The sequence below is a fragment of the Tursiops truncatus genome, chromosome 17 (genome assembly GCF_011762595.2).
Source record: "Tursiops truncatus isolate mTurTru1 chromosome 17, mTurTru1.mat.Y, whole genome shotgun sequence".
Lineage (NCBI taxonomy): Eukaryota > Metazoa > Chordata > Mammalia > Artiodactyla > Delphinidae > Tursiops > Tursiops truncatus.
Window position 1 is genome coordinate 38,835,182 of NC_047050.1, and position 72,089 is coordinate 38,907,270.

Sequence of the window (72,089 nt, forward strand, 5' to 3'; positions counted from 1 at the left end):
TTTCTCTTCTTCTTCTGGGACCCCTATAATTTGAATGTTGGTGCATTTAATGTTTTCCCAGAGGTCTCTGAGACTGTCGTGAATTCTTCTCATTCTTTTTTCTTTATTCCGCTCTGTGGCAGTTATTTCCACTATTTTATCTTCCAGCTCACTTATCCGTTCTTCTGCCTCAGTTATTCTGCTATTGATTCCTTCTAGAGAATTTTTAATTTCACTTATTTTGTTCATCGTTTGTTTCCTCTTTAGTTCTTCTAGGTCCTTGTTAAACGTTTCTTGCCTTTTCTCCATTCTATTTTCAAGATTTTGGATCATCTTTACTATCATTTTTCTGAATTCTTTTTCAGGTAGACTGCCTATTTCCTCTTCATTTGTTTGGTCTGGTGGGTTTTTACCTCACTCCTTCATCTGCTGCGTATTTCTCTGTCTTCTCATTTTGTTTAACTTACTGTGTTTGGGGTCTCTTTTTCACAGGATGCAGTTTTGTAGTTCCCATTGTTTTTGGGGTCTGCCCCCAGTGGGTGTGGATGGTTCAGTGGGTTGTGTAGGCTTCCTGTTGGAGGGGCTTGGTGCCTGTGTTCTGGTGCATGGGGCAGGATCTTGTCTTTCTGGTGGGCAGGTCTGCGTCTGGTGGTGTGTTTTGGGGTGTCTGTGAACTTAGTATGATTTTAGGCAGCCTCTCTGCTAATGGGTGGGGTTGTGTCTCTGTCTTGCTAGTTGTTTGGCATCGGGCGAACCACATTGGAGCTTGCTGGCTGTTGGGTGGAGCTGGGTCTTAGTGTTCAGATGGAGTTCTCTGGGAGCGCTCTCGCCAATTGATATTAGGTGGGGCCACGTGGTCTCTGATGGTCCAGTTTCCTGTAGTAGGCTCTCCCACCTTGGAGGCTCAGGCCTGACACCCAGCCAGAGCACTAAGACCCTGTCGGCCACACATCTCTGAAGAAAAGTAAGAAAAAAGGGAAGAAAAAAATTTTTTTAAATAGAAAAAGTAATAAAAGCAAAAAATAATAAAATTAAAAATTTTTTTAAAATTAAAACAAAAGAAGAGAGCAACCAAACCAATCAACAAATCCAGCAATGATAACAAGCTCTAAAAACTAAATTAAGATAAACAGAAAAATCAGAAACACATCTGGCACAGACAGCAAACCCCAAGTCTACGGTTGCTCCCAAAGTCAACTGCCTCAGTTTTTGGAGCATTCGTTGTCTATTCAAGTATTCCACAGATACAGGGTTCATCTAGTTGATTCTGGGGATTTAATCCGCTGCTTCTGAGGCTGTATGGAGAAATTTCCCGTTCTCTTCTTTGTTTGCCCAGCTCCTGGGGTTCAGTCTTGGGTTGTCCCCACCGCTGGGTGTTCCCCGCCCATACAGGAGGGGGTTAATGTAGCGGCTGGTTAGGGTTCTCTTGCTCTCTCAGGCTAGGAAGAGGGAGGGGTACCGTAGTCATAATTGCAATGCAGGGAGAGCCTGCGGAGGCAGAGGCCGGCATGACATTGCAACAGCCTGAGGCGTGCCATGTGTTTTCCCGGAGAAGTTGTTCCTGGATCTCGGGACCCTGGCAGTGGCGGGCTGCACAGGCTCCCGGGGAGGGTGTGGGTAGTGACCTGTGTTTGCACACAGGATTCTTGGTGGCAGTGGCAGTGGCAGCAGTGTTAGCATTTCGTGCCTGTCTCTGTGGTCCGAGCTGATAGCCAGGGCTCATGCCCATCTCTGGAGCTCACTTAGGGGGTGCTTTGCCTTCTGTGGGCACACAGGAAAGGAATCCCCTCTCCTCACGCACCCCGAAACAATGGTCTCTTGCTTCTTTGGTAGGTCCAGACATTTTCCCTGACTCCCTCCCAGCTAGTTGTGGTGCACTAGCCCCCTTCAGGCTGTCTTCATGCAGCCAACCCCAGTCCTCTCCCTGGGGTCTGACTTCTGAAGCCCAAGCCTCAGCTCCCAGCCCCTGCCCGCCCCGGCGGGTGAGCAGACAAGAAGCCTCTTGGGCTGGTGAGTGCTGGTCAGCACTGATCCTCTGTGCGGGAATCTCTCCGCTTTGCCCTCCGCACCCCTGTTGCTGCATTCCCCTCCGTGCCTCTGAAGCTTCCCCCCTGCCATCCCCCGTCTCCACCAGTGAAGGGGTTTCCTAGTGTGTGGAAACCTTTCCTTCTTCACAGCTCCCTCCCAGAGGTGCAGGTCCCATCCCTATTCTTTTGTCTCCGTTTTTTCTTTTGCCCTACCCAGGTACATAGGAATTTTCTTGCCTTTCAGGAAATCTGAGGTCTTCTGCCAGCGTTCAGTAGGTGTTCTGTAGGAGTTTGTCCACAGGGAGATGTGTTTTTGATGTATTTGTGGAGAGGAAGGTGATCTCCACGTCTTACTCCTCCACCATCTTGAAGGTCCTGGTCAACTGTTTAATGACGGTGCTGAGTCAATAAAAAATAGTACCGATTGAAAGAGAGATTATAATTGTGAGTGACAGTGACTGTTATTGATAGCAATTGGAGATAGGTGAGTGTGTGTTAAGAGATCCACCAAGAAAGTGCTTGGATGCAAAGTAAAAAGGAGACGAATTTGGTGAGTGTGGGTAGATGTGGATTATTGAAAAAAGGGAAGGGAGATGACAGACAACACAATCGAGCTTGCCAAGGATGTTTTGTGAGGCTCTCAGTAAAGAGAGGAAAGAAGTGACAAGACGTCTTTTTGGCATAAAACTGATATCATGGAGGGGCAGGGAGAGAAAAGATAACTGAGAGCCTGATGGGAGAAGGCAGGGAACCTTGTGCAAGAGCTTTGGATTTTTAATAAAAGAGCCATTAAATGAAACTACTTAGAAGCATTTCATCCAACTACTGTTTAAGATGTTTGGTGGTCCATTGTGGCCGTGATGAAAATTTAGAAGCAACTAATGTAACCAATAAATCCCCAGCCTTATTAGTTTGTGTCCTGCCTGTAAGAGTGCACTTTCTTTTAACATCCCAATTAATTGTCTGGAGTACCCATTGGCCTAATTGCAGGAAATTAGCTTCTATCAAAAGTTCCCCAGCTAATTCTAAGATAACTTCTTTACCGCATCATTAAAAGGGGTCAACCAAGTTCCTGCTCTGAGAACAAAGGGATAGACTGCTTCAAATCAAGTTCTGGGCTGCACCCAGAAGGCAGAAACTCTTTTGTTACTTTTAGAAGGAAGTTATTTTTTTCAGCTTTCAAGCAAGCAGAGTCGATCTCTGCAGGTACCTCCTTGCAATGCAAACCTGACACTTTGCTGGGAACGACATTAGATGAGATATAGGTTTAGTTGTGCAGCTGAGTCCCCAAGTAACAGTGGCTTACAGAGCATAGAGGTTTATATCTCTATCTGTAAGTCTGGCTGGCTTGTTGGCTTTGCTCTGCAAAGTCATTCAGGGGCCCACGTGTCTCTGATGTTGCTGCCCTGCTATCCCCAGGGTGTTGTCCTTGCCCGTGCATTCCAAGGTGGCTTCCCATCCCATCACATGCCAGCCCCAGCAAAGGAGAAAGGTGACAAGAGGGCAAGCCCAGAAATCACACACTTTTTTTCCAAATTCCAGAACTTAGGCACATGACCATATCTAGCTGCAAGGGAAGTTGAAAATAGAGGTTTTACTCTGAATGACCATGTGCACAGCTATAAATGCTATTACAGTGGAAGAAAGAGAACGTACACAATGAGTGAGCAGCAGTAGTTGTTGCCAGAGGTACCGAACATACATTTTTTTCATTTAATATTTACAGCAACTCTGAAAAATATAGTATCCCCAGGAAATTTAGGCTCAAGGAAGCATCTTCCCTTGGTCAAACTTACCAGGAAGCGAGAGGGCAAGGAAGCCTAAGGAATGTGGAGAGCAGGAGAGGGAAATGTTGGGGATGAATTTAATGGCAAACAGATCAATGATAGGCACATCATCTAGAAGTCACCATGGACTTGGCACGTGAAGTATCCCTACGTCCCCAACAAAATGAAAACACCTATTTCATGGATGTGTGCCAGAGGGATATGTGCTTAAGTAAAAGGGCTGAAAGGGAAAGAGAATTAGGACAGTTCTGAGTTTGCGATTATAGTACAAGGTCGAAAGGGAAATAGTTTGTCAATTGTGCTTTCGGAAAACCCTTGTCCCTCTCACCCAGGGAAGAGATGGAGAAGACCTGTTTGTGAATATTTGATAGGACATCAGATTGGGAGTAAATATTAAATAATACCAAATCAAATTTCCCTGTTGTTCTCACACACACTTGGAATGATGTTGGCACATCATAGAAATAAAGCTGCTCCTATATGCCATCCAACATTTGCTAGAAATGCTTTCAACTTCCAAAATGTCACCTGGTCCCTCTTACCTTCTGGCCTCAATATGCTATTCCTTCTGAAACTCCACCCCCGTGATCTCTCTTCCCATCCCATCCCAGTCCTCTAAACCCTCTCTCGTTTTCCTTTGTTCAGCTAATGCCTTCTCATCCATCATGTCTCAGCTCAAGGCCACTTTCTCAAGAGGCTTCCCCCAAACCCTGGTTAGACTTGCCTTGTATGCAGGCTACTGCTGCACTACTACTACTAGTAATGAAATCAAATTATTAGTTAACCCTTATTGAGCACTTACCACCTGCCTGGTCCTGGGCCAAGTGCTTTCTATGCATTATCTCATTTAAACAGCCCAAGAAGGTGTGTACTATTACTTTCCATATTTTAGGGACAAGAAAACTGAAGATCAGAGAGGCTAAGAGTATTGGTTTCCTATGGCTGCTGTAACAGATTACCACAGACTTGGTGACTTAAAACAACAGAAATTTATTCTCTTATAGTTCTGGAGGCCAGAAGTTCAAAATCAAAGGGTGGGCAGGCTGTGCTCCCCTCCAAAGGCTCTAGGGGAGAATCCTTTCTTACCTCTTCAAGCCCCTGGAGGTCGCATGTGTTGCCTGGCTGCACCATTCCAATCTCTGCCTTCTCCTCTCTGTGTCTGTGTCTTGTCTCCTCTTGTCTCTCATACCTGTCATTGGATTTAGGGCCCACTTGGATAACCCAGGATGACCCCATCTTGAGATCCTTAATTACATCTGCAAAGACCCCTTTATCCAGAGAAGGTCATGTTCACAGGTTCTGGGTTTAGAATATCTTTTGGCGGGGGGTGGGGGCGGTCACTACTCAACCCACTAGACCAATTAACTCAGACAGTTGCTCAGGGTTAGGATGTGAACTCAGGCAGTGAGTGTTGAGAACTCATGCTTACAGTCTCTGTGCTGCTTTGCTTCCCTGGGTGCTGTCCTTATCTTAGTGCTACACACTTTTATAGTGTCCCATTAGCTAGTCTGTATCCCTCACTAGACTTGGAGCACCAGGAGTGACTGTCTTTGTTGATATTCACTGTTTTCCCAGCACAGCGGCTGGTTGGTGGTGCCTTTTCAGTAACCGTATGCTGAATGAAAAAATCAACGCCGGTTATATTGCAGAACTGTTCAGAGCATATTGTTTGATGTGAGTCACTGTGTTGGGCTCAAACCTTGACACCTTTTCATTGTCTCCTTATTTTCTGAAGGTGCTGCCTACCTCTGGGCTGTGTGGCTGTCTCTGAAGCCCTTGCCCAGTAACCTGAGTGACAGGAGTCTGAGCTCAGAGCCCAGGCCAGCGGGTCCTCCCTCATGCCCAGCACCCAGCCCTATCTGCACTGAGTGTCCCTCCACTTCTGGACTTGGACAGTGCCACTCCATGGGGATGGACTCCAGTTTTCCGAGCAGCCATAGAGGGGCTGGATGATATAACTTGGAAATATGGGGCGTCAGCTCCTTATGGGGTAAACCTCCATCAGTGGGGAGCAGTGATGTTTAGACTTACAGACCAGGTGGAAAAAGACACTATAGTAATGTCTGCTTCTGTGGATGCCCCTTGACAGGATGTAAAAATTGCATATCATTTTCAAATATTTCTATGATATTTTTTACTAGGTCTAAAAAATTCTTGCCTCGTGATAGAAAATTATATCTATATACACATGCATGATACAACCTCATATTCAGTTGGCAGAAAACCTTACCTAGCTGTTGGAAAGTCACACAGTAAGCTTAGCATCTATACTTCTCATCCTGTATTTCCTAAATGGTGCTATTGTTCACAAGCTTGTTTTACAGTTGAGAAAATTAGGAATACAGTTATGAAGAAATGATAAAGAGGGGGCAGGGAGTGTGTGCTGGGAGGCACAGCCGTAATTTGAGAAGGAAGTGATGAGCTCTAGCTGGGCTGGCCTTAGAGGTGGTAGCCAGTGAAATGGGGCCAGAGGATGAGTAAGTGGTGGAAGGAAGGAGGGGAGAGGGCACCTAGAGGGAGAAGGAGATGGCATGGGCAAGGCATGGGGGCTGGGGCTCATGCCATCACGTTTCTTCTTCCAAATGCTTCTTGCCTGGACTCCATAATACTCCTTTAAGAATTGAGGTAAAATTCACATAACACAAAATGTTCATAAAACAGAAAATTGTTCATTTCAAAGTGGCATTTAGTGCATTCTCAGTGATGTGCAATCATCACCTCTATCTAGTTCCAAAACATTTTCATCGCCCGCAGAGAAAACCCTGTGCCCATTCAGTCGGCACTCCCCAACCTCCTCTTCTCTCAGCCCTTGGCAAACACTACTCTGTTTTCTATATCCATGGATTCACTTATTCTAGATATTTCACATACATGGAATCATATGATACATGACCTTTTGTGTCTGGCCTCCCATAAGTCTTTTTAACATATCTTCCATCTTCCCTCTTTTGCTTTTCCAAACTGTTCTCCCTAAGTAGTCATGATGCTCCTTCTATACCACAAAGCTGAACCTGCCACTCCCTTTCTTTCATTATTTTTTAAAATTTTTATTTATTTATTTTTGGCTGCCTTGTATCTTCATTGCTAAGCATGGGCTTTCTTTAGTTGCGGTGAGCGGGGGCTACTCTTCCGTTGCGGTGCATGGGCTTCTCACTGTGGTGGCTTCTCTTGTTGTGGAGCACAGGCTCTAGGGCATGTGGGCTTCAGCAGTTGTGGCACACGGGCTCAGTAGTTGTGGCTTGTGGGCTCTAGAGCACAGGCTCAGTAGTTGTGGCGCATGGGCTTAGCTGCTCCGTGGCATGTGGGATCTTCCCAGACCAGGGCTCGAACCCATGTGCCCTGCATTGGCAGGCGGATTCTTAACCACTGCGCCACTAGGGAAGTCCCTCCCTTTCTTTAAATTCTTCAGATGCTTCCAAATGCCCTTGAGATAAATGGAGTGATCGTGCCTGCCTACTTCTCCAACCTCAGCTTTCAGACTCCTTGTTCCCCTCGCGCACTCTCTCCACCCGTTGTGTCCAGACCCAACTCCTTTCCGTTCTTTGCTCGCCTCTAGGCCTCGCTATTGTCATGGCCCTTCCCTGGGCACTGCCTCCTCACTCACCATCCCCGACCTGGTATTAGATGTGACTCCCCCCAGAAACCTCCAGTCTGGTTAGCGCCCTTGTTCTGAGCTCCTCTTTCCCCCTCTGCTGCCAGCTCCATAGCAACCGTCACTCTTATTGCACCTTCTGATTTAAATACCAGTTTCCCCAGGGAACGCTGGCTTCCTTGAGGCAGACACTGTGTGGGTCTTGCTCATTCCTTAATACATGGCAGCAGCTGGTAATGTTTGTTTAAAGAGGGGAGGTGGGAAAGAAGATATTTTTAAGGGATATCAGAGAAGTCTTTGAAAGGAGATATTGAGATGCAGTGTTATGACCAAACCAAGGAGAGCCTTGAATGCTAGGGGTTTAGAATTCATCCTGTAGGTCCAGGGTTAATGAATTCTAAAACCTGCTTCAGGCCAGCAGGAACCACAGTGGGTGAAGGGCCAGGAAAGGTGCAGAGGTACTGGGGGGGACATGGTGAACAGCAGAGAGCAGATGCCAGGGACAGGGCAGCTGTTCATAGCACCAGCTGATTACTGCCAGGTGGGAACATGGGCCCAGACTTCCCAGACCTTCTGAGTCTTTAAGAGAAGCCAGAAATCTGGATGTGTGTTTGTGTGTGTGTGTGTGCGTGCGTGTGTGTGTGTGTGTGTGTGAGTGCAGACACATACATGAAATCTCTATTTTAAAATGTTGTATCTGAATCAAGTTTTTGAAAAACACAGTGTGAGCCAAACAAAAGCCATCTGGGGCTGGATTCAGCTCAGAGGCTTCCAGTTTTCAGCCTCTGCTAGAGGCATTAAAGGCGCTTGAGCTGGGAAGGAACAGATTGAAAGTGGCATTGTAGGGCGATAACCACATGGGTGATACACTGTATGTCTTGACAGAAGAATCGTATAGAGGCAAGAAGACCAGCTAGAAGGCTGGCACACCAATTCATGGTTCATTCGGTGTACCTTGGGCACCAGGTAGGTGTCACCCTCTGTGATAAGGGCTTTTCCGGAAAAGAACTAAGGTGGCAGCTCTAGGAATAAAAACCAGACGTCCTTCTCGCTACCTCTACAGCCCCACTCTCTGCAGTGGAGGGACTCCCTGATGCCCTCTGCTGTCTTGCCCTGAGCAGATGGGCAGTCTGCTAGTCATGTGACTTATTTGGGGCCTGACCTTTTCCCAAAATAACATCCCTGATTCTCCATCTTGTTCCTGAGTCTCACTTTTCACTTCAGGGCTGATGTCTTGCTTTCCTAGCTCAGAGACCTTGTCTTGGTGACTCACCCAGCATCTCATCCCTTCTGAGACTGGTTCCATGGCTTAGATAATTTTTAGAGCTTGATTGAGGTATTTTTGATATATAATGTTGTGTAAGTTTAAGGAGTATAATGTGATAATTTGATATATATTGCAAAATATTTACCACCGTAACATTAGCTAACACCTCTATCACCTCACATAATTATCATTTCTTTTTTGGAGTGAAAACAGTTAAGATTTACTACCTTAGCAACTTTCAAGTATATAATACAGAATTATTAACTATAATCACCATGCTGTATGTTAGGTCCCCAGAACTTATTTGTCTTATAACTGCAAGTTTTCGACCAACATCTCCCCATTTCCCTCACCCCCTGGCCCCTGGTAACGAGCATTCTACTTTATGTTTCTATGAGTTTGGCTTTTTTAGATTCTATATATAAGTGATATCATGTAGTATTTGTCTTTCTCTGTCTGATTTATTTCACTTATAAGCATAATGGCAGGATTTCCTTCTGTCTCATGGCTGAATAATATTCCATTGTGTATACCTCCATCCTGGGGGCTCCCCTCCACTGCCAGGAGAAATGCCTACATTTGGGGACCTTCCTGGAGTAAGGAGGGGGAGAAAGACCTCTTGAGATGGAATAAACAGTCCTAATATGGAGTTTAAACTTTGAATGTTCCTAATGGGCTACTTTGTATATTTTTGTTTTTCTGCCATCAAATCAACAGGACTTGAGGAAAGAAAAAGTTGTTATAACAAAATTTAAAAAAAGACCTTTTAAAAATATCTGAATCATAGGGTGTACATTTCCATACCCCTGCCCCAACACGCACCATACAACAGACTGTTGTGCAGAAATTGGAGAGGTGAGACCTGAAGAATGAAGACTATACAATCCCATACAGTACTTTGTGTCTGGATGTTGGGAACAAGGGAGAAGAAAAGGTCCAAGATGACTCTGAAGGGCCAAGTCTGAATGACCAGACTGGGAGAATGTAAACCATTAATAACAGAAAAAGGAAAGTAGGGTGTGGTGGGTAAAGCTGGTTGGCCACAGTTTGAGTGCAGCTAACTCTATCCTGGAGGTGATCATTGCAGGTCTGCAGACTTCCTGCCCCGACCTTGCCCTGGGCTGCCTAGTATCTTGGGGGTCTCTCTTGTCACATTTTTAGTAGAGACTGGTTGAGGGGGAGGGAGAAGAGACAGTGTAATCTGACTGCACCTCCGTGGCCTAACCACCTCCTTCAGTGGGAAAATGTTAAGTCAAATAAATTTGCCTTGTTACTGGTGACCACTTCTGACACTGTGGCTGCAAAGCATCTTGGAAACTGTTCCAATTAATTTTGAATGCTGCTGGTATAATTGAGAGTTGATTATATATGTGTGAGATAATTTGAGAAAATAAACTGTAAATTTTTGATGTTAGTGTTAATTTAGGCTTAAACTTTATTGTAGAATAAATAAGCTCAGAATCTTAGGGTTTGAAGAAATCTTAGAGGTAATTTAATTCAACTTCACCCAATACAAAAATCCTCAGTAGTAACACTTTGGTGTTTTATCAATAAGACAAGCTCCTTGTGGGCAGGGACTGTGTGAGCTTGTGGGCAGGGACTGTGTCTTATTTAGTTTTGAATTCCAAATGCCTTGCACGGTAAGTACTGGTTAAGTGTTTTAGTGGCTGTTCAATATATTGATTAGTCGGTAAGAAGCACACTAGCATATTTAAAAATTAGTAATCTAGGTAAGTACCCAAATCTAGATTTTTGTTCATTGTAGACATAAGTTTAGCAGGGCTAAACCACATTCTAGGTTAGGAGTTATAAACATCTAAATCAATAACTGTAATGGAGATGTTAAGACTATACAAAGGTTAACATTCTGATTATCAATGCTGACATATCAGGGTTAGAAATGAAAACATTTTGTTCAGGAAAAGTGCAAATGTCTAGATCAGAAAATAGATCAAAAACTCTTTAAGACTTTAAAGAGACCTACCCCTTTTTTTAAAAAAATAACAGCCAGGTAGACTAGAGAATCCTGACTTTAAAATATGCTTTTAATAATAATACTTTTAAGAATGCAAACATAGATTTCACATCTGGTAATAAGGGAGAAACAGGTAATGAATTTTCTCTCCGAGAAATCAGTGATATCCCATCTGAAAAGACAAATCAAGAATGCTAGTTGGGTCAGCATAATTACAGCAGCAGGGACTGCAGACTTTCTGATAAGAATATTCACAGCAGGGAGTGAACCCAAATAATAAAATTAAAAAACTTTCCAAAATGACGAGGGCCCAAATCGTTGCGTCTCCATAGTAACAGAAGATCCAATATTTATACCTTTATTTACCCTTCTATTCAACCAAAAAAATGCACGGCATTTGCCATGGTAACACCCACATCATATATGCATGTATCGCTTCAGATATGGGGCCTGCTGTTCTAAAAACAACAAACACATACCAAGACGTGAGCGTCATGTGAAACCTCTACTCATTTTACAGTGTTTGGATGGAAAAATATGTCCCGCTGGACCTTGACATCTTTTTCTCAAGGACTGTTTTCCAGTTTCAGTGGCAGAAAACCCAGGTGTCTCTCTGGTTCTTTCTCTGCTTCCGAAGTCACAGTGAGAGTGATGCAGACATGTCATCCGTGCAAATGGAGGTGGGAGAGAGTTCAGGGTAGGAGTGTCAGTGGTAGGACGGGTTGGAGGGGGATTGCAGCTCTGGCAGGAAAGGGGAAGACGGCGCTGTGGCCACAATGCCTGACTCTACAGTTTAGGTGAGTGTAGGACATAGTCATCTATGGCCCCAAAGTGACTTGAGAAGCCTCGAAAAGCCTCTGTTCTCCGAAAGATTTCTTCCCTGCATTTACCTTGAGGGCTGAAATTAGACGGTCACATCTTTCAGTCACAGCAGCGGTATGGAGTCTTGCAATGTGATTATATAGGTGCTGACGGCGTTAATCCCGAAGTAGCCAGTACCACCTTGGCCATATAAGTTGATGCACTGGCTTGTCCAAACCCTTGGACTTACGACTGGTAATCAAACAGGGTAGAGGAGACGGAAGGTGTTGGGGGGTGGGGTGCTGCTGGGTGGCTTCAGAATTTGGGGACTTTAGCAGAGCTGGATCCTGGGTGGCCAAGGGATGGGGCTCAAGGTACTGGAAGGGGAATGGGGTGAGGGGAAGGAACAAACGCTTTGAGAAATATTGATTGTGTCAGCTGTGTGGCAGATACCAGGCTCTGAAAATAAACTTTACAATTTTGTCTGTGGCTGCCCAGGTTTTCAGCTTTCTAATTTACCCTGCTGTTGGCCTGACATAAAAGCCCGGGGTCTGGCTGAGAATCAAAGGTTCCGTGCTGTACTGTATGGCTTCCATCCCCATCCTCTCCCGAGCCCTTCACTATACCATCTTTCCCAGCGTCGCATCTTTGGGATGACCGGTGTATCCACAAGAGAGGGCAAACGTCTATTGCTCGCTGACATTTCCTGTCCTAATTTTATTTGGCACTTCCCTTCTCTACTTTTCTCTTATTTCCGGTTATATGGCCGCTATTTTTGGTAGTTCCTGACCCAGATAATGTTGAGGAAAGGTAAGAGTGCCCTTAGCTGGCTGTAGGGCTGTTGTATTCCATTTGCAGCTTTGAGTCCCATTGAGCAGTAGGTGCTTCTGGTTGCCTGCTTGCATTAGTCAGGCTAGGCTCTGCTGCGGTGATGAGCACACTCCAAAGTCTCAGTGGCTTAGCATGTAAAGGTTTACTTCGTGTTCAAGAAAAGTCTGGCAGTTCCCTAGGGCGTTTTCCTTCTTGGCCTTGACTCAGAGATGGAGGCTGCTTAACATCCTGTGAATGCTTTTAGAAGGAGAAGGCAGAGTCAGAGGGTCTCGCGCTAGCTCTTCAATATTTCTGTCTAGAAATGATGTGTATCACTCTCACGGCCCTTTGGCCAGAACTGGCCACGTGGTCTGCCCCCAACCATTGGGGGCGGGGTGCGTCTGGCAAACGTGGCTAAGCTCGTGACATTCAGTGAGCAGTCAATGTTTCTGCCGTACTTGTGATATCTAAGAAGGTGACCAACCTTCTCAGATTTGCGATTCCAACCATCAGGGTAGTCAGGGCGAAGTTAAGGTAAAGTGTTCAGTTATTGAGCAATCCGAATGAAATCTTCTGAAGACATCACCTGGGAGTAGGAAAAGAAACGCATGTGCCACTTTTGCTAAAAAGGGCCCTTCTGGTGGTAACTGTCCTCACACAGGTCAGGCAAATTGGAGACCTGCCATGGGCTCAAGAGCCCCCTCCGTGGTACCACACGCCGTGTATTACTCTCTCAGTAAAAGCTGGGAATAGCTCCTGGTGAGAAAACGTTCATGGCTGGCCCTTCTTGACTGTTCCAGGAGCCAGTCCCCCAGTGCTGGGGATCTGTCTGTCACTCTCGTATCTCAGTAGTCCTGCCTGGGTTCCTGGCACCGCAAACCCCTGTCTGTAAACAATATGTTCTTTTACGAAAGACATGGGAAGCTGGCATATCAGAGAAATTGCGTATCTGCTTTAGAGACACGATTATTCTGGAAAATTACTGAACTCGATCCAAACTATAAAAACCAACCCGTCAAATTCCAACAATTGCTGACCAGGGATATTGTGAGGATTAATCAAAAGAGGTGGAATTGTAACTGTAGAATGGTGAGTGTCTCAGCTCTGTGGAGCAGCATGAAGCATCCGCTGAGCAAGTAGGAAACACCAAACAAGATCTCAATGACGAAGTGTACCCTCTGCAGTGAAAGAGATGAGGCCAAACTGGACCCTCGGTCTTGCTGGGGGGAGAAGTGGCGTGTGATCCACTGAGTGTCACTTCCTGTGGGAAGCCACCTCACTCTGCTGGAGCACCGACGCCTAGCAGAGCATTAAAGCAAGGATGGCCCTTCTAACCGTGGCACCTGTGCAGTTGCACAGGTTGCACACCCAGGAAGCTGGCCCTGGTAAGCACAGGAGCACATTCTCCCCTTCAGGAGATAAAGGTCATTGCTGACTCCGTGAGCCTTGGCTCCTGGAGTTTGAGTCTGGCTCTTCCTCGGTGGGGCTTGATCAATCACCTCCAGCAGGAAGGGTGTGGTGACAGACACTTCCGAGAACTGCATTCCAGAGAGTAGACCCTGCCCAGCACGGTGAGCCGCCACGCAGGACGTCCCCTCCCCTGCCCTGGAGCCTCCTCACGGGGGACAGAGGGGTAGTGGGGGTATGATGGAGATGGGCGAGCCACATGCCCTTTCACCCTCCAGTCCCAGGTTTGGACTACCCACTCTGTTTTCACTTTGGACCCCAAATAATCCCCTTGCACAAAAACATCAGTGAGTTCTGCTGACTCTTTGTAGCTTTCTTAGAGGAAAACTCGGAGCACATACCATCCTCATCTATAAAGAACTTAAAATCTCTCACTAGGCATTTGTTTTCTCCCCGGTCCCCTATGTTACCTTGCTCCTCTTTTCTCTGCTTCTTTCCTTCCCTACCCCCAACTACCTTGGCCCTCTCCACCTCCCACCTCCCCTTTATTTCAGGAACTCCAGACTCCTGACCTCTTTTTCCTATCGTGCAGTTCAGCTCTGCCACCGCGTCTAACTTCAAAGGGAACAGAGAAACAAAGGGCCCTTCAGCCAATGGGACCCTCTCCATATAAGGTGGTTTAGTGACCATCGTTGTGACTCCCCCTTCACCTCAAGTGATAAAGTGATAAATCGTTGTTTAATGTATTTACAGAGAATGAGTACTACTTGCTTTATCCTTGTTACTTTCTCATGACACTTCTTCTATCCTGGATTTCACCTAGAAGGTCCCCACTACTATGCAGCCATGAGGGGTGGGGGGCTGCGGCAGTGTGTTCTCATTAAGTGAGATGGGTCTTTTCCCTGAATTCTGGTGGGAGGGGAATTATCTTCCTGGAGTTCTGGGGCAGATGGTGGTGCTAAGTCCCAGTTCTGCATTGCTGGTACTCTCTGTTCAGTGACCACTTCATTCACGGCCATGAGCCTGCTTTTATTTCGTCTTACTTACTTACAGTTTTGGTCCAGGCAAGTCTTACCACCAGAAAGAAAGGGTAAACAATTTAAGTATAGAATTCTGTGTACTTTGGTATTGTCACGAGAGAATCCTTTATAATTGGCAGGCTTTTGTCTCGAATAAGAGAAATGCTTTTCTACCAGCACGAGATGCGAACTTGAAGGGAAAAGAGCACAGGCAAGAAATATTAGCCATGAGGAAAGAGACAGATGCTGTCTGCTCTTCCCTCGTGGGAAACATAACACCAGGATTCGTGTTACTAGGTGTGGTCTAATGAAGTCAGTTGGCTCAAAGTTGGATGGAATCCCGCTCCTTGGGAGAGCAGTATTCAAGTGGTAATCTAGTATGGTAGTCAGTTCTTTTTAGTGGAAGAAAATCTCAAATAAAAACACAAAACCTTAGCATCTTTCCTGACCAAACTCAGGGGTATAGTGCAACTTGGACCAGGTTTTCGTTCTCCCTTCTGGAAGGGTGCCAGCATCCCCCTTCCCTTTATAGGTGGGTGTGTGATGCTCGCAGAGGCTCTGTCTCTCCTTATTTCAATGCCAGCCCCGACCCCCCTCTTTCCTCTCAGTTGAATCAAGCTAGTACCTACCCTGGGCCTATGCACAGCTCCACAGAGAGGACTTTTGTACGACGTTAGGATTCTTAGCCTCTTGGGGACCGGTTTCATTTACGGCAGTGTGTGAGAATTTAGCTTAATGCCTGGCATATAGTGCCTGGCAATAAATACTTGTGGAATAAGTGAAGAAACAGAAGAAAACTCAAATAGCCTTTTTCAAAGCAATTTTCATGTAAAGCACTGGGCCTCCATTCTGGAGCAAATAGTAAGACGTAGGAAATTTATTCTTAAGCTGGAGCGCCCTGGTGTTGGGTATGATTGGGGCAGGGGCCATGCTTATCAGTGCCGGAGTCTACTGATGCTACTTGCCTATCTAAAGTCTGTGTCAAAGATCCTCATCTGGAAGAGAGGGACCGGTTGGAATGAACTAAAGGCTGTCAGCCCATGGGTGAAGCTTTCAGAACTAGAATCTAAGGGCTGGTGGTGTTCATCAAGAAATAGGATTCAGTGAGTTGAAAGGGATCTTAGAATAATCTAATTCGTCCTCCTTTTTCTCTCTTGTCATCTTTTCCTCTCTGCCTTCCTTTTTTTGGAGATAGCAACTGAAGCTCAGAGAAGTTAGAGACTTGTTCAAACCACATAGTTAGTTGGCAACAAATTCAAGAACATATACCTGACTGGCTCCCAACTCAAGAGCTCATCCCATTTCTCCTCTGTGACCTTACTCTTGGGCAGTGTTTCTTAAACATTTTGGGTTTACTCTTTGGTAATTTGATGAAAGTGCTACACTTATCTCACAAAATGTATATCTTGTGAATCACGCAAAGTTCTGCATATTCTGGGATTCCCGTAACTCACTGCTTATTCCTCCCACTTCTGTTTATTTTCACCGTTGGCACTGGGCAAATGTTAGAAATGCCTCTGGAGAAAGACAAATACCATATGATATCACTTATATGTGGAATCTAAAAAAAATGATACAAATGAACTTATTTACAGGACAGAAATAGGCTCGCAGACATAGAAAACAAACTTACGGTTACCAAATATACTTCAATTAAAAAAATTACTTGGAAAAAATAAATGCCTCTGGAGTTAAACTAAAACTTAATTCTCACTAAGCGTTGTAGGTTCAGCTCCCTTTAAGGGTGGTAGAACCAAAAGGCTATTTCCCCATTCCGTGGGGAGTAGTAAAAAAGCTATAGCTGCAAAAGGAGATGAAAGAGGAAGAAGTTACAAAAGGACTAGTGAGATTGTCCTAGGGGAAAATCTTCCTGTGTGAAAGAACCATGAGACGGTGAAGTCGGTGCCCAAGGTAGGGACCGCAGCCTTGCTTCCTGAAGTTTTGCAAGCACGCCTGGATGCAGTCGGAGCCCACAGACCTTAGGGAACAATGTCTGACAGGCAGGGGGCAAGTACAATATGATAGAATGAATCCTTTCCATTTCTAATTTCTATGATTCTGTGAAATGAAAACATTAGTCATAGACCCCCTAAAAAGCAGGACATTTCAGTGCTGGCCTGATCACCAAGATCAGAATTAATGTTCATATCTGGGGTTTTAAATTTTCACACTATGGCGTTCACAGGGAGACAGAAGAATGTTCTGCAGTCAACTGATTTCACACTATTGCTTTCCAGCACTGGGCACTTCAGAAGGTGTAAGAAAACAACCAAACCAGTTAGGTCAAGTACTTGAGGACTATCTGACGTCCTGTTCTACCCCATTGGGCTGGATCCACGTAGTGTCCAGGAGAATTTGCTGCTGCTTTTGTCTCATCACATTCTGCTTAACATCACCAGGGTGAGTGGGGGCCCATCCCAGCTGGTTTCTGTGTTCTTTTTTTTTTTTAATTTTATTTATTTTTGACTGCATTTTTGGTCTTCATTGCGGTGCGCGGGCTTCTCGTCGTGGAAGCTTCTCTTATTGCGGAGCAGGGGCTCTAGGCGCACGGGCTTCAGTAGTTGTGGCACACGGGGCCAGCTGCTCCGCGGCATGTGGGAATCTTCCTGGACCAGGGATCAAACCCCTGTCCCCTGCATTGGCACGCGGATTCTTAACCACTTCCCTGCGGCACCAGGGAAGTCCCTCTGTGTTCTTTTGACAGGTCCCCATCATTCTTTGAGCATTTTCTTGCTTTCCAGCATGACAAGATGGCCTAGGTTCATCTTCTACTTTCCCTACCCCAGTCTGGGAATCATCTGTTTTCCTAAGGAACTCTGATTTTGCAGTGGAGAAGAGTGCTTAGAAGCCAAGATTTAGGCACTAGGTGTGCTTTGTGTTCTTAAGGTGTCCCTGCCCCAAGGCCTTCTCAGTGGACAGAACTGTGAAATATGTGTATGTATATATCTATAGATATGGATACATGTGTATATATGGGCACACGTACACACGGGCTTGCCTCGGGCAGGCTGCTTGATTTCTGACTCCTCAGGCCAGGTTGCCCCCCGCCCTGCATGAACATTCTTCTTATCCTGCTTGATCTGCCCTGTTTTTCTTGTCACTAATTATCTCTTTGTTTCTAGAGTTCATCACATCTTTTGAGTCTTTAAACTATTTCAATGACTATATTTTCATTTCCAAGGTTTCAAATAAGCTTTTACAATCATCTATGATATCACAATTATATATTATCAGTTTTATAAATTTTTGTTCATTTTAAACGTCATCTTTCTCTCATTTATCTCTCTGGGCATCTGAAGCATGTTTATTTTATTTTTGTGTGAAATTCTTCCGATACAGTTTATTTCGTTTAGAGTAAATTTATGTTCAGGTTTGTTGGCTAACTTTCGTGGTATTAGATTTCTTGTATTTTAGAGCTTTGGTTTGAAGATGTATTTATTTACAAGTTTTTTAAAAATATATATATATTTATTTATATTTATTTATTTATTTATGGCTGTGTTAGGTCTTCGTTGCTGCACACGGGCTTTCTCTAGTTGTGGCAAGTGGGGGCTACTCTTCTTTGCGGTGCGCAGGTTTCTCATTGCGGTGGCTTCTCGTTGCGGAGCACAGGCTCTAGGCTCGCGGGCTACAGTAGTTGCAGCATGCAGCCTCAGTAGTTGTGAGGCACGGGCCTAGTTGCTCCTCAGCATGTGGGATCTTCCCGGCCCAGGGCTCGAACCTGTGTCCGCGGCTTTGGCAGGCGGATTCTTAACCACTGTGCCACCAGGGAAGTCCCTGAAGATTTATTTTAAGTGGGAGCTTTTGTTGTTGTTTTGGGTTTTTTTCTCTTTCTCAATGTCCATCAGTTCTTTTTCTTTGTTATTGTTTAATTTTTTGCCTTTATCTCTGGGCTGCCAGGCCTTAAAATTGAGCTTTGATGGGCTTCCCTGGTGGCTCAGTGGTTGAGAGTCCGCCTGCCGATGCAGGGGACACGGGTTCGTGCCCCAGTCCGGGAAGATCCCACATGCTGCGGAGCGGCTGGGCCCGTGAGCCATGGCCGCTGAGCCTGCGCGTCCAGAGCCTGTACTCCGCAACGGGAGAGGTCACAACAGTGAGAGGCCCACGTACCGAAAAAAAAAAAAAAAAAAAAAAATTGAGCTTTGATGATAAACTTAATTCCTTGTCATGAAGCTTTGTCTCTCTGCTCCCATCTTCCCTGGCTCACAGCTTCTTATGAATCTATAGCCCTCTGTATTAGATCAGTACCCTTTTATTTTCTAGCTTCTTTCATAATCAAGAAACCCCAAACCTCATGGCTTCATGCAGAGAAACTGGCTTCATACCTAGTGGCAAATGGAGCACCTTTAGTTCCTATTACTCTGCCTTGCTTCCAGCAGCTCCTGGCTGCCACTGCTTCTGACTCCAGAACCCAGCAGACCCACAGCCTCAGCCCTGATTTTAGATATTTAAAGATATTTGAGTCATATCTATATATTAGATGTGTCTTATGATTTCATCTTTTTCTGTTTTCATCTATTATTTGGAAGAGAGGGGAAGCCAAATTGTGAAGTTACGGAGCTATCTTGCCTGGGAATCTTATTCTTATTTTTTTAAATGTATAATTCTGTGAACCATGGACCTTACTTAGTGTAATGGGACTTCTCTATAACTATGAGCCACATGGACCCTCTTACTCATGCCCTTGACCCTGCAAGGCAGGAATGTGCAGCCCTTCACTTCCTATTCCTAAGTATGGGAGGGTCTTACTATTGGAGGATCAAAGTGTGATTCCTGGAGGATCAAAGTGTTACTCTTGGGGGATCAACCACATTTGGAGTTCAGAAGATGGTAAAAATCAGTTTTCTTCTCTTCCAGATTATTCCAGTCCATACTGAGCGCCCTCAGATAGGCCTAAGAAGTCTGTTCCCTGGTCATCCCCTCCCTTCTTCCTCTCTCTCATGGTCTTCTCTGCATGTCCCAAGGTTCCCTGTTCCTCCTCCAAGCTTCTGTTTGTTCCTCTCAGTGGAGCTGGGCGCTGGTGGAGGTGGTGATGCTCTGCGTGCTCTAGGTCCTGCACACAGAGGGAGGGGAGGTCATGAAGAAAACTGATTGTTTTCAAATATTCTGAGAGCATAACTCTGGTATGTTATTTTGTTAAGTGTCTTGACCTCTTTTCCCTGCATTTCAAAGATCCTCTTCTATTAGGCTTTGTGGCCAGGTTCGCTGAAAGGTGATTTTGCTCCCAGTCCCAGAAAGGCCGTGTGAAGGGAAAGTAAAGCCCTCCTCCTGTGCTTTTGCAGAATTAAGTTGAACCCCATGAAATGTGACAGAATATAAACCTTTTGGAAAATGTCTGTTGTGCATTCTAAGGTTTTAGACTGAATCCAAGGCTTATCTTGAAACTTCTAACCCACCCTATGAAATTGGATCAAAACAAGCAACACTTTTGAGGGATAAACTAACAGAGACAACTAGGTAGAATCCAATTAAAAATGTATCTTAAACATAAAAGGACTATGACAGCAATAGAATGATCTGTTCATTTTAAGACAGAAGACTTCTAGTTTATGGGAGTTAATTTCATTTCTCCAATTATTTCAGAACTTAATAATGTGGTAAATACTTGAAGTTATTTTACTTTATTTGAAAAATAATTCATATCAGATTTTTCAGTTCTTTGAAATAAAATCTGCTGGGTGCCTCCAGAGGCTAGAAACTCTTGTTTTGCATTCTTTCCCAGTTCAGGTTTTCTGCCTCTCAGAAGGGTGTTTCCTCAAAGTTGTACAGGCTCTGTAATCAGCCAGTCTTATGTCAGAATTCTCTCCCGATATTCTGATTTTATTCACTTTGTTCTGAAGAAGAGCCTGTTTTTAGACAAGGGGGGCAATGGCAGTAGAAGCAAAGGGCCATCTGTCCACCCTCACTCCCGGTCTCCAGAGGAAAGAAGTTTTGTTAGAGGAATTAGTTTGCTGCTGAAAAGCATTTGGAGAGTTATATTGTCAGGTACCAAGTTCTGGGGGATGTGCAGTAGATAAATGGCCTTTTTGACCTATGACATTAGTAATTGATCATCTGCTAGAACGAACCAGGAAGGGAGGGCATCTGGGAGCGGGAGAGACCTCCCTCTGACCAGGAATTCGTAAATCCAAAGGCCTCAGTGACCTGCAAGACCCTGTTCTTGTTTGGGTGCCTCCTAAAAATAGACCATATTGTAACGACACATGCATGTTTTATAGTGCCATTTATCTAGGTATGACAATATTAATTGAACTGTCAAATTGCTGGAGACCGAGCTGCTCGGTACAAATACTTGGAATTACAGAGAAAGAAATTCCCAGGGGGTCAAGGCAGCTAGACTCAATGTGGAATGTAAAACTCACAGGGGTAGTGCCTCCTGTCCACCTTTATCTGGTCAGAGATTCCAGGGAGCTGCCCAGCTTATTCATGCTTGAATGATTACATTAAGAAGCCTGGATCTTGCAGAGGTGTCTATGTCTAAGGCAAACATGTGTGCACAGCTGGTTCTGTTACCTTAAAATACCAGTTAGCCTTGAATTAAGGCTTTGATGGAGGACTTCAGTGTTGATCTTGGGAAACTCTCTACACACTAATTCAAGAGGTGTGTTAGCTAAAGAGTTTGGGGCATAGGTTTGGAGATGCTCTCCGAGGGGAGAGGGAAACAAGGCATTATTTTCCATGTTATCTACCTCTGGATGTGGAAAGGTGTCACCCCTTACCAGCTTCTGAAATTTGGGTTGGGAATTAAAACACACATTACCATTGATTTCAAAATGTTTAGTTCATTTCATCATGAACATAGCATTCAGCATTTTCTCCAGGGACATATGGCAATGACAAGCTCTAAAAGATGCAAGAGCGGACTTAACTCTTGTTCTTGTAAATGGCAACCTGGAATTCTAACTGCCCAGGATCCTCTGAAGAATAAATTGTCAGTCCAGTTTTTGAAACTGTCGTGAAACCACTTAAAAATTTTATGTTTGAAAACCTTCCCCGAGTTTGCTATTTTAAAAAGTGCTGTAGTGTGGAATACATGTGCCTTAAGGAAACAGTCCTGGAAACTTGTCTAAGGCAGGTGAGTTCTAGCCTCTGCCTGGTTGATCTAAGAGAAGCACCATTGTATGGAAATTTTAAGTAATGTCTAGCTGCCTGCTTCCATCCAGAAAGCTGTTGGGAGAGTGAATATATCACTTCCTTATTTTTCACTCATTGCCTTTACCAGTTACCTCCCAATTGGGACTTATCGTTTCTACAGTACTGACTGTGCTCACTATTGTCTCCCTTCTAAATGAGATGATATATGTAAAATTACTTTGTAAATTGCATGCCTCTTCTCAGTTAGATTATCCTTTTTCTTACTTTATCTTTCTTTACTCCATTCTCTCCATTTGGAGCCCCCTCCAATTCTCAGTATTCATCCAGAATCTTCCCAGTTTTCTGAGGTTGGCACATAGCCGCCTGGAGCTAACTAGATGTTCAGGAAAATACCTAAGTAATAAAACAAAAGGGTCATCTCAAGACCCAGACTTGTCACGAAGCCTGTCCAAGTCATCTCCCAGTGATGCATCTGTTAGGTGGCTTCCTACCACGGGTACAGGCATGGTCACCATCTGTGGGGCCACCATTATCTGGGGGCTGCTGTCACCTGAAGCCGCTGAGCTGCTCTGTGCTCCCTGGGGCCCTCCATGTGCCAGAGTCACACTGCTTTCAGGGCAGAAGTGGAAAGCATGGCTATGTCCTCTTCTCTGCTACGCTGTGCTTTGAGGGTACTATTTACAATAGTTCTGCTTTGTCCCAATTTCTCACTGAGAGTTCAGAGTAAACACAGCTGTACATTCTTGCCTAACATCTCTCAACCTCCTTGTAATTCAGATAATTCCAAGTTAGAGACATCCTGCTGTACTCCATCCATCCACTTATTTTTCCGCCAAACCATTTACTGAATCTTCTAAGTGTCAACCACTGGGCCAGATACTTAGGATAAGATAGTGATATGTAGATAGAGCCCTTGCTGTCAGGAATTTAGAGGCATGAGACTGAGCAGACTTTGTGTGTCTGCTTCTTTCGTCTTTGGGTGTTTTCCCTATAAGACTTCGCAGACTCTCAACAAGTGGACTCTCGGCAAGTCTGTCCCACTCTTCAGCCAGGCGAGGCCAGGCGGGTGTTATGGGGCTGCGTTTCACAGCTGTCGCAGATGGTGGAGGTGGCAGGCAGTGTGAGGGAGGAGGGAGCCTCTGGGCTTTTTTTCACTCCCTTCAAAGATCACACGTGTGGGGCTCACCTTTCTACACTAACCTGTGCCTCGCTCAACGTCAGGACTCCCACCCTTGGTTTCAGGAGATTTATAAAACTGATGAGCTATTGAATAGGGCTTGTCCAAGGGGGGCAGTTTGGATGGGCAGGGCAGATTCTTGGGTGGTATGCAGCTGTTGAAGGAAAGGCGGAAATGAGTATAGCTGAGATGCTGCCCGCCACAGGTGATAAAGGAGTTCATGGGAGCGGTGCCTGAGAATCTGCAGCTCTGGGCTGGGCAACTATGTGCATCCTTGGTGCTGGTTACTGGCCTCAGACGGGCAAGAGCCTGGGCCGTCTCTCAGAGCTGATCCAGCTCCTTTTGGATGGTCCCTCCAGATCTGGCCTCCTCTATATAGGTTCACAGAGCCTTACCCACTCAAGCTTCCCCCTTCTTAGGCTGGGCAGCTCTCCTCTGGTCTCTATATCCACTCTTTGGCTCTCCATGAATTTTTTTCTCCAATCCATTAATTTGAGCAGTTTCTCAATGAGAGTGCTATTGGCAGTGTGATAGTTAAATAATACCCCCAGCAATATTTTCAACTCACTCCTACTTCCCACCTCCATCACGCTTGAGAGGGAGGTACCTCATATCTTACAGATCAAAACTACCAGCTTATGGGCCAAAGTCTAACCTTTGCTTTCTTCAGATTTTAGCTTTTGATTTTCAAAAATCTTTCTTTTTCTCTCAGAAAGGCTGATTCCTACAGCACAAACATGTTTGGCTTTCCACATTCATGTTTCTGTTACAGATTTTAACCAACTCTGTAGACGTTCAGGAACCGAACATTAAAAAGTTCTCTTTGCATCTCTGCTGTAATTCTGCCTGGGGCAATGAATATGTCCTGGCAACTCCAAGGAAAATCTTCGTTTAAAAATTTCAAATTTGGACTTCCCTGGTGGCACAGTGGTTAAGAACCTGCCTGCCAAAGCAGGGGACACGGGTTCGATCCCTGGTCCAGGCAGATCCCACATACTGCGGAGCAACTAAGCCCGCAAACCACAACTACTGAAGCTTGCGGTTCTAGATCCCGTGCTCCGCAACAAGAGAAGCCACTGCGATGAGAAGCTCGCGCACCGCAATAAAGAGTAGCCCCCACTCACTGCAACTAGAGAAAGCCCGTGCACAGAAATGAAGACCCAATGCAGCCAAAAAAAAAAAAAAAAAAAAAATTCAAATTTCATCTCAGTGCCCATGTCTGAGACTCTCAGCAGAAAAAATAGAGGTTAGGCCATAGTAGAGCTCCTCCGTACATTACCTCTAACATTCTAATTTGCTGCCCCCTCTCTCCACCCTTTATCAAGTTAAAGACAAACACAGTGTGTCTGTCCAAAGCTAAACTAGAAAAGCCATTTGCTAGGAGAGAGGCGCACTGATTTAGCAAAGAGATGACGAAAGGCATCTCTAGTTTGAGACGAACAGATCTGTAGCAAAGGCAAGGACAACTTTGGAGAAAATTCAGAGTAGTCGAGGGTCCCAGACCCTCAGGTCAAAGTTAAGAAAATTATTCAGAAAAAGAGAAGCATATCATTAGAAAAAAATGTGTGAAGTGGATAGGTAGATCACGAAGGAAGAGATGTAAATGGCCAAGAATATTTGGCTTGTTTTACCAGAAACTGAACAGCAATCAGAATGGCAAGGAGTAAAATGTCTATTAATACTAAGAGTTGTCAGTCGGGTAGGAGGGGTGAGCATTTGTCTGCTTTACCATTAGGATAGTAAACTTGCGTGTCCAGAGCATTCTGGAGTATAATTTGACAATGTTTTGAAATTCTTAGAAAAAGTATACTCTTTTTTTTTTTTGCGGTACGTGGGCCTCTCACTGTTGTGGCCTCTCTCGTTGTAGAGCACAGGCTCCGGACGCGCAGGCTCAGCGGCCATGGCTCACGGGCCCAGCCGCTCCGCGGCATGTGGGATCCTCCCTGACCGGGGCACGAACCTGTGTCCCCTGCATCGGCAGGCGGACTCTCAACCACTGCGCCACCAGGGAAGCCCTCTACTACTGTTTTATTCTTCAATTCACATGGAAGAAAAGTAGGCATCCAGAAGAAACTTAAATCGAATCTCTAGTGAATTTGAAGGTCTGAAGTTTTTCTCTCTTCTTCCGTTTGACCATGGTCCTCGTCCTCAAAGAATATTTATCTTGTAAGAGGGAAAAAATAGTAAACAAATAGCTATCATGCTAATGCTAAGTATAGTGTGAAAAAAATTCTGTGAGAATGGTTAGGGTGTGCAAAAAAGGGACTAGTTTGTTTCTAATTGTGATGAACCAGGAAAGGCCATCTTGCTGGGTTTTTAAAAAATGTGATAATTTTATTAACTGTAATATTATTTTAAAATGCGCACAGGTGGAACCACAAAATCCGTATAACTTTTCACTTCCAAGGTATTTTGTTCTATTCGGACTGTTATAGTGTTTAAGAACTTACAAATCAGTTGCAAATGCAGCTAGCTGAGATACTCAGTCCACTAAAAACCAATTAATTAAACGTATCTAATGTTAATTACTCACAATTGCCTGGCAGATAATTGGTCCTCATTAAACATATGTTGATTCCGTCTCCCCTGTCTCATGTGTGGGAATGGTTAGGGATTATAGGGGGATTATTAGAATTATTGGAAGTCTCAAATTTGAACTGTATACTATAGACCGGTATTTTATTATTTTTATGTCAGGAAGACTCTTAAGGGTTACATTGTTTACATCCTTTAGTGAATAAATAACTATGCCACTAGCTTTTGTGAATGTATTTCTGAAAAGTACAAGAAAATGTTTTATTTGCCTTAATCAACAAGCAGGTTAAACATTCTTCCTGCAATTTCATGTAAGTGTTTAAATTTATTTCCCAAACCCTCATGGATATCAAAGGGTAAAAACTCAATCTCAGCACACAATTAGTGACTTTATATATACGATTCTCATTTGCTCATTACAACGTGTATGTATAATAGTCTCTGAACTCCACGGCCCAATTTCTTCTTCCCCTTGACCCTGCCAGCCCTTGTTTCACTCTAGCTTTGTGCAATGACCTCCACCCCTGCCAGCCTTTTTGTCTGGCCAGGCTTACATATGCGTAACTGAAATACCATGAATTCCAAATTTGTGAGGTTGTTCTATATGCTTATTAATTCCACTGTCCCACACAGGTGGAAATGTGGTTTTAAGAGATGTTGGACGCTGTGAATTTTCCCTATGCATTGCAAGGATGGAAAACACACGTGCTAAGTAACTCAGCTGACCGACTGTAAGAGCTCATTTTACACAATAGCTCTTAAATTTTTATAACGGCCTGGCTTACTGTTGGTGGTCTTGTTACTAGGCTTCAGTAATTGTACTTTGGGACTCTGTCTAATAGTGGAAGCATGAGGTAACATTGCTTTATGATTTCTTAAATGAATTAATACCTGGGAGGTGCCCTTGCCCTTTTACACCAATTAAACAGCATTTCCTTGTCTCTTAGCTTACATTAAATGCATTTAAAAAGACAAAAGAGTTTCTAGAGGGAATAAAAATGTACTGGACTGAGATTTAAAAATGTACCTAGTAAATGTCAAATCCTGCATCCAAGCTTATGGTAGGAACCTAGGTAGTGGTCTACATCATCATGTGTTTGAAAGAACACCAGCTGCTGTAGATGAGAGATGTGTGTGTACATGGAAAAGAAGTGGAGAAACTGGGTCAGCATGGTGACAAATAGTAGGCCAACAATGGCTTTCTTTTGAAAAAGGTAATTGAAGCAAAGTGGTTTTAAAGTTTCACTTATTTAATTAAAAGTCCCAATTATTCATTCATTTGAAGCTACCTTTTCTTTCTAGGTTCACCATTAAGACTGTTGGTTCTGGTGCCAGACTTTCTGTCTTTAGCCCAGATTGAGTACAGGGTGAGTTGTTGACTTTTGTAAGCCCCGGTTTCCTTATCTGGTTCATGGGGATGGCAATAGCATCTGTTTCCTAATGTTGTTGTGATGTATATTAAATGGAACAATCCTTATAAAGCATTTAAGTAGCAGGATGCCTGGACTCAGTGAACGCTGTTAATGTACGGGTGCTTCCTCATCTACAGACGGTGTTATTTCTGCTCTAGACTTGGATGATGTGATATACTTTCAAAGTTTTTTCACACATCACAAATCATATCTCTTTTGATTCTTCCCATTGTTCTTTGAGGTAGGCAGAGCGGGGGTTATTTTCACCCAGTATTAGTCAGGGTAGGTTAGGCTGTAGAAGCAAGTAGGCTCCCCAAAACTTTAGTGGATTAGCCTGATGAATATTTATTCCTTACTCATGAAACAGTCCAAGGAAGATATTTTGGTTCAAGGGCAGCTTTCTTTTTTTTTTTAATTTTTATTTTTTTATTGAATTATAGCTGCTTTACAATGTTTCAGGTGTACACCACAGTGATTCAGTTTTATATATATGCATATATTTTGTTTTGGATTCTTTTCCATTATAGGTTATTATAAGATATTGGATATAGTTTCCTGTGTTATAAGTAGGTCCTTGTTGTTTATCTATTTTATATGTAGTAGTGTGTATATGTTAATCCCAAATTCCAAATTTATCCCTCCCCCACCTTCCCCCTTTGGTAGCCATAAATTTGTTTTCCATGTCTGTGAGTCTGTTTCTGTTTGTAAGTAAGTTTCATTTGTATCACTTTTTTTAGATTCCACATATAAGTGATATCATATGATGTTTGTCTTTGTCTGACTTACTTCACTTAGTATGATAATCTCTAGGTCCATCCATGTTGCTGCAAATGACATTAGTTCATTCTTTTTTACGGCTGAGTAATATTCCATTGTATATATATACCATATTTTCTTTATCCATTCATCTGTCGACGGACATTTAGGTTGCTTCCATGTCTTGGGTATTAGTGCTGCTGTGAATGTTGGGGTGCATGTATCTTTTTAAATTAGAGTTTTCTCCAGATCTATACCTGGCAGCTTTCTTTTACAAGGTGATTCTAGGACATATTTTCTGGCTCTGCCCTCTTCAATGCGTGGCTATCTGGGCTTCCATCATTAACCAGATGCAACTGGTGGGAAGAGAAAAAGGGGGCATGTCAACTTCTTGGCCTGAAAATGGCACACACCACTCCTGCTCATATTCTGTTGGCTAGGAACGACAGTCACACCGTCATGCCTACCCACAAGGGAAACGAGGAGATATATATGCTTCCTGTGCCCAGGAAGAAGATGAAACAGATTTATGGCGAATAGCTGGTAGTCTCTGCCACATACTCATTTAACAGAATGAAACTGGGGCCAGGGAAGCTGAAGTGATTTGCCCAATGTGATGTAAATATTTGTAGCCATCATCCAGCCTGTTGGGATATGTGAATCCTAGCTGGAGTCGTAAATGGGACAGTGAAGAGGACACAGGAGGAAAGAAAGAGTGGGCTGATGGGATAGAGGGCCAGCCTTGATACTGGCATGGAGATGCCCCACCGAGCAAATTCCCCGGGGATTCTCACAGCAGCTTTTTTACTGCCTGAGGCAAACTTTATCTTCCACTTTGCTTGCCTTTCTTGCTGTTTCTTGTTCCCATTTGTAGATGCCTAGTGGGCAGCTAGGCCCGGGTGAGGGAGTTTCAAATCTCCACTGAGATAAAACAACAGCACCTCTCCTGCTGCTATTGTTGCAGGCATCCTGGCTGCGGGCTCACGGAGAAAACCTTGAATCAATTTGTCTCCTGGAGGCCAAGGGATTGGCTGCCTGCCCTTCACAACTTGTTAAAATGAACACATAGACTCTGGGGGTGGGGTGCAGCTAAATCTGTGGGGTGATTCTCACCCCATGATCCTTTCTGCTGCCTTTTTGAGTTCTGGGATGTCAGTGTCACCGCGCTGGGAGCAGAGAGTGCTGAGCCTTCCATCGCTTTTCTTCTCCACCTGAAATGCTTTTAAATGTAACGCTTCAAATTTGCTGGAATTTTGCCCAGATACCTTTTCTCTCCCAGCTGGACTCAAACACTCACCCAAAGCTGTTCCTTCGGGACAAGAGTCTCAAAAGACCATGGCTCTTACCTTTCTGAGAGGTGATTAACGCCCAGGTCACATATGCATCAGACAGAGTCTGAGGGGCTCCCCCTCCGCCCTGGCCAATGGCCGATTGGACCAGCCAACACGTTTTGTTTTACTTGACATGAAAGCTGGTTGAAGTTAAGCAGGAGACATGTTTTTGTTTCTTTAATAAATAAAAGTAAGGACCCTCTACATGAATAAAAGTAAAAGTCACTCCCCTGAGGTTTTTAGGCTTCCAAAAATAGTCCCCAACTTAGCCAAGGCTAATGCAGCCAGAATTTCCATGGAAAGCTTCACTCGTGAGGAAGAGGCGGTGCCAATGGGTGTACAAACAGGCCGCCATCCACCAGTGCCCCCAACACCCCCGCTTCCTGTCTCAGTCACTTGGAGTTTAGAGAACAGGTTTTTGAACTCAAGTTCATTTTCTGGTTTGAGATAAAGACAACAGAGGCAGCAGCAATATTTCTTTATCGTGGAATCCAATTTGGGGGCTGCAGGGGGACGGGTGAGGTAGATTTATGACGGGAGGGTTGGGGGAAATTTGTACCTGTCAGTCAATGAGGGCAGATTTCTTAAAAAAAAGGAAAGACGGGGCAAGAAAATGATACTAGGTAAACTGACGTTAAAAAAAGAAAATGCGTTTTAAAGCAGCTTTTTCTTCCTCTGAATAATTGATTATCATGGCAAAGGTCAGCTGGTTAACAGCATGAGATGTCTTCTAGTATATTTAGCTGGAGACCCCTCTCTGCAGGATTTGCTCCCCAGTGCGGGGCTGCTCCAGACAGCACACCTGTGGACCGCTCACCTTGTCTACCTGTGGCCATGGCCGACTTTGTCTCCTTGAGCAAAAGGTCAGAGCATTTGTCTGTTTAGCAAACTTTACTGAAGTTCAGGGTTTCAGGAAAACTATTAGAAATGTGAGAGAAAAAGAACCACACCAGCCAGGGTGATTGCACCCATTCTGCTATGGGGCACCTTAGAAGTTGTGATGGCTTGAGGGAACCGACGTGGAAGTTTCAGGAATACAAATTTAAAAATAAGCACTTTTTTTGTCGTTGGGGAGGGAGGGAGGGTGATGGTAATGTTTTTAGCTATTAAAAATTCAGCTTTGCTTAGTAAAGAGTGCTTAGTTGCTTTAAAACAGATTTTCATTATTTTATTATTTTTATTATATTTTTTTTATAAAAGACACTCCTTTCATGGCAGACATGGGCTTGTTGCCATCGGGCTGTGGAGCTCCACCCACTGACTTTTGTTTTTTAAATGATATTTTAAAATATTTATTTTGTTTAGTTATTTATTTTGTTTAATTTTTTGGCTGCATTGGGTCTTAGTTGCTGGCACGCAGGATCTTCACTGAGGCATGCGAGCTCTTCGTTGCAGTGCACAGGCTTCTCTCTAGTTGTGGGGCGTGGGCTCTCTCGTTGAGGTTCGCGAGCTCAGTAGCTGTGGTGCTCGGGCTTAGCTGCCCCGTGGCATGTGGAAGCTTAGTGCCCCAACCAGAGACAGAACCGGCGTCCCCTTCATTGGAAGGCGGATTCTATTTTTTTTTTTTTTTTTTTTGCGGTACGTGGGCCTCTCACTGCTGTGGTCTCTCCCGTTGCGCAGCACAGGCTCCGGATGCGCAGGCTCAGCGGCCATGGCCCACGGGCCCAGCCGCTCCGCGGCATGTGGGATCTTCCCGGACCGGGGCACGAACCCGCGTCCCCTGAATTGGCAGGCGGACTCTCAACCACTGCGCCACCAGGGAAGCCCGGAAGGCGGATTCTTTACCACTGGACCACCAGGGAAGTCCCCTAAAATAGATTTTTAAAGACGAATCTGTTCTTCACAAAATCAGGGTAATTTTCAAAGAGTTCGAAAAGCAAAATGTGAAAATCCTCCAAGGGGCACCTAAGCTGAATAAAAGAGGCAAACGCTCTTCCCTGCCATTTCAGGACATTACTTGATTTTTCTCCTGTGTCCTAATTTGGATGGATGTGTATGGGGGTAGTGGCGGTGGTGTATATGTGTGCGTTCAGTCTGGAGGGGTTTTATTATGTACATGACCTATCCGAAATTCGCTCAGTACTCCACAGTTTGAAAGACAGAAAAAACAAAATGGAATGGACAATGATTATAAGTATTATTTCACTGTGTTTTTTTTTTTTTTTTTTGCGGTACGCGGGCCTCTCACTGTTGTGGCCTCTCCCGTTGCGGAGCACAGGCTCCGGACGCGCAGGCCCAGCCGCTCCGTGGCATGTGGGATCCTCCCGGACCGGGGCACAAACCCGTGTCTCCTGCATCGGCAGGCGGACTCTCAACCACTGTGCCACCAGGGAAGCCCCTATAAGTATTATTTTAATTTATACTTTTCCGTGGGTCAAATAACCATGACAATGCAAAGACTTTTAAGAGCAAGTCCCCCAAAAGTCACCTCTGTCTGTGGCTGGGGGAGGGGACGAGGGGCCAGGAGGGGCTGGGATGAGGGAGTCATCCTTTCCCACAGCAGCTCATCAGCTAAGTTAGGCTTTTCATATAGAGATCCTTGTTCAGAGAAACTAAAACTGCATCCCTAGTCTTTCTTCAGAAACTTGGTAGCCCTGCTTGGTGAGATGATCAAGCATTTGATGGCATGAGAGACAAAGGTGTGTTATTTATTTCCTTTGAAATAATGGGGAGAATGTAGAAGAGCTAGTAACTGAAAAATAATACATGGCATATCCTAATTCTCTAGTCTTCAAAGAAGGAGTTTTAAAAGGACCTCACTTAAATTTTTCAAACAAAACTAAAATCATGGCTCATTTTTTTTTTTTTTTTTTAGCTGAGAAAGAACTTCTGCACTGCAAAGGAAAATTCTTCTTGGGCAGAAGTGTGTTTACCCCTGGCATGCTGAAACTCTGAGATTCTGTGAAAATGTCCATTTTCATGCTTCTAGTGTTGGTTCCCTTTCTTGTTCAGTTTTAGCTACACACACACTTAAAACAGGGATCCTATCCTGTATGTTTTGATGCCCAAACCTTCAGATATTTGTTTTGTTAGAAGAATATAGTGTCACTCAAGAAATGTTTGAGTCTCATGAAAGAAACTTTTCACTGTAAATGTTCAAGAACTCAGATCCACCAATGAATTCATGTCTATGTAATGGGAAAACATCTGGGTAAAAGGTACAACAAGATCAGTTTATAAAGGAGATTTTTTTAACAGTGCATCAGATTTTCAAATGTTAGTACACCCTGGCAGTGCACCTGTTGTATAAAGCAAGGCTTCCTTTTATATAATAACACCTCTCTCCCCTTCAAGCTTTCTGGCATAGAATCGTAAGTTTCAGTAAACAAGCCCAGCTTTACCATATGCTGTGCCTTTCACAACTTCACAGACTTTGGTTTTAACCCTGCCCAGTCTTCATCTTTCTGACCTGTCCCCATAAGGAAGCTTCTTTCCCTTCCCGGTGACAGTTTCTGTTGTCTTCAGACCAGTGTACTTGCATCTCCGATAAGTAGAATCATGGACTGTTGCCTGTCTTGTAGGACACCTAGACGTCACTCCTAATTTACAGTTGAAGAAATTGAGCCCAGAATGGTAAAAGGGACTTTTCCATCTCAATGTGAAAATAAGTATCACCTGCTTTGTTGCCTAAATATCTCTCAAGGCTTTTACTGCCTCTCTCTCCCCATAACCACTGCCCGCCTGGGTCAGACGCATCTCACCTTTTCTTTGGACCCTGTTGTAATAGCCTGTTGTCTGGCCTTTCCTAATCTTCCCCTGCCCACTTTACACTGGCTTTTTCTACTAGAATTAGGTTAATCAGTCTAAAATATGAATATGGCTACTGCCACTTCTGTGCTAAGGTACTCATTGCCTTCAGGATGAATTCCAAGTTTCTTAGCCCAGTGCACCAGTCGCTCTGTGACTTGACCCCTACCTGTCTCTCTAGGCTTCCTTCCCATCCTTTTTACCTCACTCTTCATGCTTCCTTAATATTAAACTGTTTGCAGTGCCCTGCATCCATACCACCAAACTGTCACTCGCCTGTGCGTGTGGTATTCCTGTATCAGTCTGATGTTTTGGTTGCAAGTAAATGAAACCAACCCTAGTTAATTTAGGCAGAAGAGAAATTTCTTAAAAGGGTATTGGTATTTGTTTTCCTCTTTCTGGGAAAAAAAGAAAAAAGAAAGGACATTGGGAGGCTTACAGAATTACTGCAAAGGCTGAAGAACTAGGTCAGAAGCTACCCAGCTGAAACCGAAGCTCAAATCACGCTCTGGGGCAGGTCCACTGAGGTTGCACTGCTGTAGCCTCCGCATTGCAGCCTGCTCTGCTGCACCCTGACCCTGGGGGTTGGGGGCTGCCCTTTGGCACCACTGTGCATGGAAGCTAGACCTTGATATGGCTGCTTATAGCACCAGAAGTGATTTTTTTTGTGATCTGTATTTCTTTGTGTCCCTAGCTCCCAATCTCACAGTTTTGGCGCACGTATCTGCTTGTCCAAACCTAAGTCACATGCCTGTCCCTAAGTGCGCAGGAAGGGGGAAAGAAAGTATCAGAGATGTTCTCCGTCTATGCTGAGGATCCCACAAAGCTTCAGAAAGAGGGAAATTGCTCAAACAAAGGAAGTTCAGATGCTGTAGAGCCGCAAGAGTGACACTTGTCCAGTAAGATCCCTCAGCCTTTATGAGCTACCCATGTCTGTTAACAGCTTACTTTCATGCACTCTATCACCTTTATTCATCTAGCTAATTCTTGCTCATGTTTTAATATAAGCACAGGTGTCTTTGCCTCAAGGAAGTCTTCCTTGCACCCAGGTTGGGATTTGTTTCTCCCTTAGCCTTTTGGGCCTGTTTATGCCTTATCGCTTGTGACATTTTCTTATGTTCCTACATAGGTATTTGTGTTCAACTCTTGTTTTTAAACTCCCCAACGGTAGGTACTGTGCCTTAGGTATCTTTGGATTCCCAGTGCCTACCACAGGGTTTGGCTTATGGACATGCCTGATGCATTTATTCATTCATTTGCTCACTGTTTGTTGAACTGAACTGCCGAAGATTACATAAGTAATTGGTGGCAGAGGTGGGAGTAAAACTCAAGTCTCTTGTCTTTAGTGGTTCTAAAATAACAGAAACAGGCACATCCCTCCTTTCCCTCTCTTCCACTCTAATCCTTATTGATTTTTTCCCATGGTTTAGATTCGGCCACACTTCATCATTTTCAGTGGATTCCTTTCCCAACCATTGCCGTGGCACATGGTTTAAGGAACCCAGATCTGTTGAACTGTAAACTGTGGTTCTGTCCTGGATATGGAATAGGCAAATGCAGAGAACTTTTGGGAAAATGTATGCAGCTACGAGTTGGCTTTGAATGATTATACCTCAAATTGAATCAGGCTTCTTTGGTGCAGAAGTTCTCTAAAAGATCAATGCTTTGGCCTGTGGACTTTCTGGCCAAGAAGTGTGTGCACTTTTAAGAGGAACATAAACACAGCTCACGCTGGTCATACAGCAGCTTGGGTAGGTGGATTTATACTTCATCAGACAGTTGGTCCCTGGGTAGAAATGTGGGCCAAGGGCCAGGAGACCCTGGTTCAATTTCCAGTTAAGTCATCTCTGTTTATTTCTCACAAAATACATATTTAAAAAAATTTGAAATTAAAACGTCATGCTTAAAACACTCTACAGTAAACAGAGGTCTTAAAAGAAGAGCTGTTGCCAGCACCACTTTTTGTTAAAGCTGTATCCAATTTAAAGTTTATTTTATACCCAGGATACAGAGTGGTGTGCAGAGTGCTACAGAAGTCACTGCACATCTGATCTGACATTTCGGCAGGCCTTTTCCCCGAACAGGATACTCACAAACTTGGGGGCTGGCTTTGGGCATTGATGGATGCGCGTGGACGTGTCCATGGGATACTGGACGTTCGGTGTATGCCTCTACGGCCTGCTCCTTTCTGCTGTGCTCCACAAAAGTCCTGTTGATTTTACCTTTTAAGTAACTCCTTTCTCTTCATCTCCTCCCCTATCCTGGTCCTATTTCTGTCACCTCCTGATTTGTCTCTCTGGATCCCCTATTGCCACTATCCAGTCAGTCCTGACCATTTCGCTTGCAGTACCCTCTCTACTTCATATACATCTGTGGCCTCCTATTGCCCTTAGGATAAAGGCAAAAATCCATAACATGGCCCAAGCCCTTAGGTCTGGTTCCATCAAGCTCTCCAACTTGGTCTGGCATCCACCCCCATAGCCCCTGCTTTCCCTGGGGCAGCCATACCGGGCTGTCAGTCTCATGAGCTTGTGCTATGTCCCTCCTGCCCCAAGGACACCCTTAGGCTGTTCTCTCTGCTTGGAAACCTCTCCTCAAAGCCCCCTCATCTCACCCACCCCGTGCTCTTCACCTAGTTAATGCCCACCTATTGTTCCGATTTCAGTTCCGAGGTCACTTCCTTAGGAAACTCTTCCTACCCTCCTACTCCCAGTGAGACCTCGTTGTTTATACTCTTACAGCATGGCGAGAACATTCTTTTCCTTTTCAGCATTTATCATCATTTGAATTTACACATTTATTTCTGTGATTATTTGAATAATCTTGGTGTCTGTCCTAACACCAGTGCAAACATTTTTCAAGCACTTACTGCATACTTGGCAATTTCTAAGTCCTGTCAAAGCATTAACATATTTAATTCTCACAAAAACTGAGGAAGTGTGTCCTATTACTACCCTTCTTGAGGGCTTAAGTGACTTGCTCACAGCCACACAGCAAGTTAGCATAGAGATGGGATTTGAGCCCAGACAGTCTTGCCCTAAGTATAAAGATTGAATCAAGACCCTGCATTGCCTTCTCAGTAGACAAAGATTTCTCAAACTTTGTTTCATTATTGACCTTTCAAGGGCCCCTTTTAGACATGCTTTACTGATCTTCCTCGCATGAATTTTTTTTTTTTTTTTTTTTTTTTTGCGGTACGCGGGCCTCTCACTGTTGTGGCCTCTCCCGTTGCGGAGCACAGGCTCCGGACACGCAGGCTCAGCGGCCATGGCTCACGGGCGCAGCCGCTCCGCGGCATGTGGGATCTTCCCGGACCGGGACACGAACCCGCGTCCCCTTCATCGGCAGGCAGACTCTCAACCACTGCGCCACCAGGAAAGCCCCCCCCCGCCCCCATGAAATTTTAATGTTACAGGTAGATGTACTGTTGTGGTGGGCAGAATGGCTCCTCCCCTTCCCACCCCTCCCCCCAAAGACATCCACGTCCTACACCCTGGAACCTGTGAATAAATTATATTGCATGGTATGGGGAACTTTTGGCTGCAGATGAAATTAAGGTTATTAATCAGATGACCTTGAGCTAAGGTGATTATTCTGTATTAGCCTGGTGGTCCCAATGTAATCACAAAGTTTCTTATAAGTGAGAGAGGGAGGCAGGAGGGACAGTGTGAGGGAGATGCAGTGTAAGAAAGACTTGACTGCCATTGCTGGCTTTGAAGATGGAAGAGGCCATTAGCCAAAGAATATGGGCAGCTTCTTGAAGCAGGAGAGGCAAGGGAACAGATTTTTCCCTAGAACGTGAGAAGGAGCACAGCCCTACCCACACCTTGTTTCCAGTCCAGGGAGTCCCATTGCAGACTTCTGACTCCCAGTACTGGAAGATAATAAATTTGTGTTATCTTAAGCTATTACGTTTATGATAATTTGTTACATCAGCAATAGGGAACTAATACAAAAATGCAACTCTGTGTCTGTACGTATATATACATACACATACACATGATTGCATACATTGCATATACTATATGCATATCTGTGATTTGTACATAAAATGAGTAATTTTCTTCAGCACCCAGGAACAACTTTTCACCCCTGGTGGCAATATAGCCTCTGTTGAGAATGCATGTACTAGACTGTCAGAACAAGAATCATCCTGGTTTTGACCACTACTGTAGCTCCTGTTCCTAGCATAGTGCCTGGCACATAGTAGACACTCAATAAGTATTTGTTGACTGAGTGAGTGAATGAATAAATGGATGAATGGCTATGAATGACTTGAATTAAATAAGCTGCTTATGAAACATAAAAAGGGCTAAAGAGCTCCGTGTTGGAAGTGAGTGAATCAATGTTTTTGAATAACTGTGAGACTGTAGTGCTGTGAACGCTGTTCATCTCCACAGATTTATCAATGTCCAAGGGCACCTGTAGCATTGGGTTAAAGTGATCCAAGCACCAGCAGGAGGGGCCTGGCCATGTTGGCTCTGGGGTGTGCAGAGAGCACAGCAGTAGGCAAATGGCCTCAGTCTGCCTGAAGTCTGGGGGGTAATTGGATGAAGTAGCCTCACGTATTTGGAAAAGGAATCAAGATCTACTGTGAAATGGTGAAACTTCTTGGTTTATCAATGATCAAGCTTTCTGTATACCAGGCTCCTTTTCTGTACTGTACACAAAACCCAGGCGGAGCCAAGAGCTTCAGGGCAGATGTTAACCCTCTTCCCCTCCACCCGTCAAGTGTCCATTTGGAAGGAGTTTTCCAGGGCTAGGATTTTGGTGGCCTTGCTTTTGTAGGAGAACCTACATCCCCATGTGGTTTTCCGACCACCTCCCTGGCTCTGGGGAAGGTGCAGGCTCTTCCCGGGGCCCGCTCTGTGTCTGTCTTGTGGCGATGACGGGAGCGCTAAACTCCTTAGGGTGACAGGCCATGCTGTCTTTGGTTCTGCCCCTGGCGCTGGTGAGTTCAGTACATTTCTTTCTGACTCTCCTAGAGATGCTGTGTGGGACAGTCAGGCAGAACCAGCCAATCAGGGTGAATCCAGGGGGATGAAGTGTGGAATGTGTTGAGCTCTGCACTTCCATGCCAATGGGGACTGGGCAAAGTCTGCAGGATTGTTGGGAGGGGGCTGGGGGTGTTTGGGGAGGTGGCCGAAATGGGAGTGGGGCACAGTGCAGCACAGGAGGCCTCTGGGGGAGTAATTTCTCAGGCCTCAGAGCCTCTCTTGGCAGAGTCCCTCACTTCACTTGATCTCACCACACGGCAGTACTGGTCTCCAGGGCCTATGCATAGCTAACAAGGAACACTTGTCTGGCGTTCATGTTTACAAATAACTTTCCTGTATAAGATCTCGGGATGGTGAGTCTTGAGGGGGTCTGGTCTAACCTTTCTGTGGTTGTTTTGTTTCTGTATTTTAGCAATCATTGATTCCAATGCCTACTATGTGCGATGATAACAGCAAACAAAAACATTTGGATTGCATTTTCCATTCAACGTATTTTTTGACTTCCATTAGCTAATTCATATCCAGTCCTATGAGACTAGATCTTATGCCTTCATTTTTCAGATGAGAAAACTAAAGTTTAGCAAAGCACATGAACATACACTGTTCATTAGGCTATGGAAAATAATAGTATGATCTACCAAAATATGTATGTACTATAAGTGCTTTTATTCCTTTAATTCCCAGAGCCCTGGGGGTAGGCATTAGTATTACTCTCAGTTGACAAGTGGGAAAATTGAGGTGCAAGATGGCTAACAACTTGCCCAAGCTCAGACAGCTACTAACAAGAAGCAGGATTTAAACTCAGGTAACCTGGCTTCATAAACTAGAGTTTCAACCACTCTGCCATTCTGCATCCCTTCAAAGTGGTATTTCCAGTGCTGAATTCCACACCCTTCTTTCATCTCTACCATGGTACCTTTCTATGCCAAGCAATCTGAGAAGGACAATGACATCGTTTCTGCTTACAGTCTGGGTGGGGGAGTTAAGTTGCGCACCGGGTGATTTTCAGGGCAGAAGGCCGTATGTACTAAGGCAGAGGTCAAGAGGAGCTCTGAGGGACCATAAAGAGTGGCCCAGGAGACTTATACCTTGTGGTCTCCACAGCCCCTTCCCTGCTGGTCTTGCCCACGCTGGCCTTCCAGTGGAGTAGCTACTCTTAAGTGGAGTAGCCTTTGCAGTTGTCTGGATTAGTCATTTTGACTTCAGACTTGGGGTCTGGGGGCCATGCCCCTGGGAAGTTTCTCTTGGAAATTTTCCACCATATGTAGCATGACCAGAAAACATAGAGGTCATCAACAAGCCAACTGCTCAAAAGAAGTATCCTAAACTGTCCTATACCAGGTGCCTGAAGACAGAGATCCTTTGGGCTCTGGTTTTCCTTTGCTGGTTTCTTGGAAACTTGGAAGGATCATCTGTTGCTGCCTCTGCTAGGTGCTGCCTTTTCTTTTCCTTTTCTTTTTGACAGGAAAGTAGGATTTATTGGTGGGCGTAAGGTGGGCACAAAGCTCTCATGAGTGCAGGGCCTGCCATGTGTCCAGGGGGCCATGATTAGGGGTATGTTTGACCCCACAGCCATCTGGGATGAGCTGCTTTTCTGTCACCATGTTTTCAAATTCATCCACATTAAACTTAGCAAATCCCTACTTCTTGGAGATGTGGATCTTCTGGCGGCCAGGGAACTTGAACTTGGCCTTGCATAGGGCCTTGATCACATGCTCCTTGTTCTGCAGCTTGTTTTGCAGATGGACATTATGACTTCGCCAATGTGGACCCTGGCCACTGTGCCCCGGGGCTTTTCAAAGGCACCATGCATACCAATCTGGAGCCTAGATTAGGGACAGCATGCCAGATGTAAATGTCCACTGGAAAGGGCTGTCTCCAAGGTCCCTCAGGGCAACCCATACAGGCAACAGGCTGCATACACTACCTAGGAGTTTGCAGCCATTGCACACCAGGCCTCCATGGAGGAAAAAAGCACAGTCAGCTTAATTGGCTGCAAATAGGTGCTCCCTTTTCTAATCTTGGACTGAACCCAGCACTCCATGGCTACTTTCTCCCAGCCACTAGCCCAACTTAACCTTGACATGCCCCCCTTGGACATCGTTTTCTAGATTTAAATGCAATCTTTTGTCTATATTTTGAAAACTCCAAATTAAGATATGTAGGTTTGGCACATATTTATATACTTCTGGGAATAATGATTTAAAATATTTGAAATTAGAAGTGGCTTTAATTTCTTAAACATATGGTTACTGCCACGCTACCGCCATAATTTTGCCAGAATCCCTACAGTCTGGCTGCTGTAATCATCTCTCTCTTTTGTTAGCCATGCAAGAAACTCTGTTTTCTTCACTGGGGCTCTCTCCCCTTTATTTCCTTGCCCACACTGAGTCTATGCCTTTGTAATCACAGCTTGAAACGCCTGGATCCTTGGCCAATCAATGCCTTTATATGAGTATTTAGGGGACATTTGTTTCTTTAGTGTGGACTTTAAAATTAGTAAACCCCTCCAAACCAATTGGCATATAATTTTTTTGGATATTTGATATTTGGGAAATAAGTTACATAGAAGTTTATCTCATTCACTGGTAATGATCTTGGATAGTCTTGCTTTGTGTCTTATAACAAGAAGGTGATAATTTCCATGCATAATTGTATCACTAAGTAATATAAAACCATTTGATGTCATGTTTGCTTAGCATTTTGCTCTTAACCTTTATGTAGGTTTTAGTACGTGTGTTAGAGTTATTTGTTTTCCTGTCTGTTTCTCCCATAGATGATAAGTTTCTCACAATCAGGAATCCTTCCTCATTCATCTTTGCGTTTTCAGTCCTAGCATGGTGCTGGGAACAAAATATATGTCCAAAAAGTGGTGTAGAAAAAATCAGATTGATGTCTTTGATCAGTTTCATAAATGATCTACTATTATCACTCACTGAGTCATAACTATATATTTATGTCTCCTTTACCAACCATTAAGTTTCTGGTTTGGGCCATTTAGTACAAACTATAGATTAAAATGAACAGTTATATGCCAATAAGTTGGACAACCTAGAAGAAATGGATACATTCCTAGAAACATACAACCTACCAAGACTGAATCATAAGGAAACAGAAAATCTGAACAGACCAATTACTAGTACAGAGATTGAATCACAATCAGAAACCTCCCCTAAAACAAAAGTCCAGTACCAGAGGGCCTCACTGGTGAATTCTACTAAACATTCAAAGAATTAATACCAATCTTTCTCAAACTCTTTCAAAACATTGAAGAGGAAGGAATGCTTCCAAACTAATTTTATGAGGCCAGCATTACCCTGATACCAAAACCAGAAAGGGACACCACAAGAAAAGAAAATTACAGGCCAATATCCCTGATGAACAAAGATGCAAAACTTCTCAACAAAATATTTGTGAACAAAATTCAACAATACATTGAAAAGATCACGCACCATGATCAAGTGGGATTTATTTCAGGGATGCAAGGATAGTTCAGCATCCACAAATCAGTCAGTGTGACACATCACATTAGCAAAATGAAGAATAAAAATCATATGATCATCTCGATATGTGTGGAAAAAGCATTTAACAAAATTCAACACCATTTATGATAAAAACTCTCAACAAATATGGGTATAGAGGATACATGCCTCAACATGATTCAGGCCATATATGACAAGCCCATAACTAATATCATACTCAGTGGTGAAAACTTGAAAGCTTTCCTCTAAGATCAGGAAAAAAACATGGATGCCTACTTTCACCTTTTCTATTCAACATAGTATTGGAAAGTGTAGCCAGAGAAATTTAGGTGAGAAAAAGAAATAAAAGGCATCCAAATTGGAAAGGAGAAAGAAAAACTGTCACCATCTGCAGGTTATCTGGTATAATATATAGAAAAATCTAAATACTCCATGAAAAAAGCTGTTAGGACTAATAGACAAATTCAGTAAGGTTTCAGGATACACAATCAATACACACAAAAAAACTCTTGGATTTCCTTCTTTTAAATAATTAAATATTTATTTATTTATGGCTGTGTTGGGTCTTCATTGCTGTGCGCAGGCTTTCTCTAGTTGTGGCGAGTGGGGGCTACTCTTCGTTGCGGTGCACAGGCTTCTCATTGCAGTGCCTTCTCTTGTTGTGGGGCATGGGCTCTAGGTGCATGGGCTTCAGTAGTTGTGGCATGCGGGCTTCAGTAGCTGTGGCTCATGGGCTCTAGAGTGCAGGCTCAGTAGTTGTGGCACACAGGCTTAGTTGCTCTGCGGCATGTGGGATCTTCCTGGCCCAGGGCTCGAACCCGTGTCCCCTGCACTAGCAGGTGGATTCTTAACCACTGCTCTATGAGGGAAGCCCAAAACTCTTGGATTTCTATACACTACAAATGAACTATCAAAAAGAGAAATTAAGAAAACAATTCCACTTACAGTTGAATCAAGAAAAAGAAAATACCTGGGAATAAATTTAACCAAGGAGGTGAAAACCCTGTATATTGAAAACTATAAGACATTAATGAAAGAAATAGAAGATGCAAATAAATGGAAAGATATTCTGTATGCATGGAATGAAAGAAACAATACTGTTAAAATGTCTATACTATACAAAGCAATCTACAGATTCAGTGCAATCCCTATCAAAATTCCAATGGCATTTTTCACAGAAATAAAACAAATAATCCTAAAGTTTATATGGAACCACAAAAGACCCCAGATAGTCAAAACAATCTTGAGAAAGAAGAATAAAACTGGAGGCATCACACTCCCTGACTTCAAACCATATTATAAAGCTATAATAATTAAAACAGTATGGCATTGGCATAAAAACAGACACATAAATCAGTGGAACAGAATAGAGCACTCAGAAATAAACCCATACATATATGATCAATTAATTTACAACAAAGGAGCTAAGAATATACAATGGGGAAAGGACAGTCTCTTCAATAAATGATGTTGGGAAAACTGGACAGCCACATACAAAAGATTGAAGTTGGACTCCTGCTTTATACCATACACAAAAATTAATTCAAAATGTATTAAAGACTTGAACATAAGACTGGAAACCATAAAACTCCTAGAAGAAAACATAGTCATCTCCTCTGCATAGGTCTTGGCAATGATTTTTTGAATCTGACACCAAAAATGAAAGAAACAAAAGCAAAAATAAAACAAGTGAGACTACATCAAACTAAAAAGCTCTGCACAGCAAAAGAAACCATCAACAAAATGAAAAGGCAACCTACTGAATGGGGGAGAAAATATTTGCAAATCACACCTGATAAGGGGCTAATATCCAAAAAATATGTATGGAAGTAACCTAAGTGTCCATCGACAGACAAATGGTTAAGAAAGATATATATAAACACATACACATATGACACAATGGAATTACTCAGCCATGAAAAAGAGTGAAATCTTGTTATTTGTGACAGCATGGATGGACCTAGAGGGTATTATGCTGAGTGAAATAAGTCAGACAGAGAAAGACAAATACCATAGATTTCACATATATGTGGAATCTAAAATACAAAAGAACAAAAATAACAAAAGTCAGGGGGTGTGAAGGTAAGTGAAATTGGTGAAGGAGATTGAGGTACACACTTCCAGTTATAAAATAAATAAGTCATGGGGATATAATGTACTGTGTAGGGAAAATAGTCAATAATATTGTAACACTTTGTATGGTGTTGGATGGTAACTAGACTCATATGATGATCATTTCATAATGTATGAAAATATCAAGGGGCTTCCCTGGTGGCGCAGTGGTTGAGAGTCCGCCTGCCAATGCAGGGGACACGGGTTCGTGCCCCGGTCCGGGAAGACCCCACATGCCGCGGAGCGGCTGGGCCCGTGAGCCATGGCCGTTGAGCCTGCGCGTCCGGAGCCTGTGCTCCACAATGGGAGAGGCCACAGCAGTGAGAGGCCCGCGTACCGCAAAAAAAAAAAAAAAAAAAAAAAAAAAAATCAAAATCACTATGTTGTATACCTGAAACTAATATAATATTGTAAGTCAAATAAACTTTTATAAAAATATATAAAGAACTCATACAGTTCAACAGCCAAAAAACCCAAACAGGACAAAACCAACCCCCGAAACAATCCAATTAAAAAATGGGCAGAAGATCTTAATAGATATTTTTCCAAAGAAGACATATGGATGGGCAACAGGTACATGAAAAGATGCTCAACATCATTAATCTCCAGGGAAATGCAAATCAAAACCACAATGAGCTATCACCTCACACCTGTTAGAATAGTTATTTTCAAAAAGAAAAGAAATAACATGTGTTGGTGAGGATGTGGAGAAAACAGACCACTTGTACACTCTTGGTGGAAATGTAAATTGGCACCCACTAGGGAAAACAATATAGAAGTTCCTCAAAACCTTAAACATGGGACTACCATATGACCTAGAAATTCCATTTCTGGGTAATTATCTGAAGAGAATGAAAACACCAATTTGAAAAGATATATGCACCTCCATGTTTACTGCAGTATTATTTACAATAGCCAAGACATGAAAACAATCTAAGTGTCCATCCATGGATGAATGGTTAAAGAGATTGTGGTGCATATATATATATATATATACACACACACAATGGGATATTATTCAGCCATAAAAAAGAATGAAATATTGTCATTTTGACAACGTGGATGGACCTTGAGGGCATTAAGCTAAGTGGAATAAGTCAGACAGAGAAAGACAAATACTCTGTGATCTCTAAAATATGTGGAATCTAAACAAACAAACCAAAAAGTAAAAAACAAGCTCATAGATGCAGAGAACAGATTGTTGGCTGCCAGAGGTGGGACAGGAGTGGGGTGGGGTACGTGTGGGAGAAATGGGTGAAGAGGGTCAAAAGGTAAAAAGAAAAAAATATTTTCCCTAAAACGCAAAACTGTAGTCAATTTAACTGTATGTCCTTGGGCTAGTTGCTCAGATGTACAAAGACTGAATTTTCTTATCTGTAAAATGAAAGTTCTAACAATATCTACCCCATAGTCTGTCAAGAGCATTGAATGAGAATCTGTATTGTATATGAAAGTCCTTTGTGAACTGTATAAAATATTAAGATTAGCTGGGTGTTTGTTTACACGTGCTTTTGTATACACACACATTGTGAGAGTAATGGGATTTCTGATGATCTTTGTAGAATGGGGAGGAGTTAAATTGGCAGAGAAGAGAAGAGATAAGTCAATATGTGGGAAAAGTAAATAAATAAAAATAAAGAGCAGTTAATTGAAACCCAAATAAAATTAAAGGAGAAACATGAGAGGCATTCCTTTAAAAATAATAATGCCCACTGTTAATAAAAAACATATATAAATTTTCTGTAGCAATCCTGTGTTCTTCCTTTTCCACCAAACGTGGTAGTAAAACTACTTAACATGCTCAAGAAATCAGCTACTTTCACTCATATTAATAATAATTCTAATAAAAAAATTCATATAATACTATATGCCAGGTACTGTTCTAAGACCTTGCAGGGGTTATCACAACAGCCCCATTATCATCTCCACTTTTCCAAGAACTAAAGTAGTTTGCCCAAGGTGATGCCACTAAGTGGTAGAGCTGGGATTTGAGTCTATAGAACCAGCCAGAGGCCAAGGACTTAGACACTATGCTGTATTTCTTTTTGAGTAACTTACTTAACCAATCAGTATCTACTGAGGTCCTGTGCGATAGATGCTTCCTCATTCATTTTCTCATATAACCTTGACAACAAGACTAAGAGATAAGTGTAATTATTAGTTTCACTTTTCAATTGAGGGAACTGAAACTCAGGTCAGATGGCTAGTGCCAGGTCATACCACTTGTAAGAGTATGAATTTAGAAGTAGATGCTTTACTCCTTCTATCATATCACAGCTGGATGCAAATCAATGAATTAATACTAAGTTCCTGGGGTCTAGTTTGTCATAATTCTTACTTTGCAAATCTGAGTCTTTTTTTTTAAATTGGAGTATAATTGCTTTACAATGTTGTGTTAGTTTCTGCTGTACAATGAAGTGAATCAGCTATGTGTATACATATATCCCCTCCCTTTTGAACCTCCCTCCCACCCCCTCCCCCAATCCCACCCTTCTAGGTCCTCACAGAGCACCGAGCTGAGCTTCCTGTTCATTATAGAATGTTCCTGCTAGCTATCTTTTTTATGCATGGTAGTGTATATACGTCAATCCTAATCTCCCAATTCATCCCACCCTCCCCTTCCTCCTCTGTGTCCATATGTCCGTTCTCTATGTCTGTGTCTCTAGTCCTGCCCTGCAAATAGGTTCATCTGTACCAGTTTTCTAGATTCCACTTATATGCATTAATATATGATATTTGTTTTTCTCTTTCTGGCTTACCTCACTCTGTATGACAGACTCTAGGTCCATCCACATGTCTACAAATGACCCAATTTCATTTCTTTTTATGGCTGAGTAATATTCCATTGTGTATAGGTACCACATCTTCCATTCTGGAGAGGGTGTGGAGAAAAGGGAACCCTCTTACACTGTTGGTGGGAATGTAAATTGATACAGCCACTGTGGAGAACAGTATGGAAGTTCCTTAAAATACTAAAAATAGAACTACCATACGACACAGCAATCCCACTACTGGGCATATACCCTGAGAAAACCATAGTTCAAAAGGACACAGGTACCCCAATGTTCATTGCAGCACTATTTACAATAGCCAGGACATGGAAACAACCTAAATGTCCAACGACAGATGAATGCAAATCTGAGTCTTAAAAGAAGGGGCTTTGGAGTTTAACAGAGCTTGGTTTGAGTCCTGGTTCTGCCACTTTCTAATTCTGAGACATTGGTCAAGTCAGATTAACTTCTTTGCATCTCAGTTTCCTTGTCATGAAAATGGGGTTTATGAATGAAAATTAAATGAGGTTTGCACACGAGTGTTTGGTAAGTGACAAAGCTCTGTACAGATGAATTTCTATTCACAAGACTGGCAGATGACTACACACAGGATCCAGTGGCAGAAGGAAGATTTGAACTTGCAACTCTCTGCTTGACTCCATTTGACCCCTCTATTTATCTGTTTCCTCATGTGCTCTTTGCATCCTCCCATCATCACCTTACTTAACAGTTTAATTGGGGGAATGAATGCCTCTTGTAGAAATAGCAAGTTTTTTTTTTTTTTTTTTGTGGTACGTGGGCCTCCCACTGCCATGGCCTCTCCCATTGCGGTGCACAGTCTCCGGACGCGCAGGCTCAGCGGCCATGGCTCACGGGCCCAGCCGCTCCGCGGCATGTGGGATCCTCCCGGACTGGGGCACGAACCCGCATCCCCTGCATCGGCAGGCGGACTCTCAACCACTGCGCCACCAGGATGGCTCCTTAGTTGATTCTGAAGATGAAATATTTATTCTAGAACTGAATAGTTTTGGGTATATCACCAAGTCAAAGAAAAGGGAACAATAAAATTAGGTCTGTTAAGGACCTCATTAGGAACTTGTAGTCTGAGGGCCTATCATCAGTTAAACCTTAACTAGTTTTTCTGAAAATAGCTGCTCAGAGCAACACACAACTCCTGGAAGTTTAAAAAAACCCAGAAAGGTCAGATAACTCCTAGGACAAAACAAAACAAAACAAAACAAAAATTAAATAAAGAAAAAATAGAAAGAACAAATATCCCCCTATTCCAACAAAACGAATTTGTCCCATTTAAAGGCCATCAAACAATGCCTGGCCTTTATAGAGGTCTTTTCATTACATGAATTTCAAATGCCTTAAATTCACTGGATTATGACCAGTTCTCACCTCCTATAGAAGCAAGGTGGAAGCAGAATCAGCGTACAAGGTGAATTTGGATTTCTGGGGGAGGGCAAGGTAGTGATCTGGAAACTCTTCCCAGCGGCCTTTGCCTACCTGTTGGTCAAAGTTGCCTGATGGCTGCTTGGGCTTAGCTGTGGACAACCCAGGGCTCTACTCTCTACCCCCCTCCCCACGAGCTTACTTCCCCTTTTGCAAAATCATGACGTTCTTTCCCAAGTTAGGGAACGAGAATTTTCTTTTACAGAATGGAGTATGAAGCTAGGATACAATTACTCATATGGTTTAATTTAAAATGCAAAATCTTTGAAAAATAGGTATTTTCAAAATAAGCGTTTTGGTCTGGAGCTCTGGTTCTCATTAACTTGGCTGAAGCCCTTGATGATATGTTGGAACTGTTTAAACACCAACTCACATGCCTGCTCTCAGGTGTTCATAAACCCGCTGCCTTCCCCTGGGACCCTGGCCAGCACCGAGACCTGGTGTTTCCCTCACTCCATCTGTGACTTTTGTGAAAGGGAGCTGGATGGTTTAATGTGATGTTTAGTAATCTCTGCCCACTCAGCTGAAGTGCATGATGCAGGAATGACAGTACCTGGGGTCTGGTTCTGCCTTCAAACTCTGGCATGAATCCTCTGTTGTGCGTGGTCTCCCCCTCTGCTCCTGACCATGTCTCCATGGCAGGGACTTACCTTCACTGTGTTCATTGCACGTGAGTCTTTAAGGAAAAACTTTGGCTGAAACTGAAGAGTCTTTCCAGCCTGATGGGAACGTATTAAATTTTATTAGAACAAGCCAAACATAATCTCTACACATACTGTTAAACCTCGACTGCATGGTACAAAAGGCATTCCATAGGCATGTAAAATTACATGTTTGCTTTAAGACATGCCTTTTATCTAGGATGTTCCAAGAACATGAAAAGCATTAACCTCTGGTCCTCAGGAATGACCTTCATTAGGGAGGAAGGCAAGAAACCCGGGGGAATTTTTTTCCCCACAGGTTCCCAGGAAAGGGATAGCAGAGCTCTATGCCCTGCCCTGTGAGATACACGGGCCTTCTCTTGCCTGAGCACTTGAGGAGACATCCTGCACTGTAAACCCAAAGCCTTAAGCACCCTGGTCAACCCTAGAAGCTGTGATTCCACAGAGAGGGTGCATTTTGAAAGCCTTCCCCACCCCTTAGCTTCTTTGGTAAGACTTCTCTTCAAAAGACTCCAAAAGACTCCAAGAGAGCCTCTCTTCAGTTTTCCATTTGGAAAATAACAAAGGATGTAGTCTTTTATTTTTTTAAAAGACTTAATTTTATTGATTTTTGGCTGCATTGGGTCATTATTGCTGCACACAGTCTTGACTCTAGTTGAGTGGGGGCTTCTCTTGTTGCGGAGCAACAGGCTCTGGGGGTGCGGCCTCTAGAGCGCAGGCTCAGTAGTTGTGGCGCATGGTCTTAGTTTCTCTGCGGCATGTGGGATCTTCCCAGACCAGGGATTGAACCTGTGTCCCCTGCGTTGGCAGGTGGATTCTTACCCACTGCGCTACCAGGGAAGTCCCCAAAGAGGCAGTCTTTTAATCTTATTATCTTTCTGATATCTCTTGGAACTTAACTTACTCAAGCCCACCATCAATTCAGCTGAGCCCCATTTCCTTGGCACCTTGATCCTTGCCCCCAATGCCAAGCCTCTATGCAGAGTCCTCTACTCCTCTTCCATGTTGCCCTCCTGGCTGATCCTCCTTTTGCTTGCTTCTCTATCCTTATCTTCTTAGTGAATGTCCCTTTCACCGTCTGCTCAGAAGAAACCTGTTGTAGACCTGCTCTTAGCATTTCTCTGCTACCAGCCCACAATTCCTTACTTGTGATTCTGAAATAAAGAAATGCATTGAGAACTGAAAGCTTTTTGTATTTTATATGGTGACAAAAATAGATGTAAACTGATGGGAATCTATTCATCCTGTTTACTCTTAATATTCATAGTTTTGTCTGAAGAAATATTAGTGTGTTCGGTTATGAAGTGCTTCCTAGGTATTACGTATTAACTGTATGTGTTCCATGATTAATTTTCTAAAATCTTAAAAATTCTGAATCCAGAAACAAATCTTGCCCCAAGGGATTTTGCGTAAGGGATTGTAGACCCGTGCTTCTAAACCATGGCTTTTAACCCGCTGGTAAAGTCCTTTCCTCTATTTGGGATCATGCTTTCTGGCTATTCCCCACACTCCTCTGTCATATTGACATCATCTGATCATCTTCTGGTTATTTCCCTCTGATGCAGGATACACATCTCCCTATTTTTCTTCTGCCCTCATTTCTGCGCTAAATTTACCCTGACTGAATTCACTATTTGCCAACTACAGGGGACCCTTTTCTTTCTTTATTTTATTGCCCTTTCTGTGTCCCTAGAAACTGTTCACTTCTCTCTTCTTGATACCATCTCCTCCCTTTCTTTCTTCAGCATCATCCTCTCTGGTCCTCCTTTCCCTCTCTCATTCGTTATTACTTGTGGGTGATTTAAGGCCATTAACAAGTGAAACTACTGGGCATTTCTTTTGGCTTAGGGTTACCATGAAAAATTATTGAGACACTAAGGGGACTATGGATTGAGAAAGTTTGAGAGTCATGTAGTGTATATATATTATGTATAGTCTAAAAGGAGAATCTTCATTTCTTTTTACTGCTGCCTAGAACCCCTTAGGGTGGATATACTATAGTTAATTCCACCAGACCCCTATTGGTGGACCTTTGGGTTATTTCCAGCTTTTAGCTATTTCAAGTAATGCTAAGATGAATAGCCTTGTGCATGTGTCTTTTTGTATCTTTGCCAATGTTTCTGTGGGAGAGATTCCTAGAAGTGGGATGGCTGGGTCAAAGGGTAAATGCATATGACATTTTGCTGGATACTGCCAAATTCCCCTGCATAGGAGTTATACCATTTTACATTCCCATCATCAAATTATGAGAGTGTCTGTTCCCCAAAGTCTTGCCAACAAAGTATGATGTCAAAGATTTGGGGTTTTGCCGATATGGCAGGTGAGAAATTGCATCTGACTGCAGTTTTAATTTGTATTTCTCTTATCATGAAAGAGGTTGAGCATTTTTTCATATGAGTAAGAGTAATTTGCATTTATTTTTCAATGAATTGTCTGATTATATCTCTAGTGAAAACTTCTATAGGGTTTTTGGTCTTTTTCCTCTCCATTTTTAAAGGCTCTTTATATGTAAATTATAAATATTTTTCCAGTTTGTCATTTGTCTTTTTGAAAAATATAAATATATATTTCCAAACAGCTGCCCAGAGGGTCATTTGTCTTTTTAGTTGCATATTATGTTGGTGTATTTTTTCTTTGCTATGCAAATTCTTTCACTTTTAATTTGGTGAAGCTTTTTGGATTTTGAACCACACAGTTAGGAAAATTTTCCCTACTCTATTAATCTGTATTTTCTTTTAATGCACGGAGCACAGGCTCCATACGTGAAGGCTCAGCGGCCATGGCTCACGGGCCCAGCCGCTCTGTGGCATGTGCGATCTTCCCGGACTGGGGCACGAACCCGCGTCCCTGCATCAGCAGGCGGACTCTTAACCACTGCGCCACCAGGGAAGCCCTTAATGCACTTTTGACTTTGCCATGTCTCTCTATGTCCAGAAACTAAAGAAGACAATAAGAGAAAAATCATGTGAAATTTGGAAGGCAAGAATACAACTCCTTACCTTGGAGTGTCAGGACCTAGAATGACTTTGAGCATTTTCCTATGGACATATAGTCAGTCATCTTTTATATTTGGCTTCTAGTTCTGACTCTAAGAAGTGCCCATTTCTACCTGGAAAGTTGGCTTTAAAATATATTGACTACTTGTCCATTGACAGATGAATGAATAAAGAAGATGTGGCACATATATACAATGGAATATTACTCAGCCATAAAAAGAAACGAAATTGAGTTATTTGTAGTGAGGTGGATGGACATAGAGTCTGTCATACAGAGTGAAGTAAGCCAGAAAGAGAAAAACAAATACTGTATGCTAACACATATATATGGAATCTAAAAAAAAAAAAAAAAAGGTCTGAAGAACCTAGGGGCAGGACAGGAATAAAGATGTAGATGTAGAGAATGGACTTGAGGACATGGGGACGGGGAAGGGTAAGCTGGAATGAAATGAGAGAGTAGCATTGACATATATACACTACCAAATGTAAAATAGATAGCTAGTGGGAAGCAGCTGCATAGCACAGGGAGATCAGCTCAGGGCTTTGTGACCACCCAGAGGGGTGGGAGGGAGATGCAAGAGGGAGGGGATATGGGGATATATGTATATGTATAGCTGATTCACTTTGTTATACAGCAGAAACTAACACACCATTGTAAAACAATTATGCTCCAATAAAGATGTTAAAAAATATATATATTGACTACAGGCAGTTGCCTTTGTTTTACTCAGTAAAGGATAGGGAAGTGAATTGATTGCCAGAACAGAGAAGGCATGTAAGTAAAGGAGTAGTGAAATTCTAGAGGCTGATTTGAGTAGATTTATTGGCACTTTTGTTCATCTTTGGTGAATGTGTGTGTGTGTGTGTGTGTGTGTGTGTGTGTGTGTGCATGTGTGATGATCCAAAGAGGTGCTGTGTAGCACCTTTTTTTTCAAAGAGATATTGACTTATGACCACTCACACACTGTGTTGCAGAGAAGCAAGGGAAAGCTTTGTAGAAGAGCAAGGCCGTGTTTCTACTACACTATTAGAAAACACTAACTTCGACCCTAATTAAGCAAAATGTCATCCCAACAAAAAAAATTCCGTTTTCTTCATTAGTAGACTTGTATTACAAAAAATTATATTCCATTGTGTTTTTAATTTTGTTAAAAATTTTATTTAAAAGTTTGTGAAAATTTGTTTTCTATCTTGTTATATAAGTACCTATGTTAACATCCTTGCTTTTGCCTCTTGGTGTGTCAAGCCTAAAATATATTCTACCTGGTTGCCCATCCCTGCATTAAATAAACAGTAACACTTGTGATGGATCTTAAAGGAGAAAGTTCAGTGTGTTATGGAGATTTAACTAGCCCGTGGCACAGTTCGCACATTTTATTTTTTAATTTTTTAAACTTTTTTTAACATCTTTATTGGTGTATAATTGCTTTACAATGTTGTGTTAGGTTCTGCTGTATAACAAAGTGAGTCAGCTATATGCATACATATATCCCCATATCCCCTCCCTCTTGCATCTCCCTCCCACCCTCCCTATCCCACCCCTCTCCATGGTCACAAAGCACCAAGCTGATCTCCCTGTGCTATGCAGCTGCTTCCCACTAGCTATCTAATTTACATTTGGTAGTGTATATATGTCCATGCCACTCTCTCACTTCGTCCCAGCTTACCCTTCCCCTTCCTGTGTCCTCAAGTCTGTTCTCTATGTCTGCGTCTTTATTCCTGCCCTGCCACTAGGTTCGTCAGAACCATTTTTTTTTTTTTTAAGATTCCATATATATGCGTTAGCATACAGTATTTGTTTTTCTCTTTCTGACTTACTACACTCTGTATGACAGACTCCAGGTCCATCCACCTCACTACAAATAACTCAATTTCATTTCTTTTTATGGCTGAGTAGTATGCCATTGTATATATGTGCCACATCTTCTTTATCCATTCATCTGTCGATGGACACTTAGGTTGCTTCCATGTCCTGGCTATTGTAAATAGAGCTGCAATGAACATTGTGGTACATGACTCTTTTTGAATTATGGTTTTCTCAGGGTATATGCCCAGTAGTGGGATTGCTGGGTCGTATGGTAGTTCTATTTTTAGTTTTTTAAGAACCTCCATACTGTTCTCTATAGTGGTTGTATCAATTTACATTCCCACCAACAGTGCAAGAGGATTCCCTTTTCTCCACACCCTCTCCAGCATTTATTGTTTGTAGATTTTTTGAGGATGGCCATTCTGACCCGTGTGAGGTGATACCACATTGTAGTTTTGATTTGCATTTCTCTGATGATTAGTGATGAGCATCCTGTCATGTGTTTGTTGGCAATCTGTATATCTTCTTTGGAGAATGCAGAAGAATTCTCACCCACCCTGCCACAGGAGTCTGATTCAGCAGCTCTGAGTGGAAACAAGGGATCTGCATTTTAAACGAGGATCTGGATGATTCTCTTGCAGTTTGGACTACCATGAGAAAGTTGGTGTGGGGTGGGACAAGGCCTTTCCAAGGAAGTAAAATCTAAACTGAGACTTAAAGACTGAATAGAGCAAAAGTGGGCAGTTTGGAGAAGAGTGTTCTGAAGAGAAGGGACAGTGGACAGGGGCAGGAGTTTCAGAGGAAGTGAAAGAAGTTAGGGGTTTCTGGAGCAGAGAGAGTGAAGTAAACAATGCAAGAGACAGAGGAGACTGGGGAAGGAGTCGGGAGTTTCACTCCTAAAAGGTCTATCAGCCGTGTTATAGTTTTTGGACTTGATCCCAAGGACAATGAGAAACCACTGAATAAATGCTTTTAAAATAATTATTTTATATTTGCATCTTTATATATTTATATACACAGATGCGTGATTTTATTTTTTCATTTTTATTTTTTTTGTCTCTTTCTAAAATTTTTTATTGGAGTGCAGTTGATTTACAATGTTAGTGTTAGTTTTAGTGTTAGTTTCAGGTGTACAGCAAAGTGAGTCAGTTATACACATACATATATCCACTATTTTTTTTTTTCAGATTCTTTTTTCCATATAGGCCATTACAGAGTATTGAGTAGAGTTCCCTGTGCTATATAGCAGGTTCTTGTTAGTTATCTATTTTATATATAGTAGTATGTATATGTCAATTCCAAGCTCCCAATTTATCCCTCCCCTCCTTATCCCCTGATAACTATAAGTTTGTTTTCTACATTCGTAATTTTATTTCATTTTTTAAGATTTTACTTAAAATTTTTTTAATTGAAGTAGTTTACAATGTTGCATTAGTTTCAAGTGCACAGCAAAGTGATTCAGTTATACATACATATGCATATGTTCTTTTTCAGATTCTTCTCCATTATAGTATACTACAAGATATTGAGTATAGTTCCCTGTGCTATATATACAGTAGGTTCTTGTTGTTTACCTATTTTGTATATAGTAATGTGTATATGTTAATCCCAAACTCCTAATTTATCCCTCCCCTGATATCCCCTTTGGTAACCATAAATAAGTTCATTTGTATCATTTTTGAAGATACTATGTATAAATGATATCGTATGATATTTGTCTTTCATGTTTGACTTACTCCACTTAATATGATAATCTGTAGCTACATCCCTGTTGCTGCAAATGGCGTTATTTCATTCTTTTTTATGACTGAGCAATATTCCATTGTGTGTATATGTGTGTGTGTATGTGTATATATATATCACATCTTCTTTATCCATTTGTCTGTCGATGGACATTCAGGTTGCTTCCATTCTTGGCTATTGTACATAGTGTTGCTGTGATCATTGGGGTGACATATGAGTGATTTTGTGTAAGTGCCTATATATGCATGACCTTTTTAAAAAAGTGTGGTCGTTTTTCTTTTCTTTTATTACATGGTCTCTCTTATTCTCTCTCCCCAAGTCTCCCCAAGGAACCTATTGTTATGGACTGAACTGTGTCCTCTCCCACCTCAAATTTGTAGTTGAAGCCTTAAACCCCAGTACCTCAGAATGTGACTGTATTTGGAGCTAGAGCTTTTAAAGAGAGAATTAAGATCGAATAAGATCATAATGGTAGGGGCCTAATCCAATATGACTGGTATCCTTATTAGAATGGGGAGAGACACCAGGGCTGCACACACAGGGGAGGAGCCACGTGAGGACACAGTGGGAAGGTGGCCATCTACAAGCCAAGGAGAGAGGCCTCAGGAGAAACCAAACCTGCTGACACCTTGATCTCTGGCTTCCAGAGAAAATAAATTTCTGTTATTTAAGCCACTCAGTTTGTGGAATTTTGTTGTGGCAGCCCTAGCAGACTAATACATTCATATTACTATCCTGCATTGTATTCATCCATAATTTTCTCCTTGCTTATATAGTCCTGTACAGCTCTAATATTAATAAACATATATCTATACTGCAAATTTCACTTAATTTAAGATGCTACAGGTAAAGACACACAATTATGTTCTATGTTGAAACAAAAAAAATGCTGCCAATTAAACCACGACACAATGCTTTCTTAACCCTTGTGACTTTTATTTTAAAACTTATTGAATTATTTCTTTTAGGCCTTTTTAGATATCACTCATTTGTACACATGAAAGGAAAACTGTAAGTGAAATAAAGGGGGCTAGATAGTCCTAAAACTTCTTCATATTCAGAATTTGACTCTTTGGAATCTCTTTTCAATTCACAGACTTTGGGTCTGTGATTTTCCACACACTGCTGTCATCTGTGCCATCCAGAGCATTAATGATGCAGCATTGCCTGTCATGCAACATTGCTCCACTGTTGCATTTGGACTGTTCCTTGAAGCCCCCGACACCCATTACCTGTGGGTACACATGCTCTGACGTGCATTTGTAGGCAAGGACAACACTGTAATGATTGCCATATGTCATTTGGTGACTGAAAGAGGCATCCTCATTTCAGAGATGTTATAGTGTGAAAAAAATAGGCATTTCAGAATCAAGGAAGTACAAACATATATTTTATACACACATATGCACACACAGACGTGTTTTGAGTAGTGTGGTTGCTTTTTTCTTTTTACCAAGATGGCATTATATTATACACATTTTCCCGCATTTTGCTTTTCTCATTCAATACTGCATAGAACTCCCTCCAACTCACTTGGCATAGCTCTTTTTTATTCTTTTAGGTAGACATATACTATTTTATGATGTAGACGTATCACAGTATATTTAGCCAGTTTCCCATTTGTGAACATTCATTTTGTTTATAAAGCTTTTTGCAACCGCAAACTATTCTGCAATAAGTATCGTGTACATATGTCCTCAGGCATTAGTGCTGTATATCACAGGACTGGAATTACTGAGTCAAAGGATACTGTTTATTTTAACATATGTTGTAAGATTTCTTTCCACAAATGCTAGGAAACCTCGTCTTTCTACTAGCAATGTATGAGAGTGCTCTGTTCCCCATAACCTGCATATTCATTTTGGGAGAATTGACATTAGATGATAATAGGTCTTCCCATCCAAGAGAGTGGTTATCTTGTTTGTCTTTAATAATATCTCTTTTTTTTCTTTATACAGTTCTCATGCATTTCCTGTTAAGTTTATTCCTAAGTATTTCACAATTTTTGTTCCTCTTAAAATGAAATATTTTCCCTATTTCATTCCTAAGAGTTTATTCTAGAATAAAGTCATCAGTTTTTTTTTTTTTTTTTTTTTTTTTTTTTTGTGGTACGCGGGCCTCTCACTGTTGTGGCCTCTCCCGCTGCGGAGCACAGGCTCCGGACGCGCAGGCCCAGCGGCCATGGCTCACAGGCCCAGCCGCTCCGCGGCACGTGGGATCTTCCCGAACCGGGGCACGAACCCGTGTCCCCTGCGTCGGCAGGCGGACTCTCAACCACTGCGCCACCAGGGAAGCCCAAGTCATCAGTTTTTAAAATATTCAGCTTATATCCATTTCCAAATTGTCTTTTAATTCTGTTTCAAATATTTAGTCATATCACTGCCATTAAGAGATTTTTAAATCACTTTTCCCACCCGCAGCCTCTGGAGGCTGTCAGCAAACTATATTCCTCATGGCATTTTTCTCTTGAAGGAAGATGTGGCACTTCTATGGCTGCCACAGCTACTGTTCTTTCACCTTTCCTTCTGTAGAATGCTTTAAATTTCTGCTTATTTTTCCTCCTTTCTCTACTCTCTTGGGAGCACTTTTGCCTTCCTCCTCTCTCTACCCTCCACCTCCAAATCCTACTTTCTGAGATAGTGCTTCTTCTTAAAATATATCCCTTCTTTCAACCATCCTTACTTATCATAAATTATACACTATATACTACACAAATAGCTATGCATTTTCTTTAAGATTTTAGTTTACATACATATACATGCATATCAAGTATTATTGCTCAGTAATTTTTGTTCCTTTTTATCTTCTCCCATCTTGGAGTCTCTGTTTTGATTCATTTATGAAAGTGTTCATTTTTTTTTTTTCTCAAGTATTTTCCTTATAAAGGGAACTTGAGTAATATCCTGTTTTGGTCCTTGCCTGTTTTCTAGTATCTTTCACTCATCTGACAACAGAATAGTATCTTGGCTGGGTATAGAATTCTTGGTTCATAGTCCTTACTTTCAGTTGTTTGTAGATGGTTTTCCTTAACTCCTAGCTTTCTAGGTTCTGTGTGACAAGTTGGATTTTTTTTCCCCCCATGATAGCAGGTAGGTTGATTTTTAACTGTCTGTATGCTTATGAGATTTCCTCTTTCTCCTTAAAACTCAGGAATTCTAACCTGCTTTTGTCTGTGATTTTTCTTTCTTGTCAATCCAGCCTGAAACTCCATACATATGCTTCCAATCTGAGGATTTGGATCTTTCTTCAGTTCAGGGAAATTTTCTCTTACGCTTTATTGAATGATTGGCTTTCCTTCATCTGTTCCTTTTCCTCTTTTAGAAACACTTATTATTTTTATATTAACTCCTGATCCCTCCAGTTTCTCCTTTTTCTCTTGGATACTTTAATTTCTTTTATCATTTTGCTCAGTACTTTGAAGTATATCTTGCATTTGCTCTTGTAGAGCATGAGTTAGGATCTTAATGATCATCTTCTCCTTTAATTTAACTAATAAATTTTCCACTGAGAGATCTTATTTTTATGCAAGTAAAGTCTTTTAAAACTGCTTTCAGAACTCTTATTAACCTTATTTTCTATTCAGGTTTTTGTCTATTTTCTCCAGCAGTTCTGTCTCACTGAGAACTTGTTTTGATTGTTCTGCCTGATCTTCCTCTGTCTGGTTGCTGGGATTTCTTAAATGGGTAGTTAGTTTTCCCTGTCTACTCTTTAGGACTCAGGCCTGGTTGTTGAAGTGTCCTTAATGGTGGGAATCCTACAGGAGGTGAAAAGAAAATGGATTTATGGTCCTGTAGGCCTGTAGTGCAAAGACAGATGCCAGCATTCTGCTGAGACACCTGGAAGAAACCTCGAGAAATCTTTACTCACCCAACTTAGGAGAAGGGAGGGTTTATTCACCTATTCTTCCCTCTCTTGGCTTTGGAAGGGTTTGAACGACCTGCACATGCCTACTAGGTTGATGTCAACTTTGAGGAAGTGGAGGGCATAGTTGGGATCCACAAATCCCTGATGGACAAGCTCTTCCTTTTGTGTACCAACACGCATAAGTCCTGGCTACCAACTGTACTCTGCTGTTGATTGCCCAGTCCAGTGGAAGAGGGAATCCTTCACTAGCTCTATCTGAAGGGACTGTAAGGAGCCCAGACTCTCACTCACAGGTCTGAGCACCTGCCTGTTGGAGAAACAAGTAGTTTGTTCTGGGAGTGCTAAGATGGGGACTTCACTCAGGTCACATGTTCCCAGAACCCCTGGTATGTGTCTCTTATTGAAGGATTTTAAGCATAGAAGTGACATGGCCAGATTTGCATTTGAACAGGATTGTAACACTGGAGGCAGGGGAACTAGTTACGAGTTTGTTGCAGGGGTCCAGGAGGGAAATGAAGGTGGTTTGGACTATGAAGTTGGCACAGCAGACAGAAAAAAGTGACAGACTTGAGACTTGATGAGAAATCTTATTTAAGACTATAGGACAGATTGATTAATTGGAGATGGTGGCTAAGGAAGAAGCAGGAGTCAGTAATTAGCATGCTCAATTAATTAGAATTCAGAAGACTATCAATCAAACTTAGATATGCAGAGAATCTGCATGAACCTTGGCAAAAGGAATATGAAAATTTAGGCAAAACAGTTTATCCTCAACGTTAAACAGGATCTGAATAAAAAAACTGTCAAATAGGAAAAAATAACATTGCTTTAGTTCATTTGCAAAATATTCATATAGCACCTAATATGTGCCAGTCACTGTGCTAGGGGCTAGAGATATAGCTCCGAGTACAACATTACCTTTCAGCAAGAGGCAACAAGATGATCTGAGATGCTTATGGCTGGTCTACCCTGTCAAAATTACTTGGCCACACAATTAGAAAGGGGAAGGGCTCAAAAAACCTTTTACAGTAGGGTATTACACTAGAATGGGAGAGAGGAAGCCTCTCAGATATTAATTTTGGTTTTTCCTCTTTTCAGTGAGGGCAATTCCAATTGCTTCACTGTATAGGAAGATATATCACTATGGAATCTCTAAGTATACATTCTGAAAGAAAGGCAAATGACCTTGAAGTCATCTAGAAGGGCTAGGGTAAGGCACCTTAGCATCACTTGAGGGGAGCTGACTGGCTCTTATCCAGTAGGTGGTACAGAGCTACTCTCAAGAAAGAACTGAGCTACCCTGGGTACTGGCTGGCAGACCCCTTGTACATGGTGGAGGTCTGAGGGCCATGGGCTCAACTATAGACTTGGCTCTTATTGGCACATCAGGGACTTGAGCATGTACATTCTGTGGACAGAAGATGTATACAGGGACCTCATGGTGACTCTCGGAAATGAAGGCACGAATTTTCTGTATTTCCAGATTCTTTCAGGCAACTGTTAATGTAAACAAGAAAAGAACAATCAAAGTTGCGTCATTGCATTTAGAACCCCACCCTGTCACACTGCTGAAGATGATCCTTAGTCATTAGAGCAAATATTCCTGAGAATCCACTCAATGGTTCTGGAAAGATGTAGCAATTTTCTGTTTGTGAGTTGTGATTTGTAATACACAGATAAGTGGGCATGAAACAGTCTCAAAACCAGCTGTGGATGGAGAGGAAAAAGAGGGATGGTAGTGATTTTACCAGCAACATGAGAAGTGACTCTCCTGCCCACATGCCATAGACATTTATACTTCTGTTCCTTAATCCTCACTTCTTCCCCCTCCCCTACCATGTCACTCCTATGAGCTGTATAGACCAAAGCTGAAGACAGTGCCTCAAAGAATGTAAGAAGGCAGTAACCAGGGCACTGGGAAATGATGGTTCAGGGAAGAAGAGAGATCCATCTCTCTGAGGGGTAAGGGAGTGAGTTGACTGTTGCCATGGTGGAGGCAGAGCCCAGCAGCAGCTCCAGCAGGGGACCTAGAGCCACTCATCATCTGAGAACTCCTCACCTCCCATTTCGCTCCCCTCCCACCCACTGCCCAGGCAGTGAGGAATATTGGCATGGCTATGTCAATAATGGGAATTTGAGTACCTTTCCAGTTTTGAAAGGTAATCTATAGAATTATATTTTTGTTCTCAAAATATTGGTAAATTGGTAAACATCTTTGTAGTATTTTTATAGATTATTTAGAGAGATTGTAGATTAAATGTTCACAAATTCTCCTTATAGTAGATATTCTACTGTGCGAGTCCTAAGCTAGAGTCCGGGGGACAGGGCACACAGTTGATCTACTCTGTCTCTCATCCATGTGGTATCTCTTTCATATTTCTGTGGTATTTTTCTTGTCTTATCTCCTCCATGGGTAAGTAGGTCTGATTAGAGCTTGGCCCCCTGCATAAGTCTGGCTAAGTCCCTCTCTCTACTTTATAGACTGAGTCATTTTAGGGCCATGAGAAAAGGAGGAAGAAGCTCTTCTTAGGTGTTGAAGCCTAGATTCTAGCCTAGTTTACCAGAGAACCTATCGTGTGCTTGCTCTGCTATTAATAAAGTACTGCTTCATTTCCTTTTGTTGGACATGAAGTGTATATTCCCCGCAAGTCCAGAACTCTAAACAGGGTCTGTTATTCGTGCTCAGATGTAGCCAAGATATGTTACCAGCAAACATGCTTCAAGAGTGCTAAGGGGACAAATGCTTCCCTTTTTAGAAAGAGTCCCCCTTCCAAAAAACTACAGAAACTGGAGGAACAAAATCATGTACACTTCCCTATGATTTTAAACTTGTGGACCAAACCTGGAAGATTTATTTTCATCTGTTGAGTAGCAACACCAAAACATGGGAACCACAGTGATTCTAGAACCATATTTCTCCAAATACATTCCAAGGAATCCTAGTTCTGCAAGCTATTGGTGGATGTACAGAGAATTTCACAGTCAAATAAATTTTGGAAATTACACTTTAGATAGATGTAAATAGGTTTCTTCACTGAAGGACTTTTGAGAGCCTTTGACATGCAAGTAGGCATAGTGAATCTCCAAGAGGAAGATAGGACAGGAATCTTCTGACAAACTGATTGGACCACAGAATCAGTCTCCTCCCTGCCTCAACACACACTTATTTTATTTGCTGAGGACATCTCACAGGAAGAAAGGCAACTCTAGATTTGGAGTAGAATGCTAAAGAGGATGGCAAATTCCTCAAGAATAGGAACACTTTTCTGTTTTGTCAACCTACTTTCCCCATCAGCTCTGAGGGATTTAGTCATTAGAGCAAATATTCCTGAGAATCCACTCAATGGTTCTGGAAAGATGTAGATATAATAGCATTACTGTCTTGAATCAGTGTCTTAGGGATAACCTGGCCTACATCCTGAAGTGTCCTTATCTAGTTGAGAAACATACCTTCTTTCTTCTGCTTTTGCAAGGTGCTCTTAACCATTCATGGTGACATTCTTGCATTTTTGCAGTTCTTTTCCAAGCAATTCTTTCAACATTACCTCATTTTAACCTATTGGGTAATTTATTTTTAGCCTCAAATCCAATTAATTCCAAAGGTGTTAGGGGAACCTGATCCAAACATTTGTCTATTTAACCCTTTCTTAGAGGAAATACTGCATTTTCCCTATTCTGTACATAATTGCTGCTCTGTAACCATGGCTAATTAAGGAGGAAGGGACATAAAATTCATGTGACAGGGTTGTGACACCACAGAGGTCACAAGATATTTTAGGGAAGACTAAAAGTTGGAGAGGTAAAGATAACAATAAAAAATGTGTTTCTAATTTAACATGTTCACAATAGTTTACACATGAGGCTGCAACTAGAACATGTTGGAAACAGAATAAGTAAAATAAAAACTTGAAAAACAATCTCAGTTTGTAGATTGAAGCATTTTAGGGGAAATATTTGCTTTAAATTAATTCCAAGTCCCCACAATGAAGTATGGATCTTTTCTCCATTTCTCTGTGGTGGGTGTGGTGGGTATATGGACCAGAGGAAAACATATCAAAAGAGCTTTGAAGTGTTTCGATTCAAACCAACCCTCCGTGGAAAGGCTAAGGGAGAGGGGTGTGAAATAATTCACTATTTGGCAAATTCTCAAGATAGTTTTTCTTTCATCTTTTTTTTTCCTTCTCTCCCAGGTTCTTAATTCTGAGACAGGAATGATAAAGGGGCCCACAGTGCCTGCTCTTGGAACCAAATTCTAAAATGTGAGTGTTCAGAATCTTTTAAAAATGCTTGATCAATTAGATCGATTTTAGTGGCTCAGGCAGTGAGGACGAAGCTGGGGGAGTCATCGGATCGCTGTCACCACGACCAGAGCAGGTGCTGTGCCTGCAGAGGGCAGAGATAGAAACACTTCGGCAAGAAGGTTGGCTAGGAAGGGTTTGTACCAGGAAGACGCCCTTTCCTCCCTCCCTCCCTCCCACCCTTCTTCTGTCCTTTCTTCCTTCCTTTCTCTTCTTTCCCTCCTTTTTCTTTCTTCCATTCTTCTTTTTTTTCCTAGGACAAAGAAAGCAATCCACAATTCTTTATCCAAAAGTCTGAGTCAAGGCCTGTTTTAGAATTCAGAATTTTTCAGATTTTAGAAAGGTAATTCAGTGTATATATTGTGTAGTATGTATACCCCCCCACCCCACCCCCACCCCCGCAAGGTCTGAGGAAGCACTCTGTAATTACTTTCACTTTAATGCATGAATATCATGACTCAATAGGATAAATACAGACTATGAAGAGCTTCATGTTTGGCTAGGTCACATTTTGCACTCGCCAAATCTTTTGATTTTCACAGCTTTTGGATTTTGACATCTTGGATAATGGCACGTGGACTTTTAAAAATCAACTTTGTTGAGGTGTAACGTACATACTGGTAGGAAGTATCCATTTTACTCATAGGAAGTATGCATTTTACAGGTACAGTTTGATGAGTTTTGACATGTATACTCACTCACAAGCAAGATACAGACCATTTCTATCACCCCCCCCCAAATTTTCCTCATGCCCTCCTACTCCAGGCCCTGGGCAACCAACTGCATTTTTTCACCGTAGACTAGATTTGTCTTTTTTAGAATTTCCTGTAAATGAAATCATACAGTATTTACTCGCTTTCTGTCTGGCTTCTTTTTGTCGGCTTAATATTTGGAGATTCATCCATGTTGGTACATATGTCAGTAGTCTGTTCCTTCCTGTTGTTGAATAGTATTCCTTTGCACTGAACTACCATAGTTTATCTGCTTACCTGTCAGTGGGCATTTGCACTGTAGAAACAATGCAAAGGTTTTGGCTATTATGAATAAAAGTTCTATGAAGATTTGTGTACAAATTACTCAAACAATTTATTTGGATAAATACCTAAGAATAGAATTGCTTGATCAGATAATAAGTGTATACTGTACTTTTCTTAAAGGGTACTTGATGGAGGTTCAAGAGAGGTTAAAATAACTTGCTCAGAGTTACACCTAATGAGCTGCCCAGTAGAAAAGATAGGATTTTAAAGTAGGTCTCCTGAATAATAATAATAATAATAATAATAATAATAATAATAATAATAGCTTCCATTTATTGAATACTTAACCCATATCTTGGCTATTGTAAATAATGCTACAATGAACATTGGGTGCATGTATCTTTTTGAATTAGTGTTTTCATTTTCTTCAAATATATATACCCAGAAGTGGAATTGCTAGATCTTATGGTAGTTCTATTTTTAGTTTTTTTAGGAACCTCCATACTATTTTTCATAGTGACTGCACCATTTTACATTCCTACCAAAAGTGTACTAGGGTTCACTTTTCTCTACATCCTCACCAACATTTGTTATTTCTTGTGTTTTTGATGATAGCCATTCTGACAGGTATGAGGTGATATCTCATTGTAATTTTGATTTGCATTTCTCTGATGACTAGCGATGTTGCGCAGCTTTTCACATGCCTGTTGGCCATCTATCTGTCTGCTTTGGAAAAATGTCTATTTAGGTTTTCTGCTTATTATTAAATTTTTTTTTAATATTGAATTGTATGAGCTATTTATATATTTTGGATGTCAACCCTTTATCCATCATATCATTTGTGAATATTGCCTCCCATGAACTAGGTTGTCTTTTCATTTTGTCAATGGTTTCCTTTGCTGTAAAAAAGCTGTTTCAGGTCCCATTTGTTTATCTTTGCTTTTCCTTTGCCTTGAGAGACAGATCCAAAAAAATATTGCTATGGTTTATATTAAAGGGTATGCTGCCTGTGTTTTCTTCTAGGACTTTTATGATTTCCAGTCTTACATTTAGGTCTTTAATCCATTTTGAGTTTATTTTTGTATAAGGAAGTCAATTTCTAATCCCTGCTTTCCTTCCATTTGTATTTGTTTTCTTCTAACACTCCCTGAGAACTCACTTACACTCCTGTACATCCCTCAGTATGCTCTTACTCTGGTGGATTGTCCCAGAGTGTAAAATTCTCTGTGGCCAAAGTAATAATAAGAAAAATTGATTTTGGAGAAGGCTCCTTTAAAGACCAATCAAAGTATCTCAGTTTGATTGGACTTTTTGTCTTTCCCTGTTTTGTGCATAGTTCTGTTTAGGATGGGGCTGGATCTTTACTGGGATGTTCTGAGTTCAGAACACCAAAATGCTGTACTTACTAATTCTGAATCTTCTAAATGTATATTTAATCTTTTAAATGGAATGTTTTCTGGGACTACTAAATTTTTCAAGATACATTGGCTAACACCCACAGATAAAAGATATGCATGAATTCTTTTGAATTTGGCATGTTATTGCATAAGGTAGTAAAAGCCTATTTTCTCACATAGTGTAATGAAATATTTACTCTGATAACATTCAGTCTTCATCATATTTCAACTTACAACGTTTTTAAGATTTTCTATTTACCATTACAAATATATTTTCAAATGTATGATGAAAATTTTAGATTTCAGCTTAAAAGATGTGAAGGGATACATAGTTTATTGAAGTTATTTTAGGGGATATGTGAGCAAGAAAGCCTGAAGACTGCTGATGTGAGGGACCATGATAGAATGGCCAGCACTGCCTGACCTTGGGAGAGGTCCTTGGTGGAAGTGATTCACCTGGTGACTTGCCATGCACTTGTATATAGACAGGTGATTCAATGATTCAGTGAGAAAACAATGACAAATAGTTTGGTAAGTCTTTGAGAAAGGAAGTACAGGATGTGTGAGAGCACTAGTCAGCCACCCCCTCCAGACATGAGAACCACAGTTTGACGTTCCAGGCAGCATTCTAGAACAGATTATCAAAGGACTGATTTGGAAATAATGAAGTAGTGATCATTGGGACTTCCGATATCTTCAGCAAGTCACCATCACTAACCTTGTTTCCTTCCTCGACAGGGGATAGATTTGAAGGTCATTCACTCATTCAACAAAACCAAACAAAGAAAGTATTTTTAACACCTATTATGCACCAGAAACAGTTATAGGCACTAGATATACAGCAGTGAATAAAAGAGTAAAAATCTCTGTTTCCATGGAACTTACATTTTAGTAGTGGATAAAGACAAAAGACAAGATAAGTAAGTAAAATATTTAGTATGTTAGAGATTGATAAATTGTAAGACTTAAGCAGAGTAGAGGGATTTGAGGTGTGTTTTTGCAGGAAATTGCAATTTTGCTGGTGTGACCAGGCAAATTCTCACTTATAAGGTGACTGTGAAGTAAAGATCAAGAAGTCAAGACAGTGATCACTATGTGACCATCCAGGGGAAGAGTGTTTGAGGTCAAATGGCAAGTGCGTTGGAATAGCAAGTGCAAAGGCCCTGAGGCAGGAATACTAGAGAAACAGTGAGGCTGCTGGTGGGGGCTGAACAGAGCAAGCAAAGCTGGAAATAGAGGTGAAGTGAAAAATGTAGCCAAGGGCCAGATCATACTGGGTCTTTGATCGTTGCTAGACCTTTGGTATTAACTCTGAGTGAGGTAAGTTTTGAGTAATGAGGAGGAATGAGGAGTGATGAGACTTGACATATTTACAGGAGCACTCTGACTGAGAGTTGGGTACAGACTGAGAGGGCAAGGGTGGGAAAAGGTGAAAGATGCTGCTGTCTTGTACCTGGATGGTGGCAGTGGAGATGCTGAAAGTGATCAGATTCTGAATATATTTTGATGTTAGAGCTGCAGGATTAGCTGACCAACTGGGTGTAGAATGTGAGATAGAGGAGTCAACTGTAATGCCAAGGTTCTTAGCCTGAGGGGATAGAAGAATGAGTTTTCATTTCTTGAGATTGGAAATCTGCAGGAAGAGCTAGTTTATACTGTTGGTGGTGGTAGTGCAGTTATCAGAAGCTCAGTGTTCAACACATTAAGTTTGGAAACCTTATTAGACATTCAAATGGAGATGCCCAGTAGACAGTCAGATATTCAGACCTGTTGTTCAGGGGAGAGCTGGGCTGTGAGCATCGGCCAATGCTGCCCAAGCCATGAGTCTGGATGAGATCATCTCGGAGTAGGTGTGGTTAGAAAAGAAACGGAGTCCAAGAACTGAGTTCTGGGATACTTCAAAATTCAGATGTCAAGGAAATGAAGAGGAACTGGAGAAGACATAGCCAGAAATGTAAAAGGAAAAGCCAAGTGGGTATGGTGTCCTGGAAACCAAATGAAGAAAGTGTTTAAAGGAGGAGTGGGAGCTCAGGGAAAGGCAATAAACATAGAGTAGCTGGATTTCAGTAAAGCATGTGGCGAAGTCTAATAAAATCCTATCAACAAGGAAAACAACCAAACTGGGTGGAAAAAAGTAAACGGGATTTTTAGCTAGCTGCCCAGTTGTATTCAAAGATCCTGATTAATGGAATATTATTAATTCAGGCAATATGTCTTAAAATTGCAAAATCCTTGGCCCTAATTAGTAAACTTGGAAACTCCTGAAGTTCTTGCAGTTTTTTAAGGGAGAACCAACATGTTTTTCAATATTAAATTGTATGGTGATATGTAATATGCTTTCCAACCCTACACATTCTCCAAGCCTCCAACATGTGGATTCTGATAAACCTCCCAGGGAGTCCTACCCTGCTTTTGAATTGGGGGTCTTTAAGTGCCTTAGGATTCTGTTCTCAACCCAGATTTTTCAAAATTAAAAAAATTAAATCAAGGTTTTTTTATTTTAGTTTAGTTTTTATTTTTTAATTTTTAATTTTTTGCGGTACGTGGGCCTCTCACTGCTGTGGCCTCTCCCGTTGCAGAGCACAGGCTCTGGACGCACAGGCTCAGCGGCCATGGCTCACGGGCCCAGCCGCTCCGTGGCATGTGGGATCCTCCCGGACCAGGGCATGAACCCGTGTCCCCTGCATCGGCAGGCGGACTCTCAACCACTGCGCCTCCAGGGAAGCCCTAAGTCAACGTTTTTGATGGCAGCATAGAGCAAATCATTACATTTATGAATGTTTTACAGCTTTAACATCACATAATGAGATCTGTATTCAAAAAGAACCTGAATAAGCATTGATGATTTTTTGGCAATTTTGGAGTACAATTTGATGTCTGAAGGCTGGAATATTGAAAATGTAATCTTGACTTAAAAAATTAAAGAAGCAGACTACACACAACAGACCACTGAGTTTGAAGTCAAGTATGGGCAAGAATCAGGAGTGAATAATTAAAAGGATGGTTTGTAACCATTTGAAAAGGAGACAGCATGACTTAGCAGGTCATGCTGCCCTCGTTCTATCCCAGGGTACAGTTCCTACACTGGCAGAACAGGGAACTGTAATTTTTGAAGTTCTGCCTTTGACAATAATCTATCATCATATCACTGAAGCATCATCAAAGAGTCTAAAGTAGAGTAATATAGTCACAAAGGCACATGATTTATAGTCAGAGGACCTGGATTTGGGTCTTAGCTGTGCAACTTATTTATGTGGTACAGGAAAAATTTACCTACCCTCTGTAAATCTTAGTTTCTTCATCTGAAAATGACATAAATAATATCTGTATTACACCTTGCTCTCAGGTTCAAATGAGCTATATAGATGAAACAATTTCTAAAGCATAAAGTACTAATTAAACATCAGTTATTCTATATTGGAGAACTGTTGCTCAAATGGTAGCAGCTACCAAAAGTGGTGATGAGATCTTGGCTGAATTACAGAAAGAATAGCACATAGAACAAGAGAAATGACAGTCAGTTTTGTCTCTGCCCTGTAACAATTATACAAGGAATTCTATATTCAGGTCTATATTTTTAGAGGGACATAGGCAAATTAAATTGCAACTAGAGCACCTCATTAGAATATTGAGAAGATTGGAAAAATACCCCATGAGGAATATTTTAAGGGACTGAGAAGACTTGGTGGTATGATGATACGGATGAGATAAACATCTTCAAATAGCAAAGGAATGTTAGGTGGTGGAAGGATTTGGTTTGTTCTGTTTGGTCTCAAGGGTTAGCAATAGGACAGAATGGATGAAGCCTGACCCCTAATTACAGCATAAATGGCAGTGGCGATTTTCCCTTTTATTTCTGTGGACTTGTTTGATTCCTGTTCACTGATGTCCTTTTAGAGGCCAGGGCCTTTAATAAAGAGTGACTTACTCAAGGTCATCCATCTGTTCACCAGAAACACACGCTCTGCACAACCACTGCCTGGATAGAGTCATGCCCTCTCAGGCTGCTCCTCTGACACTTGAATGCTTAAGTGTGGAAAGAGTGCATTTTTCCTCCTAGTTTTCTAGGACATGATTCTACTGTGAGTAGTACTTCACAGTGAAATGACTATGATATTTAAAATTGCTGTTTGGTTGAATGGATGAAGCCAGACTCCTAGTCACAGAGAGAAACAGCTTTTTGATTAGAGCTATGCATGGCTACAGCAGGACTGGAGAAATCCCCATCAGCAGAGGCTTTCCAGCTATGGACTGGATGACTGCCTGGCAGGGAAGAGGATTCATGAATCAATGGGTAGTCTGGCACAATGACCTCTTACTGCCCTCTGACCTCATGAGTCCATCATTCCATGACAGTCTTATTTATCTTTCTGTGTATCCCTGTACCATATGATATTCACAGTAATAGCATGCCATAATATGTTATGACTGCGTTTCCCATATTATTTAATCCTGGATTAAAAAACATCATTTAAACTGATATGTACCCGTTAATTTTTCTGACACTCTGCCTTGGCTCCCTGGCACTTGTTATGACCATTCATGTGCCTTAGAAACAGCAGATCCCAGAGAAACTTCATATGTGACAGGATTTTCCAAGGCCAAACTAATGGCATTTAGTCTTTATCCCAAATGAAGGAATGACTTTGATCTGTCAACTGCGAAAAGTAAACTGGGCATGACCTTCACTCATCACCAATCATCTCACTTAATGACATTTGTTAACTTTATTCTGATATTAGATCATGGTCTTTCTTTGTTCTGTCAGGTTTTTTTTTTTCATCCGAAGTCTAATTATTTCCATTTATATGTATGTGGAAAGCTCGGAAGTCTGAGTAGTGAATGTGGAGTTTATCCCTGTGTGGCTCAAACTTTGAAGACAATTCGTGTATTTGCTAATATTTGCCCAATTAAGGGCAGAAAATAAAGAGATAAGCTTTAAAGTCAAATATACTTTAAAGTATTCACTTCATTGCCCCTGAGACCTTGAGCATTTCTTTTGTTGTGCAGATTATATGTTCTAGCTCCTTTGGTTCTGTTGTGCCTTTTCACCCGGAAGGCCCCCCAAATGACAATTATTGTTTCTTAGAGGATGCAACTTCAGAGAAGCTGTCACAGTGAATCAGGCTGAACCTGACTTGAAGAAACCTTCTGGGATGTGAAATGTTGCAAGTGTTTTGTGATTAGAACTCTTATTTGATTAAAAGATATCAGAGCACCAAAAGCAGGTTAATCTTTTCACAGCATGACAGAAGATAGGCTAATCAGTTTTCTCACGATCATTCTGAAATAAGATAAATATAATTAGTGGTGTAGCATTTTATAGTAATTCTCAAGTATCTCAGTACTTCTTAAAACACTTTCCTTTAAATTAATATTTAAGTTTTATAATCCAAACTGATAGTTTATTTAAACATACTTATACCATACATAGATAAGAACTAGAATAAATTAATCTTGAAAATATTTGGTCAAAATCATTGGTCTAGGTAAGAAAATTGTGTCTACAATAAAACTGGGATTGACTCCCTATTCATCTGCTGATTGTTGCCCTTGAATTCTGAGCCACATCAGTCAACCTCCGTCCCATCTCACATCAGAAGGCTAAAATAACTCGGACAGAGAGTACATGTAAAATTCCTTAATTCTCTTCTTTCTCCCAGGCGTCTCTGAATGAGTAGTGAAAGGGAACAAAAAGAGAAACAATATGTGTTAAGTTTATTTTTAAAATTTATTAAAAAAATTCTTTGCCTCAGAGGGATAAGAGGGCAGGTGATTATTTTCATGGCTACATTCCTGTTCATTGAATTAATTGACTAATTAAAGGATAGTATAAATCAAATTAAGGTTTCTAATCAATTTCATTCCATTAAAGTATAAAATTATACTTAAAAAATTTAACAAAGGACTTGAAAGACCTGTACTCTGGAACCTACAAGACGCTGATGAAAGAGATTAAAGATGACACAAATAAATGGAAAGATGCATTGTATTTGTGCATTGGAAAAATTAGTAAATGTCCACACTCCCAAAGCAATCTATAAATCAGTGCAATCCCTATCAAAAATCGTTAATATCCAAATAATTATAAAGAACTCACAACTCAATATCAAAAAAAACCAAACTACCCAATTAAAAAAATGGGCAGAGGACCTGAATAGACACTTTTCAAAGGAAGACATATAGATGGCCAACAGACACATGAAAAGATGCTCAGTGTCACTAACCATCAGGAAAATGCAAATCAAAACCACAGTGAGATATCACCTTACACCTATGAGAATGGCTATTATCAAAAAGACAAGAAATAACAAGTGTTCTTGAGGATGTGGAGAAAAGGAAATCCTTGTGCACTGTTGTCAGTAGTGTCAACTGACACAGTCACTATGGAAAACAATATGGAGCTTCCTCAAAAAATTAAAAGTAGAACTACCATATGATCTAGAAATTCCACTTCTGGGTAGTTATCTGAAGAAAATGAAAACACCAACTCGAAAAGATATATGCATCTCCATGTTCATTGCAGCATTATTTACAAAGCCAAGATATGGAAACGACCTAAATGTCCATTGATGGATGAATGGATAAAAAAAATTGTGGTGTATATATATATATATATATATATATATATATATATATATATACACACACACACACACACACACACACACACACATACACACACACACACACACACACACACACACACAATGGAATATTACTCAGCCATAAAAAGAATGAAATCTTTCCATTTGCAGCAACATGAATGAACCTAAAGGGTTTTATGCTAAGTGAAATTAGAGAAAGA

The 72,089-nt window shown here is 41.9% G+C and overlaps 1 non-coding gene across 1 annotated transcript; it reads right to left on the minus strand.

Moving 5' to 3' along the window:
* Positions 1 to 39,584: 39,584 nt before the first annotated feature.
* On the minus strand, positions 39,585 to 39,713 carry LOC117308787 (small nucleolar RNA SNORA70). The gene has a single exon (XR_004522965.1). It is a non-coding gene; the product is annotated as a small nucleolar RNA SNORA70 (small nucleolar RNA).
* Between the last annotated feature and the right edge of the window lie 32,376 nt (positions 39,714 to 72,089).